General features: G+C 35.2%; 6 protein-coding genes, 2 long non-coding RNA genes and 1 other non-coding gene across 15 annotated transcripts; 3 read left to right on the top strand and 6 right to left on the bottom strand.

The window, feature by feature from the left end:
- The first annotated feature begins 12,744 nt into the window (after positions 1 to 12,744).
- On the top strand, positions 12,745 to 13,432 carry LOC130721204 (uncharacterized). The gene is made up of 3 exons (XR_009013355.1): positions 12,745 to 12,826; positions 12,897 to 13,014; positions 13,143 to 13,432. It is a non-coding gene; the product is annotated as an uncharacterized LOC130721204 (long non-coding RNA).
- A 2,607-nt stretch (positions 13,433 to 16,039) lies between these two features.
- Positions 16,040 to 18,836, top strand: LOC130718441 (uncharacterized). 5 transcript variants are annotated; one of them, XR_009012629.1, is made up of 6 exons: positions 16,040 to 16,393; positions 17,311 to 17,359; positions 17,462 to 17,600; positions 18,019 to 18,199; positions 18,313 to 18,447; positions 18,602 to 18,836. XR_009012629.1 is itself a non-coding variant. In XM_057569032.1 (4 exons), exons 1-4 carry the CDS (start codon positions 16,397 to 16,399, stop codon positions 18,354 to 18,356), a joined length of 324 nt encoding a protein of 107 aa, XP_057425015.1. In that variant the 5' UTR covers positions 16,050 to 16,396; the 3' UTR covers positions 18,357 to 18,531. The 5 variants fall into 5 exon arrangements, 1 of the variants encoding a protein (XP_057425015.1); XR_009012626.1 differs by lacking the exon at positions 18,019 to 18,199 and having other exon boundaries at positions 16,314 to 16,393; positions 18,602 to 18,832; XR_009012627.1 differs by lacking the exon at positions 18,019 to 18,199 and having other exon boundaries at positions 16,324 to 16,461; positions 18,602 to 18,832.
- Positions 18,837 to 20,356: 1,520 nt separating this feature from the next.
- On the bottom strand, positions 20,357 to 22,985 carry LOC130720189 (uncharacterized). Its single transcript, XR_009012963.1, has 3 exons — positions 22,786 to 22,985; positions 22,116 to 22,693; positions 20,357 to 21,684 (listed from the first exon to the last, which is right to left on the bottom strand). It is a non-coding gene; the product is annotated as an uncharacterized LOC130720189 (long non-coding RNA).
- A 4,925-nt stretch (positions 22,986 to 27,910) lies between these two features.
- On the bottom strand, positions 27,911 to 29,699 carry LOC130719182 (putative F-box protein At3g29830). The gene is made up of 3 exons (XM_057569819.1): positions 28,770 to 29,699; positions 28,601 to 28,660; positions 27,911 to 28,213 (listed from the first exon to the last, which is right to left on the bottom strand). The coding sequence occupies exons 1-3, from the start codon at positions 29,697 to 29,699 to the stop codon at positions 27,911 to 27,913; spliced, it is 1,293 nt and encodes a 430-aa protein (XP_057425802.1).
- A 4,621-nt stretch (positions 29,700 to 34,320) lies between these two features.
- Positions 34,321 to 41,859, top strand: LOC130716887 (uncharacterized). Of its 3 annotated transcripts, none has more exons than XM_057566921.1 (10): positions 34,321 to 35,234; positions 36,838 to 37,023; positions 37,394 to 37,540; positions 38,658 to 38,743; positions 38,871 to 39,631; positions 39,717 to 40,332; positions 40,446 to 40,676; positions 40,751 to 40,869; positions 41,033 to 41,121; positions 41,416 to 41,859. In XM_057566921.1, the coding sequence occupies exons 3-10, from the start codon at positions 37,475 to 37,477 to the stop codon at positions 41,623 to 41,625; spliced, it is 2,178 nt and encodes a 725-aa protein (XP_057422904.1). In that variant the 5' UTR covers positions 34,321 to 35,234; positions 36,838 to 37,023; positions 37,394 to 37,474; the 3' UTR covers positions 41,626 to 41,859. The 3 variants fall into 3 exon arrangements, with proteins under 3 accessions (XP_057422904.1, XP_057422903.1, XP_057422902.1); XM_057566920.1 differs by having other exon boundaries at positions 36,838 to 37,261; XM_057566919.1 differs by having other exon boundaries at positions 36,838 to 37,290.
- A 1,502-nt stretch (positions 41,860 to 43,361) lies between these two features.
- LOC130717696 (ABC transporter B family member 29, chloroplastic) lies at positions 43,362 to 49,602 on the bottom strand. Its single transcript, XM_057568034.1, has 10 exons — positions 48,672 to 49,602; positions 47,033 to 47,119; positions 46,833 to 46,940; positions 46,436 to 46,702; positions 46,281 to 46,364; positions 45,822 to 46,038; positions 45,571 to 45,656; positions 44,542 to 44,729; positions 44,216 to 44,345; positions 43,362 to 43,682 (listed from the first exon to the last, which is right to left on the bottom strand). Exons 1-10 carry the CDS (start codon positions 49,386 to 49,388, stop codon positions 43,536 to 43,538), a joined length of 2,031 nt encoding a protein of 676 aa, XP_057424017.1. The 5' UTR covers positions 49,389 to 49,602; the 3' UTR covers positions 43,362 to 43,535.
- Positions 49,603 to 51,201: 1,599 nt separating this feature from the next.
- LOC130717697 (UDP-glycosyltransferase 72B3-like) lies at positions 51,202 to 52,939 on the bottom strand. Its single transcript, XM_057568035.1, has one exon. The coding sequence runs from the start codon at positions 52,858 to 52,860 to the stop codon at positions 51,424 to 51,426; it is 1,437 nt and encodes a 478-aa protein (XP_057424018.1). The 5' UTR covers positions 52,861 to 52,939; the 3' UTR covers positions 51,202 to 51,423.
- A 275-nt stretch (positions 52,940 to 53,214) lies between these two features.
- Positions 53,215 to 53,303, bottom strand: TRNAY-GUA (transfer RNA tyrosine (anticodon GUA)). The gene is given in 2 exon segments: positions 53,215 to 53,250; positions 53,267 to 53,303. It is a non-coding gene; the product is annotated as a tRNA-Tyr (tRNA).
- A 3,774-nt stretch (positions 53,304 to 57,077) lies between these two features.
- On the bottom strand, positions 57,078 to 61,380 carry LOC130717771 (F-box/kelch-repeat protein At1g57790-like). The gene is made up of 3 exons (XM_057568131.1): positions 61,238 to 61,380; positions 58,982 to 60,129; positions 57,078 to 57,400 (listed from the first exon to the last, which is right to left on the bottom strand). The coding sequence occupies exons 1-2, from the start codon at positions 61,267 to 61,269 to the stop codon at positions 59,031 to 59,033; spliced, it is 1,131 nt and encodes a 376-aa protein (XP_057424114.1). The 5' UTR covers positions 61,270 to 61,380; the 3' UTR covers positions 57,078 to 57,400; positions 58,982 to 59,030.
- Positions 61,381 to 70,380: the final 9,000 nt, after the last annotated feature.

Below are 70,380 nucleotides of genomic sequence, written 5' to 3'. Positions count from 1 at the left end.
CACTGATCTTCTGCAAACAACACCAAATTCAACATATTCTAATTGAAAGCGACTCAACACTAGCTGTAGGGTGGATTTCCAAGCAAGAGAATAGACCTTGGAAACTAATCCAGGACCTCAACCTCATTGATGCTCTTTGTTTGGAAGTGGACAGCATAGGAATCAAACACATTTATAGGGAATCTAATCCACTTGCTGATTATTTAGCAAAATTCGGGTGTTGGAGAGAGCATGAAATATGGTCCTTCAATGACCAGATTGTATCGGGTTAAAATTAGGAGAGGACGAAGGAGGATGCCATGGATTGTCTCATGTCTTGTTGACTCCTAATGTGGGTTTACTGTCTTGCTTTCCTCAACTGAGTTGCCGTGGGTTATAGCAGCTGTAGGGAAGTTGAATTTGCTCCAGAAGATATAGATTATTTGGGCCTGCTAACAATCTGTCTTTGGCACTAGTTTGTGAAGCCTTGTGCGGGGAAGGACAATCTCATTTGGGGTGCAACCGCTTTGTGATGCTACTGCTGGATTGTTGTGTCCAAGGTTCTAAATATCGGTCGCGGTTACAGTCGCGGTCGCGTTACGGATTTCACGATAACGGATATTATCGTTGCTGCGGTATGTGTTGCGCCTGTTGCGGTGTGAATGACTCTCAGATTTTCACAAATTATGTTTAAAATGCATAAATCATGTGAAAAAAGAAATATTATTATATAACCTATATTATTGATCATAATAGTAACATCTACATTATACAAAAACTCATGACATATATTTTAAATCTTCATAAGATGCCAAAAAGTAAAGAAAATAATTAGAAAATGATTGATATGAATAAATTAGTAGCTACTAATATATTTAATAAAATTCATACATTAAAATAAATCAAACAATAAGAATCATTCAAAAGAATCATATGATCTATTAAGCTAGATAATCAAATAAAAAGCTAGATAATCAAATAAAAAAAAACTACATATAATATAACCCATTTCAGTTTTTTTTTTAAATCCATATAACCCATTCAACGAATCTGTTATGAGCCCAAACCAACACCCTTTTAAACAATTAAACAAATTAATTCAGAATCAATTCCAGGGAAGGGAAAAACTAAATCATGGCCATAATTTTAGGGAAATCAGAAAATCAAAATATGATAAAATAAATAATAAAACTGACCCCACATTTTTTTAAGAGAAAAACATCAAAATCTTTCCACTCTCCTCCCATTCCAAAACACGATCAACAAAAACCCAAAAGCCAGAGAGAAGACAACAACAGATCTGAAGAGATTGAACTTGAAGGGTGAAGAAGAGACAGAAGAGAAGCGTGAAGACGAGAGCGTTGCGGACAGTGTACGGTGGTTTTGGGTGGCAGCGCGGCTGCGCCGGTCGGTCGGAGGCTTGGAGCACGAACTGACGAACTCATCTCAGTTCTCACTTCTCACAGTCAAAGTCTCAGAGTCAGAGAGCAAGAGGAAGAGATCACAGGAAGAAGGGAAGATAGAGGTTTCTGAGTTGAATCTAAGAAAAAGCTGAAATTTGGTACAAGATTCTCCAATTCTCCTTTGATTCTCCTCTGATTCTCTCTAAAATTAATTCTGAAAATGGGTTTTTTTGGAGGAAAAGAAGAAGTCACGGCAGTAACGGCGTTACAAGGCTCTGTAACGCCTCTGTTGCGGCCGATACGCCGTTACGTTGCGGCCGTTACACGTGATTCTGCATAGCACCGAGAAATCGTTCCGTATCGGTAACGTTCCTCGCCGTTACCGCAACATATCGGACGATATCAAGATATCGTTCCGATATTTAGAACCTTGGTTGTGTCTATCGTGTTTTTTCCTAGCTTTCTTTTTAGCTTTTCTTCTTTTTTTCTTTTTGCTAGATGTTAGAGCTTTTCCTAACTATCTGGACGTGATCTGTCCATTTTAGGACTACCTTTTCCTTTGCTTTTTGCCTTGTTTTGATGTCCTTTTATGTCTTTTGTGCTTTTGCTTCCTTTGTTTTGCTTTGATCTTTCCCCAACTGGGAGGGCATGTTCCCAGTTCTATTTACTATCAATTTATATATATATTTTGTTGTCAAAAAAAAAAAGATAAAAGTTAATTATTCTTGCATTTTCTTCATTTTCCCTTATGTGAGAGAGACTGGGCCGAACAAAGCTGGGTATCCACATATGTTTTTGGGGAAAGGACGCTCAAGGTTTATGAGAAGATTTTGGGATAAAGGAAGAGTTCCATGGCTAAGGGTTGGAAAAGCTCTCTTACATCGTGTTTGGTAGGAGTGAGTTAGGGTTGCGAGAGATGAGAGGAAGAGAGATAGACGGAGGGTGGGAGAAGTTACCTTATTTGGTGAGAAAGAGTTAGAGGTGCCAAATTTCCACTTTTTGTTCTCTTCGCAATTTGCGAAGAGAAACCGTCCTATCCACTTTTTTTTGTATTCTGTGAAATTGTGGCGGTTTCACCGCCACTATATTTTATATATTGTTGCCTTGTGCAGTTACGCCACTATCTGCATTCTGACACTTTTTTTGTAAAAAATTGTTTTTTTAATCCAAAGTTAATTTTTCTTTTTCTTCCACCTCATTATTTCTCATCTCTCTCTCTCTCTCTCTCATTTATCTCTACCATACCAAACAACAGTGGCGGAGCCACGTTGAGACAGGGGAGGGCTGCAGCCCCCCCAAAGTCATGTTTTACTTGTTATATATATAGGACGATGCATGTCTTATCAGATGATATGTGTTGTTCCAGTGGTTGGTAATTGTGCTTTGTGACTATCAGGTAGTGTCTTCAAATCCTCCCCATGTCATTTTTTGCTTACTTTCATTTTAACAAATTTATTTTTTCTGCTATTATGTAAATTCACTTATTAATTGTAACAAAAAAAAATTCACTTATTAATACTTAATAAATTTTATACAATTAATTAGTTCAAGATTAAAATATTTCTTGGTGGTTCAAAACTCTCTTATAAGGTTTTTTTTTAATAATACATCCATTTTGCCAAATTCATATGTTTTTTCAAGAGAAACATTTGTAAAAAATGAACTAGCAAATTTCCAACATCATTAATATAATATATTTATGTTTCATATTTTATTTTAGCCCCCTCATATTATTTTTCCTAGTTCCGCCACTGCCAAACAACCTTTAAATCTATTATATTTCTCACATATTTCTCTTTACTCAAATTCTTTCTTCTCTACTCTTTCTTCTCTATCTCTCTCTACTCTAACAAACGAAGTCTTTATGTGGCGGCTAGGTCTCCTCCAAAGGAATGGTGAAGGTTGACTATTTATAGAAAAACTTAATGCTCAAGGATGGGTGAGTTGTGTCTTGTGTCTTACTGTTGTTGTTACTGCTTTCTTCTCCTTTTAGTGAAATGGTTTGGGACCCTCTGCTGAATTCGGGCTAGGAGGAGAAAATGTCCAACGAATGGATCCCCAAGAAAGTAAAAAAACAAAATCAGCCCCATGGTTTAGTCGTGGGATTGGAAAAAATTATGTTTACATTTTGAATCCACCTCCACCTTAAATAAAATATGAACAAAAGAAAGATAAATAAGTGATATGATGGGTCATGTGATAGGAAATGCAGAAAGAAACATAAGAAGAAAAATGGAGGGAAATGAGATGAAGGAGAAAGTAAATTTGAATTAATCAAAATTTCGTGAGATTTGTTTGGTCATGAACGGAATGCTCCACCTTCTCTCCTTGTTGCTGCTAGGGTTGTCCAGAACCTTTTTGGCCGACCGAACCCGCCCAGCCCGTAGCTAAAAAAGGGCCTTTCGGGTGGGCCGGTTCGGTTTGCGGGTCTAAAAAAACGGGTTTTGGTGGTTTATTTCGGTCTGTTTCGGTTTGGGCTCTGAACCGACCGAACCTGGTATAAGAAGAAAAAAGGCGCAGCCCAATACCCCACCCAACCTTATTGACCAAAAAATATACCCTAACCCTAGCCATATAAATATGTTCTCAGTTCTGATTCACTCACCACCTCTCTCACTCCAGCCGCCACCACCTCTCTCACTCCAACCGCCACCACCTCACAAGCCTCAACCCTAAGCCACCATCAACAACCTCTCAAGCTTCAACCCTCAACCGCCACCACCTCACAAACCTCAACCCTTAGCCGCCACCACCTCACAAGCCTCAACCCTCAGCCGCCACCACCTCCTAAACAACCCTAGCCTCCAATGATCGTGTTCCATTAGCCACAGTCTGCACCTCCTTCTCCTTCTCTGCGGTCCAGAAAACGATCTCTGGTTAAGACCTTCGACGTCAACGGTGAAGGTTGCCAGAGGGAGGACATGCAACACCACCACGATGAAGATCTTCATCGATTTCTTATTTCTTCGTAAATTGTTTCTGAAGATTGCATTTTTTTTTTGTATTTTTTGAGGAATTCATTGTTAATTTGTCAAGGAAGTGAAATTTTATATATTGTGGATGTTATACTCTGTAATTTTCCTAGAACTCCTCCTCTCTTTTTTGTGAATTTTTTTTTCTGGATCTATAACCGTGAGAACCGACTGATGTAACCGACTACCCGACGAAACCGAACCCGACAAATCCGATGCTGCTAGGTGGACGACGATAAGCTGGTAGTTTGGTGTAATTTCACCCGTCCAAAACCGGGGTTTGGGCCCGGACCCGCCCGTACCCACCCGGTGGACACCCCTAGTTGCTACTACCTCTGGATTGTACAATGTGTGCGTAATTATTCATAAAAGTGAGACAAAAGAAATTAGTGGTGATTGTGTGTTTGCTGTGCGTATGAGATGTTGGGAAAAAGAAATTGTGAGATTGAGCGGGTGAATAAAGGATAAGATATGTGAATTAGTGGAATGTGAAAAACAAAAGTTATAGTTATTTGAAATAATTATATAAAATCATTTATGGGTCTTTATTCAGTTTTGTGGATAATTAATTGTATGATGTGGAATCCTAGCCGAGCTTATATGATTAAGAGGTTTATAATTTGATTATTGGCGTCTTCAATTCTTCTAATAAAAAATAGTTGAATATCAACAACACATGGTAGGTGAATTTATACATTGTCCTGGTTCACGCTTCAAGTCTAAACAAACTCTTGCGTGAGTGAACGTGTTAGAAATAATAATATAAAATCATTCATGTGATTCTTACTTAATAGCTTATACTTTTGGATATAAATCAAACTTTTTGTCATCTTGTGAGTGTTTTTTTATAGGCAAATGTTAGTTGTTAGTACTGTTAGTAAATTAGTCCTTCCTCAAGGTTCAAACTCTGGACCCTTCACCCTTCATCTCACCCAACTCTTATGTCCCCTAGCTCTTACCACTTGAACTAACATTCGAACACAAAGGAAAGAGAGTGATGTGTGAATAAAGGATTTCGTGCGATAAAATAAAAATAAATAATAAAAAGAAGTGGGTAGGATCATAAAAATCAAAACTTTATTCTGCTTGAACCAGATAGCGGCCCAGATTTCGGCGCGCATAACTTCTTAGGGATGTCCTTCTTTTTTTGTTAGGAGTTTCTTGTTTCACCGGTGCGGTTATTCTGCTTGGTTCTTTTATGGGTTTTTTGAGGGGTCTTGAGGTGTTTTATTGCTGTTTGCGGCCTTTAGGGGTTTGGTTTGAGGTTTTTCTTTTAGGTGGTATAGGGAGTTTGAGAGGGTTTGTATAGTGTTTTTTGCTAGAGCTGTTGCTCTTTCCCTTCGGTTGTTTTTTATGAGGGTGTTTGCGAGGTGGTTGCTCTTTTGCTTAGTCCTTTCTATTTATATAATATTATCTTTCATTTTCGAAAAAAATCAAAACTTTATTTATTTTTTTTAGAAAAATATATTCACTCTTTTTTCTATTGTTTCTCTAAAAGAAATTAAAAAAAGTTAAAACCAATCCTATCTTCTCCTAAATTAAATGAGATTAAGATAATCAAAATATTTTTGGTATTTTCAATTTTCAATTTTTGTATTTGTTTTTTGGATTTTCATATTTTCTACATTTTTTAGATTTTATTAGAAATCAATATATATTAGAAAAGAAGAACTTCCATCAGGCTGATTTAGTGGCGTGTCATTCTCACGTTAATTCTCATAAAAAAAATACATTTTTTAAATTTTAGATTTGATTAGGATTTCTCTTTCAGAAGAAGGGGCGTCCAACAAATTTGACCCAGGATCCCAGTTAAGGAAATGAGATTTAGGTAAGATACTTATTCATATGATTGCTTTCAATTCCATATTTTGCTATTTTTCTTATTAATTAATAACTTTTTTGTTGTCAATTGTAAATCGCTTTTAGACATAGCTATAATCTCTTTTATTTTGCTTTACTATCTCAATAGTGGAAGCTTTTTTTCAATCAGTACATGGGTTAAAATTCTAAATTTGCTAAACTAAAGGTCTGATTCTATTTGATTTTCAGGCAGTTTCCTATTTGGCTCAAGAACGTTTGGGGTTATGGTCCGGGAACTGCATCCTTATACCTGTCACATCCATGAGTATTAGTTATACTCATATTTGCATCTTTATAACTCATAAGTTATATTTAATTTGGCTTCATAACTGATACTTGAACTTTTGCTTAGTGGGAAGCAAGCCTTAACGCAGTTAATGAGCTGAATGGAAAGGAAATGTGGGTAAGGAGAATGAATCATATAGCTACTAATTTGTGTTGATTTTGGATCTTATAATTATGAATCTGATGCAAATAAGAAACTTTTCCAGCATGTGGTTCATTCTCCTTTTCGTCTCCATTTTATTACTGCAATTCTTGATCTGATGTGGAATGGGGTTAGTATATACGATTGGTGGCAGAATGAACAATTATGGGTTCATATAATGAGGATAGGGACTTTGCTGAGCTCTATGGACATCACTTCTCATCCCAATCTTAGGTAAGGGAAGAAATTTATATAGCCCACAATTTAGCATCATTCCCAATGATGTAGAGTAAAAGAAAGACATTGATGCTCCCAACTACTAAAGAATCATGACGATGATTGATGATCTGTGATGGATTTGCAAGAAAAGGAGTCTGAAGTCTACACCAAGATAGTATAAAATGTGTTATTCTAAATACAGTTGGTGGCTACTATACAGCTCTAAGGGACCACACGTCTTGATAAATGGTGGCAAAAAAGAGCATACAAAGATCAGTGTCTGCTGTAATGATGTTTTAAGGTGTTGCCACCTATGTATAAGTAAATCCTTCTCCTATTTTGACACGTGTTACACTGAAAATTTTAAAATCTTTTTTTTAACTTTAGAGATTTCTTTATGCATATGTAACGTGAGATATTGTTTTATATAAAAAGTACCATTATATTTTTTTTAAACAATCATTATATTCTAAACTAATTGATTGATATTGGGTTAAATTACAAATAAAATCAAATGAGATACCAACCGAATGCATTTAGTTATAAATGGAGAGGAGGAATTTCTGCACCAAAAATTTATTACCAAAACAAATCTATGTTGGCTAATTTAAAAATTTTAAATATGAGAAACTTTTTCATAAAATATTAAAATCTTCTTTTTAACTTTAGAGATTTCTTTATGTATATGTAACGTGAGATTTTGTTTTATATAAAAAGTATCATTATATTTTTTTAAACAATCATTATATTCTAAACTAATTGATTGATATTATGTTAAATTTCAAATAAAATCAAATGGGATACCAACCGAATGCATTCAGTTATAAATGGAGAGGAGAAATTGACGCACCTAAAATTTATTACCAAAACAAATCTATGTTGGCTTATTTGAAATCTATGCAAAATTATTTTTGTCGGTTTAAGGTTCGTAAATTTTGTACAAAGTCTGATATATTTCATAAATTTTGTAGGTACCCTGCAATATTGTCTCAAACTTGGCTGACTTCAGATAATCAAAATGATGTCATATTTTATGATTTATCTTTCACAACCCTAATTTGTGCTACTATCACATTCTTTTTTTTTTCCATGATTAATATGTGTTTATCATCTGCTTTATTATAATTGTTCTTACATTCTTAGTATGTTAAATTATTTATAATTTAAAATATTGATCGATGTATCAAATACAATAGACACATTTTTTTTCCATGATTAATATTTGTTTGTCATCTGATTCATGATTGTTCTTACATTTTTAGTATCTTAAATTTTTTTATAATTAAAAATATGATTGATGTATCAAATACAATAAAAATATTCCCTGTGCAACGCACGGGTAAAAGAAACACTAGTATGATAAAAGTGACAAATAAACTATTTTTTAAAATTTTTATCTTTCTTTATCTTTTATTTTAGAAAGATTTTACCGGGGCAAAAGTCGGCATCCACTACAATTTTTTCTTATAGCATTTGTTTTAGTAGTAAACTTTAGGCTTAATTGCACTTTTGGTCCCCCAACTATTGTTGGGTACTATAGTGCCCATACCCACTATTTTCTGCGGGTAATTATCTATACTCAACCTCATACCCATTTAGCGGTTTTTTACCATACCCATAGTGGGTATTTTTTACGGGTACCCTATGATTTTGAGACCCATTGTCATCCATAGAACAAAGTCAACGACTTCTTTAGGTAAACTTTGGTATTAAAACTGAAAAGGAAGAAAGACGAGGTAGAGAATACTGAGAAGAAGGTTCTGCTTCTTTTAAGTGTCAAGTTTCCAAGTCTGGTTTTTGTTTGATGTCCATAGAGCTCAGCAAAGTCCCTATCCTCATTATATGAACCAAGAACTGTTCATTCTGCCACCAATATTATATCCTAACCCCATTCCACACATCAAGAATTGCTGATAAAAGTGACAAATAAACTATTTTTTTAAATTTTTATCTTTCTTTATCTTTTATTTTAGAAAGATTTTACCGGGGCAAAAGTCGGCATCCACTACAATTTTTTCTTATAGCATTTGTTTTAGTAGTAAATTTTAGGCTTAATTGCACTTTTGGTCCCCCAACTATTGTCTTCTTGTAAAAATCGTCCCAAACTTCAAAATTAGCAAAAAAATGTCCTCCAACTATACCTGTTGTTGCACTTTTGGTCTGCCGTTTGCCTTCCGTGAGAAGCTGATGTGGCTCCCTTACGCGCGTCTCACGTGTCTTTCTTCAAAGAGCTTGATGACTGGACAAGTCACATGTTTCTCACGTAACTCTGAAAGGCTCCAACGGTCATCTCCCTCCTACATCGTCTTCTTCACCATGGAACCCTTTTAGAGTCACGTGAGAAGCATGTGACTTGTCCAGTCATCAAGCTCTTTGAAGAAAGTCACGTGAGACACGCGTGAGGGAGCCACATCAGCTTCTCACGTTAGTTTTCTCACGAAAGGCAAACGGCAGACCAAAAGTGCAACAACATGTATAGTTGGAGGACGATTTTCGCATGAAGGCAATAGTTGGGGGACCAAAAGTGCAATTAAGCCTAAATTTTAGCAGTTGCAATTCACGTGCAAATGCTATGGAACGGTAAAATAATTTATAAATATTTGAATTTTAAATTTAACTTTATAATAAAGTATTATTTTAATTATAATTGTCTAATTGATATTTCAAATTTAAATAAATCAAGTTTTATAAATATACTTTTTTTGTTTTTTCAAATGTAAAAAAAAGTGTAAGTTTTTAATCAATAATTTATAAACTTATAATATAAATATGAAATATAATTTTTTTTAACATGGAGAGGCATGGCCCCGAAAGCGAAACAACGCTAAGCTAGAGGAACAAAAAGAGCAGCTTGAGCCTTCTCCACATCTTGGCATAACAGGTGACGACACTCCGCAAGCGCAGAATGCAGAATCTGGGTCCCAAAACCAAAAACATGAGCAACCTTAACTAAGCTATCTGCCACACAGTTGGCCTCCCGAAGAACATGATGAAACTGGACTTCCACTCCATGAGGGATTGCACGACGAATAGCCTCCACCATCTCTAATATGGGTTAACCAAACGCGTCGACGATGTAACCACCACGATCGCCTCTGCCGAATCACTCTCAATGATGACCTTTGGATAAGACCCACTTCCAATTACTTCCAACGCAATCCAGATTGGCCAAAGTTCTGCCAACAAAGAATTAGAGGTCCCCAACCTCCTGTAGAAACCTTGAAGCCAATGATAGGTGCTATCACGAAGCACACCGCCGCAAGCCGCCTCGCCAGTATCCCAAACCGAGTTGTCCACGTTCCACTTCACCCAACCAATCCCAGGGAACAACCAACATGAGCTATGAAGACTCTTAGGACCTGCTTCGTCATCAAGAGCTGCTGTAGCATAATCCTGGATGCTCGCATTGACCCACCAAAGAATCTGCCCATGTTCCACTGTGCTTGATTAAACACAACCTCATTCCACTGGGCTTTGCCACTAATTAAATTTTTTTAACGTAAATATAATTAACTTCAATCATAAAATTTATTGATTTGATATAAATTTTAGTTGTAAGTATCTTTGTCAAATCATGAGGTTCATGTGTAGAAATCACTCTACCAACTTTCAAATAAACATGTGATCCATCCATCTTCTATTGATGCAATTATATATTGACAATGGCAAATGTCCCTCAACATTATTACTTTTGTAATCACATTCAAGTATTCATATCAAATCTTTACATATTCATATTATTCCAATTTAGCCCCAATAAACACAATGAAATATAGAATCTCAACTTCTACAATAGTAATTATTACTTTCATACCATACACTATGAACAATTATGTTGCCCTAATACTTAGTTGAATATTTGTTTGATAAGCATGGCAGAAAATATTATATTCATTTTCTCTTCACATTCTTCCTTTCATTTTAAGTGTTTAACACTTAGTGAGTGTGAAACATTTTCCTACTTATAGTGAATGTGAAAATGTTTCACAGTTAGTAAGTGTGAAAATTCTATTTTATCACTGTTGTTTGTATTTCACACTTTAGTGTATGAATTTGGTTTGTAATTTACACTTTGAAGTGAAAAATAGTTGTTTCGTTCACACTCTAAAGTTTGTGAAGTGGATTGACATGGCTATGCATCTGGCAACACAACAACCAGCATGTTTTTTTATTTATTTATGCCATTTTATGAAGAAAAAAAATTGATTTTTATAATGTTGATTTAATACTTACTATATTGTATGCCATTCCTATAGAGTTGAAGGTGCTCATCCAATCCCACGAGGTTATAACAGAGGGCATGAAAGAAATTTAGAAAAAAAAGGAAGGGTGTGGGATTAATGAAGGGGTGTTAAAACTAATGTTATTTTTATTGCTACATTTTTTATTTTAAATATTTAACGGATAATATATAACCAATTGCAATATGTATTTTTAAGAAATTTCAATAAAAACTAATCACTTGTCTTTTTATTTTATTTGAAATCATAGTATTAGTTTACATGTGCTTACTGTTAAATAAAAGTTTTAAAATAAAGCTACTATATATTCTTAACATGGTAGTTTTTTTTTAAATTATAAAATATAAAACTTCTTTGTAGAAGTGGAAAGGTTTTTGTCTCTTGGATCAATTTTTTTTTTTGCCATGAATAACTTTAAAGTGGAACTTAAATTGGATCTTTAAGTTTTTAAATATTTTAATTTCTATATAACTCCTAAATGATATCAATCTATAATATGTAACCACTGCTTTAATTGTAAATAAGTTAATTAATACGTATATAATCTATTTTTTGAAATTAATAGATATGTAACTAATTTTTTTTCTCCTTTGGCCATCGGTTTCCATGGGGGAAAGGGGTCTCACGTGACTAATCTGGCTCGAGATACGGTAGTGATGTTCCTGACCACAAAGGTATTACTTTTTACCTCAGTGGGATCAAACCTGGGCCAGAAGCCTAGGTGAAATCCCTTGAGGAAATGCACATTCACCACTTGTGACACCCTTTGTGGTTCTAATTTGTAACTTTAAGACTTATTTTAATTAATTTTCCTTTCCTTTTAATTTTAAAATTACATTGTTATTTTTAAAATTAAATTAGTTTTAAATTTATGTTCTTTAATTTACAAACAAAATGAAGTACTAATAATTTTATTTTGTAAATTCTATATAACAGTTTTTTTTTACATTGAAAAGATAAATTGCATCCTTCAATGATTGATCCCTGAACCTACCCTCATCCAACCCCCATATGTCCCCTACCTTTTACCGTTTAAGTTATCATTCGGTAACTATATAATAGTAACCACATGTGATAATGACTGTAGTAGTGGAAAGGTTTAAATCACCCTTGGCTGATTTGTCTTCTTTTTATCTTTGTTTTCAAAGCTGTTATTAATACACTCTAAAAAAATAAGTGGTAAGGTTTTGGTCCCATAATTAGGAACTTTGAAGTGGATTTTAAATTAAATCTTTAAGATTTTAATTTTTCTAACTTCTTGTGTATAACTCATAAAAGATATTAATTCATAATATGTAACCAATATTTCGATGCTTATGTTTTTGCTTTTAAATATCAATATCAATCAATATCAATCAATATATATTAGAAAAGAACAACTTCTAGCATGACGTGTCGCTCTCACAGGCCAAGTTAGTGACATGTCGCTCTCAAATTAATTCTCACTTAATATTTTACACGTCAGCTCTTCCACCTTGGCCCTATTTGCCACATGTGCCCTTATTTCTCCTTAACTTATTTCTCCTTACAGCTAAACCTATGCTCTTCCTCCTGAATCCATTCACTTTCAAAACCCTAAGTCATCCCCTCACACTCTCATATGAGTGGTAATGACCAAGCTTCTGATTGCCGACTACCAGCTTTTGTACAAAAATGCATCCGCATTCGTCTAGGGTTCAAAGTTTGCGTTCGATTACAAAATTGGAGAGCTGGCTGGAAAAAGTGGTGAGCATTCTCCCTCTTCCTGTTCAAATTACCTCTTTGATGCCTAAATAGATGTTATTTCGTACTGCAGAAATCATGAAGGCTCATCCGTGTTGATTACTAAGGATAGATAGCTCGGGGTTGTCACTTGCATCTCTTTGGCAGCAAAAGTTGAAGAAACTCAAGTGCCACTTCGCTTAGACCTTCAAGTAAGTTAAAGACAAAACATTGTTCCCTTCTCTGAGACATTCACAGTGCTTTTTCTCATCTCATGTATCTGGTTATGATGATGAGTTTTTCATTAGTTGTGTGTTTAATTTCCATTTATGATTTTCAGGGTTGGTGAGATACCTTGCCAAGTATGTGGATCCAGGGACAGAGGAGATGTAATGCTGATTTATGGTGATGAAAGTGTCTCCCTTGGCTGTGGAATTGCTACTCATATCAGTTGCTGCAAACTGTGCTGAATGAGAAACACTCACTTACGTTGTTTTGTGGCAATTACATTGAAATTCAAGATAATGGGATTCCTTTGCTTTGTGTGCTTATTAGCAAATGTACTTTAATTGATCTTTTCTTTTTCTTGCAACTGTAGAATAAGTAGCTGCATTAAAATGTTTCTTAGAAGAATAGTAGCTACATGTCCTCAATCAAAAAGGATGTTCAGCTCTTCTGTTAGCCATGACTATTCAAGTGCTATTCAAGAACTCAACAAGGTGAACTTTTTCTTTGCGTTTTTCTGCTACTGAGGTATAACTAACCTTATTGACCATTCAAAAATTTCAGGAACACTTTAATGATGGTGTTGACAAAGAAAACAGTAATGGACCTGAACATTCAGATGTAAAGGTGTTGGAAGCCAAACTAGATTACTTAGAAGAGGAAGCCAAAGCCATTTCCTTCTCATGTCTCCATTTTCTTCTGATTTATTTCACCCCATTTAAGAATTAAAAATATTATGCATTAGCTTGAGGTTTGCTTGCTCTTGGTTCCTACAGATGTTAGTTATTTAATGAGTACTGATAGTTTGTTAGGCTCCTGAGTAAATTGCCAAGTTTGTTAGTTATTTAATGAGTACTGATAGTTATTTAATGTTTTAGTTTTAAAGGGAAGTCATGACTTTCTTGGTAAAATTGTTATGTTAATTATAAGAAACCTAAGGACTTGGTGGCTATGAAGCACAAAGGCATACACATGCAATGTCTAAAATATAGGACCCCAGGATACCTCATATCTGTGTGTGACAGAGGAGTTAATCTTAACCATCCTTGCATGATTCTATAGCCAAGATTGCATTTAGACATATGGCTTAATTGCACTTTTGGTCCCCCAACTTTGGCCTTTCTGTGAAAATCGTCCCCAAACTTCAAAATTAGCAAAAAACGACCCTGAAGTTTACACTTGGTTGCAAAATTGGTTTTCTGTTAACTTCCGTCTAAAAACTAACAGAATATTCCGTTAAAAATGAATTAAAAAATAAAGAAAAATTAAAATTGAGAAAAAAAATAGTATTTGAATTGAAATCCAGAAATACCCTCGCCACCAACCTAACATCTCACCTTCATCGTTCTCTTCCCTTTCTCAGCCCCACTCTCTTCTTCTTCTTATTCTTCTTCTTCCCACTCAACCACCACACTACCACCACTCAACCACTGCACCACCACAACTTTCACGCCACCACACTCTGTTCTTCTTCATCCCTTCTCAACCCCACCGATCCCAACATTCAAATCAACTACGAAATCCAAATTTATCCCAGCAAACACTCCCAAAAGAGAATCAAACCCAAAATTCACAAAGATCCCTTCCCCCTTCCATCTCCAAATCAACATTCACAGCAAAACCAGGAACTAAAATGACCAAGACTTCAAACCAGGAACCTCAAACACCAAACCCTAAACCATAGCCACAGGCCCCAAATTCCAGCTCCACGTTCTACTGCCGTGAGAAGCGGCGTCGATTTGGGTTTTGTGGGGGATGGGCGATTTGGGTTGATGATTTCATCAAATAGAGGTGGGGGTGAGGGAAGGAGTGGGTCTCGATGATGGTTCACGGCTTGGCAGAGGCTTCAATGATGGTTCACGGTGTGGGTTTGGTTGATGATACAGGAAGTGGGTCTCTTGCACAGAAACAACGATGGAGAAAGGAAAAAGCTTGGGAAGGATGAAGAAAATAGAAGCGGTGGTTGAAAACAAGTGAGGAATGAGGAGGGGAGGAGGAGTGGTGGTTATAGATTGGGGGACTAAAAATGCAACTCACTAAATTATGCAGGAAGGGAGGTGGGTGAGGAAAGGTGAGGGAGCAAGAAGAGGATGTGGTGGAGAAGAGAGAAGGGGAAGAGGGATTTTTGAAGTGGGGGAACATGGATTTGTAGATTTTTTATAAAAAAAAATTATGGGTTTTGTTTTATGAAGATGAAGATTCTGGGTTTTATAAGATTTAATGATGAAGAAGTTTGAAAAAGATGAAGAACCAATCAATACTTGGGTTTTTGAATTTTTTATTTTATTTTCCAGCAATCTGTTAAGTTTTGGACGGAAGTTGGACGGAAAACCGAAAGTGCAACGACATGTATAGTTGGAGGACGTTTTTTTGCTAATTTTGAAGTTTGGGGACGATTTTCGCAGGAAGACAATAGTTGGGGGACCAAAAGTGCAATTAAGCCTAGACATATAGACATGAAGGATTCTCATCATAATCTGGTGAATTGGGGAGCTCATCACAATTAGGGGGTAAGATTTAGAAATTTGTGTGCTTTTGCTCTTGAATTTCTTATCTAATTCTCTTTTCGATATTTTGATTTTGATGTAGTGGGTTGACTAATTCAAATAACATAGGGCTGAGCCAGTTGTATGAGAAAAACAAATCAAAAGGAGAGGTTTGTTTTTTGTTTTGTGTCCTTACTCCTCTTGCTGTTGTAATTGTATTCCACTGTTATTTATTGTTAATGCATGGAATGCAGGCATTTGTAAAGAAGTACAAACTTCCATTTACATTGTTGAGTGATGAGGGTAACAAGGTGAGGAAAGAAGTACAAACTCCTCTTGATTTTTTAATTTTTGTTTATTTTTATTTGACAGTAACAAGTTGTTGCTTTAGATTTAATGACTATAGACTATAGATATATGTATACTCTATCTGTTTGTTGATGTTAGAAAACCAGTTAACAGTTGAATCTATCATAATTCTTAAGTCATGCATCATGATTATTACCAACAAGGCATTGGTGAGCTACTGCCAAAGTTCCTATATTAAGCACTATATTCAATTCATGTGCAGGAGGACTCATGTTCAAGCTACCTCAAAGCAATCTACAGTATGTGACATCCATAACATTCCTCCTTACAACCTATTCCAAGTATATGGCAGCTAAAAAGTACCCATTTAACTGCGGCAATGTTTTAGGCACTCCAAACACCTTAAGAAGCGTAACGGAAAGACAGGTAAGCCTCATTATTTCGTCCTTTTGGAGTTCAATTTACCATGTTTTTGTCTTCATTTGGTTCTCAGGAAACAGTATGTCTTGAAAAGTGATGTTCCAGGCTAATGTCTAAGATCTAGGTGCAATCCATTGACCAAAGTAAATAGGTGATGAACTTTGATCTTATTAGTACTTCAGTTTTGCAGTTTTGGCAAGTTACCCACAAATTAAAAAGGTGAGAGTAGCCCAGCAAGAGGAGTTTAAATTTTGATTGTTTAGCAAGCGAAAATAAACTGTGAGGAAATTGGTTTCGTTGATTTATTTGTCCAGTGGACTGCATTCTCATAATTTCAAATGAAGTAATTTACAAATTTCTCAATGTGCATATTTGATAAATGATTTTGGTTCTTGATTGAGTAAGTTTTTGTTTTTTATAACTGGACTTAAAGAACAATTATATGAAGATAAAACTGAGTGCAAAGAAGCGTGAGAAAAGGATGCAGCTGATCTAAAAGCTAATGTTAATAATGCGATGTCTGGGGCTTGAAGAGAAAGAAAAGAGAGAGCCTGATAAAGGAAATAAGAGATTCTTTTCCATGACATAACTTTCTTAGAATGGAAATATGCTCTGCAAGAATTGATAAACATATTAATAATATAATCTGATTAATAGCACTTTGGTTGTTTGCTTTTCATTCTCTTTTTTAATGAAAATATAATCTGATTAATGGAAATATGCTCTGCAAGAATTGAAAGAGTAATCTTTGGAGCTGCCATAATCTAATAGCACTTTGGTTGTTTGATTTTCATTCTCTTTTTTTTCTTCTGCAAGCAAGTGACATTTATAACTCACATGTTTTCATCATCCATCCCACTTGCTCTGTCTAAGTTACACTTTTGTCTCATGACATGAGTGAAAATAAGGATAGTGTCTTACTTATAGATGGTCTAATATTGCAGTTTTTTGTTCCCTGGTGTGAATCTTTCTTTCTCTTCATATTGATCTCATTCTGATGTTATGTGGTTTGTGTGTAACAATTAATATTGATTTACTAATTAGCATTCTATTAACGTTGTGGTGTAGATCTTTTCTTTCTAAGAGTTCCATATCTAAGTTTGATTGGTGGTTCATGGTGGGGATCTTGATGGTTAAAGGAAATGTGTGTTCTTTTTTTTTTTTCTTCTACCCCCTTACTTACATGTCTTCTTTCTTGATTTTGATTGTTCGGTTAGAGGACTTCTCATTCTCAAGAAATCCAGCAGGGATCAATCAAGGACTACATTTGAACCAAGTTACAACAAGAAAGCTGATTTTGAAAATATCCTCTGCAAGATGGATACACATAGGAGACTTTACAAGACTACAAAAAAGAGGTATCTCAATTTTATTTTCTTGATTTAGATAGAAAGCTGCTGAGTACTAACTTTTTTGTTATAACTCAGATTGATATAATGAAGAGATTGAGACATCCTAATGTATTGCTTTTCATGGGAGCAGTATATTCACTAGAAAAGCTGGCCATTGTGACAGAGTTGTTACCTAGGTAGGAGATAGGACAACTTCATCTGAGAGCTTGATATATTAAAAATTATGAATTACACTTAGTTTAGATATACCATAGAATGCCATGCATCTATTACATTTTCAATGTGTTTTTAGATAATAGATATGTGTATTATTGCAGATGCATCTCTCACCCACTGTGTGTATAAAGTACCCATTTATTTATTATGTATTTTTGTAAGCAAATTATAAGGAGTCATCCTAAGTTGATTTTATTTTGCATGGTAGGGGAAGTCTTTTCAAAACTCTTCACAAGAACAATCAGACATTAGACATAAGAAGGATGTCTAAGGATGGCTCTTGATGTTGTGTGTTTCCTCTTTCTTATTTACCGGCAATCAAATGAATTGGTGTCTGAATTTTGAGAGATTGTTTCGATTTCGTTATATTTCCTCACTACTACATTTTGGTAATGGAAGTTCTGATGGTCTAGAACTAAATAGGATCAACTCAGATTGTGTATGTGATGTGAATCTGCGATTGACGTTGATATTTCACTTTCAATTTATCGTATTTCACCAGGTGGAGAGAGATGGATCGTATTGATTGATGATGAAAAGAGATAATTCCAAAAGAGAACAACGTCATGTCCAAAGCAGTATCATAATCTTGAAGGTGCGGAAGGGGAGGTCAAGCAGCACGTTGCGTTATGGAAGGGTAAGTGAAACTATGCTAATTTTCCATATAAGGTTCAGTTTGTCACTGAAATTGAAAGTCGTGGTGTTGTCAAGTTATTTGCACACCATAAATGTGAATCTATGCTACATTATATGAATGTCATGGACTGTGACCAGTTTGATTGTTCATTTAGACCTTGCTACATTCCTTAACTCCACGGACCTGAAGGGTTGTTACAATAGCATACAAAGAACCAGAATTTTGAAGTCATGAATCATGACGAGACAATGTGTGTTTCAAAGGAAGAGGTTCTTATTTGAAGAGAATTCAAGCAAAAACTATAGGAAGAAAATAGTTTTAGAAAATGGTTGGAGTTCAGCGCATGGGAGAATTTATTTGTACTGTTAACTATATGAGTTAATTTTAATTTGATTATGTTGAAGTGTATATTTTTATTGACTCAATTGTAAATTACTTAAGAAATTGTTGCTTACTTAAAATTGTTATTTGGAATTACACTCCTTCCTAAATTTCATGTTGTGATGTGTTTTTTTTCAAATCAATGTTGGTTGGTATCAACAAATGAAGGGTTGTGCTAATACAATTTTTTTATACATCGGAAAAGGTGCTAATACAATTGAATGCAATGCAGTAAAGAGGAAAAAAAAATGAGAGAGGGGATCAGAATTAGAAATGGTGGTCAACTTATTGAGAATCAATATCAATATATGTTAGAAAAAAAAGAACTTCTCTAAGACTGATTTGGTGAGGTGGCAGCTCCTGGTTTAATCTCATAAGAAAAAATCCACGTGTCAATTTTTTAGTAAGTTTCCCTTTTGTTGTCACATGTGCCCTGATTTCTCCTTACAACTAAACCTAAGTCAAAGTTCTTCTCTTCATCTCCTCTCCTCTCTTTCCACAATCTTCTCCTTTCTCCACCGCACCGCTCCGCTCTTCTCCTCCCCTCAAATCTCTCTCTTCAACTCTCTCACATTCTTCTCTCCCTCAGTATCACGCAAAACTCTTCGCAGGCAAACTGACTATTAAAAAATAGTGGAAATTGAAATGGAACTACTTATCTTGGAAAATAATAAAAATAACATAAAATTACACGTAAAAAAAGTTTAAAAAAATTTCACGTAAAAAGATCACATGGAAATGAACCTTTTAAATGAAAATAGTTTTATGTTAGAATTAATTGAAAATCATATGTAATATAATTTCAATTTATTTTATAATTATTTACCAATTTTTTACAAGTGTATGTACATAAAAGTATTTACTTATTTTCCGATGTACATAAAAGTAGATTGTTTGGTCATTGTAGATGAACAAGGGGTAATTTCAAACTCCACGCGCAATGTTGTTTGCCAAGAAGTTTTTGAGAACATATGACTGGAAACGAACACGCATAATCGCGTTCACTGTAGATTAACTCAGCTATTGTTTATTAGCCACCATTAAACCATCTCCTTATACGTTTGTTCATCAACCAATCTTTTTATTAGTTAATCAATTGCACAAATTTCAATGTATGCAATAAAGGTTTCAATTTAAGACTTTTTGACCATTTTGCTTAGTATTACATACTCTTTTATTTCATTTGTTGTTTAATATGTTGGAAATTCCTTATATCTATGATTTGTGCTATTGTCTTCATGTTCATGACGAATGTCAAACGAGTTCATGTTAATCTGAATCAGGCTTAGAAGAGAAGTCATTTTGTTCACTTTGAGTCGCATTTCAAACTCTTCTATTTCATTTGTTGTTTAATATATTTTAAAAAACAACATATTGATCGACGTATCAAATAAGACAAACACATTCCCCGTTGCACGGGTGAAAAAACACTAGTGTTAATTATATTAATAGATAGATAACCAGCATTTATATTCCTACCGTAAAAAAAAAACCATTTTATACTCGTAAACTACTGTAAATCATAGAATCATAGTAAGTAGTGAACTTTTATAATTGAAGAGTTTAGTCATATACTTTTAACATAAGAAATCACAATATTCCTAAGTTTAGTATGATATCATGAATGTTAATAAGAGAAAATAGTTACAGCTTGAGGAGAAAGTATTGTCACCAGCATTATCTGCCCTATGCATCATAAAGTATTGAGGCTAGCTAACTCTGCGGCTCTATGCATTACCTTACTGATTGTTAAGAAATGCTCCCCACTTTGGAAAGTGTAATTCAAAATCCATACACGGGCCAACCACTGGAGTTTTAAGTAGGGCGGGTTAAAGATGGACATATTCTAGAGGATTTCTTAAAAAGCACAGTTCAACCTTCAGGTTGCTGCTTCACTGCCTTCTGCTGACACATCTATCTAAATTTACTCCGTGGGCACAGCAAGGCAACTCCAAACCCGGATAGTGCTTCTGAAATGTGATGTTGGTCTTCATTGTGATGTTCCTCCTAAAGCTATTCAACAACCTGTGATTAAAACAAACAAAACTTTCAACGCACCAAAATGCAGATTTCCCACTCCCACTGAGGCCACTCAACAGTTTTCTAACATGAGCGTCCAATGCAGTGCAACCGTCCAATGCAGTGCAACCACGACAACTAAGATTTCACATGCTTATACAGTATCAGGAAGAATCAAAGAAGAATAGAGTGGGTTTAGAAAACAAAAATCTGATGCAGGTAGCCATGTAACACGCACGCGCAGATACGATGGTGGGATCCAATCCTACCCCCAGAACCTGACAGGCAAAACAATTCAAAGAATTCAAAAGATTAACAGATAGAGAGTTGCAGTCTGTCATCATTCAACTTGAGTCAATTCCGCAAACAAACTTGTGCAGATTTTTGTTTTTCCTTTCGGATCACTGTAAGCAGCTGCAACTTCGATCCTTGATCTTCCAAGGAGCACAACTTGGACAGCTATAATTTGGTTTCTGAATTGAACTCAAATTAATGGGGGGAAAGTGCAATAATGTACTTGATCATTTTTCTTTGTATTGTTTATAGAGCGATATAGATTAAACTCATATAAGACTGAATAGACTTTATAAATGGCAACAACAACAAAATAAATTAATTTGACCATTCTTTCAAACTTTACCAAAATAAAAAAGAGTACGAACTTCTGTGATTAGCAATTAGCTCCTAAAAAAAGCTACATATCCTGAATTATTTTAAATTTAACATGATAAAGATGGCACCTGATTAATGTGCGTTGACTTGTTAGATCAAACATAATCAAAATTGCCACAGAATCCTTGCAAGCCAATAGAATTTCGTCTTCTGACTTTCTATCCCCTGCATAGAAAATGTTGAGGTTAAATGTACTTTATCAATCAATTTTGTAATGAAAGCTTTCTATTAGCAGCTAAAAGTCTAATCCTAGAGAAGACGCTGAATAACTATTGAAGTTAGTTCTCTAGATTGTGTTTAATGCATCTGCAGTCAATTTGGATTTTTAATATCCAATATTAACATCTACTTCATGATACCAACACAAAAGTGTCAAATGCAAAGGAGGAAAATAACAAAATCAGACTATATTTATCTTTTCCAGTGTTGTTGTTCTGGACAGATGTTACCTTTTGTTATCAAGACTCACTTTAGGATCATCACAACTTGCTTTTCATTCTACTGAAATGCATTTTTCCTTTTTTGTCTAACGGAAGAGTGTTAAGCATGCCTGAACTGCATTTTTAATAGTAAATTGGTGATGTATGAATCTTTACCTCACTGGCGATGATCCATTGCAAATCAAATTGGGATCTGAATGAAATCATCAAATTTGATTCTTGTCAAGACTGGAATTGCCGCATCATCCTTCTTTTGAAAAGTCTCCTTACGTCTTGGCAGAATTGGTCTGAAGATAAGTTGGGCTTAGCAGAAAAACAAAGTAATTATGAAGTCACACACAAATAAGTCAATCACAAATTTCAAGGATCATGCACCAAATTCTATTTTAACATTTCTAAATTCCTACTAGACTTCCCATTCTCAATTGAAGAAATTGCAAAGAAAGAAAACTCAAAATTTACAGATTCAAATCCAGGAATTAAAAGGTGACGAAGTATTTTTTTCCCCTCAAAAACATGAAACATAGAAAATCAAATTAACAAAATAAAATCATAGAGAGAAAGAGAAGGGATGAAACGACAGACCTGGATAGTAATGAGATAATTTAATTCACCTGTAGTAGATAGGAGGAAAAATCGTGGGAGAAAAATGAGTTCAATACGAAGTCATACCTTTGATGGTGAAATCAGCGCAGGTTGCTAGTGGAATCGCGTTTCTCTTGTGATATAACAACCTAGGTTGAGAAAAGATTAGAAGAAAATGGGTTAAAGCATAAAGTAGTGAAATAAAAAATAAGAAAAGGGGTGTAGAAGATGTCTTTCTCACCAGAAGAAAAATCGAGTGAATTTGCACGGTCAAGAAACAGTGGAAGATCTGTTCATGCTCACCAATGTTTCACCGAAGCAGCTTCAACCCTAAGATTCAGAGCAACAAATGATTCCTAGAAACGACGCAGTCAAAATGGGATCCTTGGGAGTTGGGTTTGGAGCCCCACCCCTTAGGCTTTGCACCCCACTAAAACAGATACGGAATTTAAATTTCCGTATCAATACGGAAAATAAAATTTTGTATCTGTTTTAGTATATAATGAGTGGTTAAAAATGTGACACGCATGCTTAAATACAGTACGGAATTTTAAGTTCCGTATTCAATATGGAGAATACGGAACTTTAAATTCCGTATTTGATAAAGTGGGGTGCCAAGCCCATAAGTGGGGTGCCAAACCCAACTCCCACTCAAAATGTGTATACGTTGCACAATGGTAAAAGAAACGAAAAAAAGAGTTGCAAATTTGATGATATAGGAAAACGGAAAACCAAAAGAAGAGAAGCCAGACCTGAAGGGTTGCAGAAAATTTTGGACGATCAAGATTTTAAACCTTTCGAAACTCATGGACGATCAAGATCACATCTATAGAAAATAATGGTTTCTTACCAAAATACCTATACACAAAATCAAATTGTAGTGTAATGAATAATTAAATTACAAACTTACCCTCAATGCTGCAAAAACTCTCCCTTTATAGAATTTATAGATAGATTTATAGATAGATAGATAGATAGATATGATAAAAGAGACGACTAAACTATTTTCTTTAATTTTATCTTTAATTTTATAAAGATTATATCTAGACAAAAGTCAGCATCCGTTACACTTTTTTTCTTATATCATTTTTCTAGACTATAGTAGTAATTTTTTTTTTGAAAATATAGTAGTACATTTTAGCTCGTGCAAATGCAATGGGACGGTCAAATAATTGAATTTAAAATTTAACTTTATAATAAAGTATTATTTTAACTACAATTTTCTAATTGATATTTCAAATTTAAATAAATCAAGTTTTATAAATATAATTTTTTGCTACCGTCAAAAAATAAATATAATTTTTTGCTCCTTCCCTGATTATAAAACCTCTGATTATCTCACAAAAAGGTGGGGTCTTATATTAGGGGACGAAGGGAATAGATTTTTCAAATGTAAAAAAAGTGTAATTTTTAAGTCATTAATTTATAAATTTATAATATAAGTATGAAATATTATTAACTTTAATCATAAAATTTATTTTTTAATATAAACATGAAATTTATTTATTTGATATAAATATTATTTACTAAAGTTTTAAAAATTGATAGTGAATCATCGCTCAAATATATTTAAAGTTTTGTAACCAAATAAATACATATATATTTTTTACATCGGAAAGATAAATTGCAGCCTCCAGAGATTGAACCTTTGACCTCCCTAACCCAACTCATATGTCTCATAGCTCTTACTACTTGAGTTGTCATTCGGGGACAAATTCATAATTAATATTTCTTTCAGTATTTTGCTCAAGTGAACTTTAGTTTGGATGTTTTTAGATGTTAGGTTCATTCACATGACATTAAAGGTAAGCAAGTCATGGACCGGCCTTGGCAAGTGACTCTCATTCATATACCTCAAGAGGACAATATGGTGGCCAATGCGTTAGCCAAGTTTGCGGTGCGCGATGGTGGGGATGTGAAGATTTGGCGGCTACCTCCCTCTTTTGTTGTTCTTGTTCTTTGTCAGGATGTTTTAGTTCAATTTCGCTAGTTTTCCTTTGTAACAAAAAAAAAGGTAAGCAAGTCAGCCTTAAAAAGTCTTTATGAAAACAATTTTAAAGATCCGTGGATGCCCATAAACATGTGTTGCCTATAACTAGTAGTAAAATAATAATCCAATGTTGAATCACAATAGTCCAACTTCAACTCCTTCACATCGTGTTTTGTATAAAAGGCAATGCGTTTTTTCACAACCCTCTTAACTTTTTCAGGAATGAATAATTTCTAAGAGGGCTTATCGGTGAATTTTTTTTGTGTGATTAGTAATCCATAGCATATATTATATAAGATAAAAAAGGACATCTATCTATCTATACTATATATAAAGGAAGAGTTTTTGCTACCTTGAGGGCAAGTTTGAAATTTAATAATTCATTGTACACAACTCTCAAATTAAGCATGGACATTTGTGTAAATATACTACTTATTTTCGTTAGATTAGATCAGGGTCGTTGATTGCATCTCCAATGTTATTGGCTTTTGCCCTTGTTTCAAACATTAATTTCTCTTTCTCTTCCACATTCAGCGGTTACAACTTCTCATCAACCTTTTGAACTTCAAAAATCTTCCACCATCCAAAAAATTTAATTCACATAGTATCTTCATCTTCCATCTTCTCAAGTTGCACCTTATCACCCACCTCTTCAGCTTCAACTACCTCCCTATAAAATCTCTAAACCAAGTTTTCCTCACATCAAAGCACACACACAATAGAGAAATATCATTCTACCAGCCCTCTGCATCACCTGCATCGATTTCGACATCAAGGTATGACCCGATCACCCGATCACCTATGCTTTAGTCATTTGATTATTTCCAATTTTCTATCTCAATAATCTTCCTCACAACAAAACCATATTTGCCATCAATTGCATTTTTTTTGTCTTGGTTTATGTATTTCCTTTTTTAACTTCCTTGCTTGCTGAATTACTATTTTTTCCCTTGGCATTTAACCATGCTTGCAAACCCTACTCTCAACGAAGGAAGTTGTGGCTTACTTGATGATGTTCAACTTTAGGTATCACCTTAATGTTTGATAATTTTCTTTGTTCATTTCGTATATATAAGTACTAATGTATTTCTTTTGTTTCCTTTATCTTTTGTCATAATCAGGTTTTAGTTTTACTTATTCCCCTTTTATAGCTTTTAATTTTCAATGGGGTGTATATACATGATGATGATGATGTGAAAAGTTGATGACATATAAAAAAGAAACTTGGAGGATGACTGATTCATGGGGTTATTTTTATATTTTCACTAAATTATCTGCTTCAACCTAAAATTAGTAAATTTGTCTTTCAACTTTATTGTGCTAAGTTCTCTCTTACACATGGTAATTGTCTGGCTTTTGGGTTTATTGTCTGGATGACAAATGCTGTGAGGAAATTCCGTGTGAAAGTTGTATGTGTGTGTATTTCTAATCTCAAAATTCATATTTAATTTTGATTTTGGTGTTTGACTTATCCTTGCCCATTTTCAATTTAAAGGTTGATTTTGTGTCTGTTTGTAATTTCTTTTCTCATTATTTTGGGTTTTAATAAATTCCTTTGGCATTAGAGTTGAAGATATAAATTTGTCCAAGTTAGGGCAGGGAGGAACCATACAATGGTTGTTACTGAGGGTGTAAACTCCCTGATGGAACAAAGCATTGACAGTTTGGTTTCGATTTTGCAACTATTATCCAATAAAGCACCCAAAAGTAAAATCTTTAGCATAAGGAACAAAAATACAGGTGAATATGAAAAAAACACATTAATATACTTTATGGGTTATAGAAGTTAGAAAAATGTAAACTTTAAATATTGGATTTAAATCTCAATTCAAAGGCCTAATGATAACACTAACATAAAGAATTTAAGTCACAAACTTTTGCACTTCTATAATTCCATTCACATACACATATAAATCTTATAAAATTTAATTTTCTTTGCAAGGTACTCCATTTTGTTTATAAATTTAAAAATATAAAATTCAAGAATAAATTAGTTTAAAAAATAACAATTAAATTGTTAGATAAAAATAAAAAATAAATATTTAAGTGATGGTAAACATATACGAAGACTTCTTATGCAACACAGTGGTGAGACATTTTTAATCAAAACTCATAAAAAAGTAAGGACAAAAGCCATTTAAAATTTTATTGCGCTTCTGCAAAATAAAAAAAATACATTCATCATTTGAAATAGAATGTAAATTTATGTTCCCTTATATCTAAAATTAATTTTTTTTTAAATTCATAAAAAAAATTCTTTCTATAAAAATAAAAAAAAAACACAAATTTAGAAAGAAAGAAAAATACACACAATAAAAATGAATAACCCCGTGCATCGCACGGGTAAAAGTACTAGTAAATGTTATATTTTAAAGTGTTAAAAAATGAGTCAAATTAAATTAAAATGACATAAATCATCATAATGTATATTTTAAATGATAAAAATGTTAAAAAATATAGGTCAAATTCAATGACATAAATCATCATAATGTATATTTTATATGATAAAAAATAAAAAATAAAAAGACAAAAATAATAATCCATGTATGTGGTCGTATTCTAAATCTATGTTAGACATTTATTTGAATAAATTATATTTCTATTAATTTAAATAAAAATATTTTTCCTTTTAGAATATATACATTTTTTTATACTCAAAGATGTCAATTCAAACCAGTTTAGACCTATTTGGGCTATGTTCGACCAATTATAAGATCTATCAATTTCTCCTTTAAATGGACCAACCACTTGATTAGTTGCTGATCAAACTAGGCAAACAAACCAGTCCGGTTTTCAAAACAATGTTTCTCTTTTTTTTTTAAAGAAAAACAATGTTTCTCATAAGTGTGTGATTTCAAACAAAGAAAGAATTTCAAAATCCTCTCATGTCTCGCCAATAATTTTCTTCATTTCATCATTCTTGTCTATGAAAATAGTTTAAATCTAATTTGATTTTTGTACTCATGGCTGATATGATTAAATTCAATTATTTAATTTAAAGTTATTAAAAATTAATTAAGTTATTTTAAACCAATTACTTTAGTTAAGTTTTATGACTAATTAAGTTCAATTATTCTCATTAAAAATATGCATCCTTAAAAAAGTTATTCTAAATTATATAATTATTAATTTCACATGAAAATACCTCATAATTTTATAAATATTCTAAAATTTCTACTATAGTTGAAAACATTTTGTAACTTATCTAAATTTAAATTTTATAAAATAAGGAAATTAAATTAATTCATAAAAATAATAAAATTTTCAAACGAAGGAATCCAATTATTGTTTCCAAACAAGGAAAATTATTAATCCATGAAATTTAATTAATTCAACTAAATTTCTAGCATTTTAAATTCTAAAGAATTTTAAAATACTAACAAATAGAAATCTCTAGATCTCTTGAAGCTCTTTGAGACACTAACGTTTCAATCATCTTACAACAGTAAGAATCCATGCTCTCATCTTGATTAGCAACATCATCCTTCAATATGTTGATAGTCATCTTTCTCAAGACTTTTCCATTAGTGATGAAATAGGTAATTAGACGAATCTCATTCATTGATCCCTTGAAGTCCTTAATCTCCACCTCTCTAAGAGCATATATCATGCAATTATAAGCCCTTGCATGATCAATCCAAAACCTCTCAAAGTTAAAGTTGTCAGGTAACTCATAATCCTACAACGTGAACAGTAAAAAGTTAGCTACTTAAGCGTACACATAAAGGGATGCGACCAAACATAAAAATGGACAATGGGTTTGTATGAGATTGTTTTTCAATAAAATGGTATTGACCTATTGTATTTGATCCGCTTAAAATTTTGCATCATGTTCCCCAATTACACATGATTGATTTTACTCAATATACTTTTTTTTTTCATCCACCCATTTTTCAACTTCTCGACATACTTAAAGGAAAATAAATTGTATTCTATGGATGTAAATACTCACAAAATATTTTTTTGGGAGACCTAATTTGATAGTGAGACGCTGCAATTCAGGGCAACTATTAAGTAAGAACGTGATTCCTAAAAACTCATTTTGATCCAAAGAGGTCTCAATTACCAAACTTCTCACATTTAAGCTACGTGGCATTCGGAGTAGGCAACCTCCAGTGGGAACAACCTTTACATATAAGATCATTACAAAATATTAAAATATGAATATAAAAATATATATATATGGTAAAAACAAACTTAAAATTGGATATATAACAAAAAGAGATCAAATATACCTGAAGGAAGTAATTGCCCACAATTAAAGTACTACCGTCAGAGATATCTTTCACTAGTTTGTAAAGAAATAGAACATGTCCTTGGAACTCAATGCAGAATTCAAGAACTTCCTCTTCCATCACAAGGGAACGTACGTCCATGACCAAAAAGTCGTTATTCAACCCAGAATAATAGAAATATCTTAAGTTTGGAGCATTTACTATAAAATAACGACTATCATATCTAAATATGCACTTGTCCACGATCAACTTTCTCAACCTTAGGTTCTCCTCCCCTATATCAAAGTCATCAAAATTCCAACACCTCTTGAGACTTAAACTCTCAAGCGCCTCACAATTAGACAACAAGGTCTTAATAGTATTAAGTTTCACTTCCATCCAACCCAAAGAAATTTTTTTGAGTGCATGAAAGTTAAAGAACTCAGTTTCAATAAAGCTGCAGGAAAATAACTTCAAAGATTCAAGGGAAGTGTGACCATAAACATGTGTTGGCAATTCAAACAAGGCATTATGCTTAGTATAATTTGTAGCAAAATAACAATCCAACGTTGGGTCAGAAAAGTCCAACTCCAACTCCTTCACCTTGTGTTTTGTGGCAAAGGTAATGCATTTTCTCACAACCCTCTTAGCTTTCCCAGGAAATGATAATCTCAAAGAGAACTTATCCACAATAGTTTCTGTGTGATTAGTCATCCAAAGAGTCACAAACTCCAGACAAGCCTTTCTTTGGGCTTGTCTAACTTGATAAGTTTGACCATATTTCACAAAAAACACTTCATCAAATTCTATGTTGGATGTAAACTTAAAAATGTTTATCCAACTTTTAGAGAGGATTGAAGTTCTTACTGCTTCCTTGAATGATATCAAGAAAACAATGTTAGAGAGTAAAGAGTGAGGTAATGAACTGAGCTTGTCTGTGCTAGGTGCCATGATCACAATAAAATATTTGTTCACAAATTGAATCACGAGAAGAAACAAGAATTTTTACAATTCAAATCTATCTCTTGAGTTGTAGTGGGCATGTCTAACCAATATAGTTACCCTCTACTTATAAATCAACCCCAGACTATCACATTCATTCATAAAGGTATTGATTCAAGAGGTATTAATTCAAGGTTGAATGATTGACTACCGTTGAATTAAAGTCAAATCAGTGATGATCAAATATTATTTTTTGAGAAACTTATATGGTATATTGAATATTATTTAACAAAAATCACAATAAATATCATAACTTCACTTACTAAATTTTAAAAATTGTCAACATGTTAAATTTTCGACATGTTATTTCTTATCATGTGTCCATTATTGTCTTTATCTAGTAAACAAATCATAAATATATAAATTAAATAGCAATTCATATTTTGATTTAAGAAATTGTTACTATATATGTTTTTTCATTTATTGCTTAAATTTTTATCATCTTACTCCTAAGTTTATACCAAATATTGATTTTTTTTGAAACTACCGAATATTGAATTTGATTGTATTAAAATTTATAACAACAATATATCAAGAAAGTTGAAAAAAGAATAAAATCATGTGCAATTAATTTTATTCAAGATATCAGTGTTAAAATAATTCTATAATTACTTAATAAGAAATAATGTTTCATTTAGTTCCCAAATCAATTTCTTATGCTTGACCAGATTTTAAAATTAACTAAAGTTATGCTTTAAAAATACAATTATATAACTACCAATAAAAAATTCAATAATATAGTTTATTCGCTAATTCATTTATAGCAAAATGATTTACCCAAATAATGGAGCTTATAAGAACGTGGAAGATAAGAGGAGGATTAAAGAGAGATAGAGATCGCAATTCAAAAAATACCTGAATCACGATGTATTTAGGCCACCATTCAAATAAATATATTTATAACTAAATTAGTTCAGCCCTTTATTTTCTTTATTTTTTAAGAATTTCTATAAAGAGTAACCAATAATTCTTTTTTTAGTACATAGTAACAAACAATTCATCACATTTAAATTTTGAATTGAAATTATTTTTCTAAAAAATTCATAACCAATTATTTTGCATTCAACGCTATTCCTGATTTGTTTTTCTAATTATAAATTATTCTTTTACAAATAAAAAACAAATCATTTATCATTTATAAACCAAATCATCATGGATTCAAATAAATTTATTTATATCTAACTTAATTCAAAATTTTATTTAGTTATTTGTTTACAAAATTGCTATAATAGCAACCAGTAATTCCATTTCAAAAAAAAAAGCCAGTAATTAAAAAAAAATCACAATAAAGGTTACAAATTAAATTTTGAATTAAATTGCGAGGTTATATGGTTCCTATTTCTCTTGATTATTTTTTTGTTAACTTATTAACTTATTCTTTCTAAAAGAGAATATAACTTTTTTTGATTAATATCATTTTCAAGGAGTCTCTTACAGAGAGAAAAGTTATGAGTATATATAAATTTACCTCAATTTCACACATCATATAATAAAATAAAAAATAAAAAATATATTGACTTATTTATATTTACAATTTATTGGCACTAAAAGATATTAATTTTTTATTCTATATACTATTTTTCATAAAATAACATTAAATATATTTACATTTTTGCAAGTAAAATAATAATTAACGTATTTTATTTTTAAGGGGTAATTACACTCACCTCCCCTAAGGTTTAATATTATTACACTAACCTCCAAATAAAAATGGAGGGGACATATGGGTTGGGTGGGAAAGGTCCAGGAATCAATTCTTAAAAGATGCAAATATATCTTTCCGATGTAGCAAAAATAATTTATAAAGAAAAAAATGAATTTTTAAAACAATGTGAGAGTCTTGTTCTTATCAATATTATGTTCTGTTTTAAAAAATAATTTGTCCCCGAATGATAGCTCAGGTGGTACGAGCTGATGACATATGGGTTGGGAGAGGAAGGTCCAGGGTTCAATCCCTCCCGTGTGCAATTTAAATTCCGATGTACCAAAAAAAGAATTAAATTTTAATGAAATATTATTAGTATTACTTTTATTATTATTAGCATGATATTTTACTTCAATTCCGGTGCTTTGGTGTTAATCTTTTGTAGTTAAAGTTGTTTGATTAGTTCTAGTGGCTTTTGGGTGTTATGTGGGGCGTTGGTGGGTGCTGTGGTATTATTATTACTTGTGAAGGTGCTGTTAATTTGCTGCATAAGGATGTCATTGGTTTTTATGGATGGTTGATATTGGTGGCTGATTTTGGATGTTTTAGTGTACCAGAATTTGGGAGATTCACCTTTGCTAGCTTTGGGATATCTTGTGCTCCTTGAGAAGCTGTTAATGCTGTGTTTTATTTTACATTTTGTATGCTGAGATTTTCAGTGGTTTTGGATTGATACTCTTGAGATTTGTGTACTCTTTTTCATTTTCTATGGTTTTTTCCCACAGGGTTTTTCTAAAAAAGGTTTTAATGAGGCTCAATCTTGAGTGTGGGCATAGTAGAGGGGTGATCCTGGATGCTCGCATTGACCCACCAAAGATTTGCCCCATGTCCCACTGTGCTTGATTAAACACAACCTCATTTCACTGGGCTTTTCCACTAATTAACTTTGTTTTGAACGTAAATATAATTAACTTTAATCATAAAATTTCTTGATTTGATAAAAAATTTAGTTGGAAGTATCTTTGTCAAATCATGAGGTTCATGTGTAGAAATCACTCCACCAACTTTCAAATAAACATGTGATCCATCCATCTTCTATTGATGCAATTATATATTGACAATGAAAAATGTCTTCAACATTATTATTTTGGTAATCACATTCAAGTATTCATATCAAATCTTTACCTATTCATATTATTCCAATTTAGCCCCAATAAACACAATGAAATATAGAATCTCAACTTCTACAATAGTAGTTATTACTTTCATACCATACACTATGAACAATTATGTTGCCCTAGTACTTAGTTGAATATTTGTTTGATAAGCATGGCAGAGAATATTATAATCTATCATGCAAACCCTTATAACTCACCATCATTTTAACGACTATAATCTTTTTTATGTTCTTGTTGGTTAACTCAACCACACTATTCATCTTAGGCTTGTGTGGATGATGGATCATAATTATGAATTTAATTTTAAACTACTTATAAAATTTTTGAACTTTTGCACTATTGAGATTCGGAACATTGTGTGTGACTATTTTATCGAGCTTATAAGAAAAAAGTGTCATATTGGAATGAATCACTATTTTATTAATATTTTATGTTGATATGTTATTGTTGTCTTTGTTCAAAATAACACTTGACCAAACACATTTTATAAACATATGTTAGGATTTTAGAGTCTAGTCATACTTGACACCTTATGACATATCAACATGTTGCTTCAAAAACTGTATTATGTTATTCCATCTTATTTTTCATTTTCTTTCTTTCATTTCATTCTCCTTACCAGTCCCCCCCGAGTGATAGCTCAAGTGGTAAGAACTATAAGACATATGAGTTAGGTTGGGTGAGGAAGTCCATGGATCAATCCCTGGAAAGTGCCATTTATTTTTCCGGTGTACAAAAAATAATTCTTCTTACCAAATACAGTGGCTCAACAGGTCCTCATAGCCATTGGATTTGGATACATCATTATTTCAATCAATGGTGATGATTCAAGGATGGTAACCTGTAAAACTGGTTTTGTGAAAATACTAGTTGAGTCCTCAAACCACTTTCCCTTCCACAACAAACCCATACCACATCCTCTTCTATAACATTCATTGCACCCTCCTCTTACCCCCACCGTCCGTAGATCCAACGACCACCATGCTCATGCCCACCGGATCAGAGCTCCATAATGACACCGTTGAACCCGCTGCCAAACACCTCATTGCGCCTCCTTGTTCGCGTCCCCCACTTCACACCGCTTCTGCATATTCGATTTCTATAGTTAAACTTACGAGGTTGATTTTATGCTCAAAATTCTTTCTATGTATCCTTAAAGATAAATTTGAGAATGAATTACTTAACTTCACCTCAATCAAATTCCTATCTTGGGTGTTATAATTGAAGAAGTTGATTTCATACTCAAAAGTAAAAAATGAAACTGTATAAGCTTAAATTTTTTATATTTTTTTTGGAAAGTATAAGCTTAAATTTGATGAAGAATGTTAATGAATTGTTTAATCCTGCTTCATAATTAAATTTGAGTTATGGGGTTTGTAATCAAACTTAATAAGGCTGGTTTCATGCTTTAAGTTCAATCTAATTAACACCTTACAATTGATTAAGAAGGGTCAGGTAGGCTTTGTAATTTCTCAAACTTTAGGGTCGAATTTAGAAATTTCATTTTCTAATGTTTCCCAGTTACAATACCTCCTGCAGCAGGTTATTTAGGTGATGTACCGGTGCAAAACATGTGAAGTGCTTCACCATAGAAGCCACCATCAAACACATCTACAAACTTAAAAAGGAAGGAAATTAAGTGTGGGGTTGCTGACGGAGGAATGAGGTATGCGAGTCCAAATTCAGTGAACCATCAAGTTAGGTCACCTTTTTCTTTTTCATATATAAACCCCAACAGAAGCTGGTTTCAGAGAGAAGCAGCTGTACCAGCAGCTCCTCCCCGATTTGACCTTTCCCAACCCAATTTCGGTTCCCTACCAAGTGAGAAGAATGGTTGTGTGTAGTGGAAGTTTGGTGAGATACAATCCTTCCCTCAAGCGCCCTTCTTTTTTCATCTAACTGAGCTAAGGTGCTGACCCGTTTTCTATCACCACAAACACGAGGAACCTTTTCTTTCTCTTGAGAAATGCCAACCTTAGTCGAGAGGATAAACAATATCATTGACTGATTTTGTTTTGGCCCATTCGGATTCCTCGCATGAAAAAGAAATCCTCAGAAATTAAGGACTTTTTACAGGGTTTGAATGATCTGAAGAATACATCTCTTCTTCTCTTGTTTCAATAGCCCTGGCCTTTTGCCCTGGAGGAATGAGGGCCCAAAGAAAGAAACGGAAGCTGAGCTTCTCCTCGATCTTCTCTCGCCGCCAGAACCGACTAGGTGCGGTGGATGAGGCGCTGGCGGTCGGTGGGAGTGTTTTCTCCGGGACGAAGACTCTCCTGAATGACATCTCTGGCGAAGCGCGCGACGGCGAAATCATGGCGGTCCTCGGCGCTAGTGGCTCTGAGAAGTCGACACTGATCGACGCTCTGGCGAACCGAATTGCCAAGGGGAGGCTGAAAGGCACTCTGGCCCTGAACGGTGAGGCACTGGAGTCGAGCCTATTGAAGGTGATTTCCGCGTACGTGTTGCAGGACGACCTCCTCTACCCAGTGCTCACCGTCGATGAAACCCTCACCTTCGCCGCGGAGTTCCGATTACCTCCTGCTCCACCGATCTGGCGCCCGCACACATCATTCACGATGCTGCGTGATTACGAGTATGAGTTTCACTCGCCGTTTCGCAGCAAGGGTTTGTTTTGTTGATGCGTTGGTGCCATCACAGGTATGCACTTATCTCCTTGTGTTAAGTTTTCAATTTTTATTGTGCCCTTTGGAATTTATGGTCTACTGTTATGATAAAAGAAATTGTTGCATAGTTTGGTTGAAATTGAGTGTGTGTGTGTGGAGGGATTGTAATTTAGCTTGGTCATTCTGAATTTATATGAATATGGTTAAAAGTGGTGATAGAGAATAGCTCATTTTTTGCACTTCCATCTTACATGGATGGTTCTACATGGATCACTTGAACATGGTGGATATGGTTGTTTGAATTTATTGTTCATACTCTCACATATGGGAAGGTCCTTCTTTATCATTGATTTTTATGTTGTAGGTGTACATGTAAGTTCTTTGTCTACTCTAATACATTTGTAAGTTTGTTCTGCTCATTAGGAGAGCTCCCATAGCCTGTTTTTTGGTGTTCCTCAGTAACCATTTAGTTTAATTTAATTATCCTGAATTGCATCAATTGTTATATCAAAATTTGCACTCATTAGTCATCGAGTGTGTGGATAAGTAGAGGGGTTGATGACCAACTTAACAAGAGGGTTTGAGTTCAAACTTTGGGTATGCAGTTGCGTTAAATACATGGAAGGAGAACTGCCATTTATAGTACCTGCATATAAAGAAAAAAGGTCACTCATTTATTTGCAACTCAGTTGAACTTTGAAATCCAATAATATATACTGTGTCAATTGTAGTTTGCATCAATGTAGCTGCAAAAGTTACTAGCGCGTGTTTGATACTTTTTGCTGAAGCTTTTATTTGCTTTCATTGAAATTATGAATGAGTTTTCAAATACACAATAATGAAAATCAAGTGGATAGATCTTCTTCCTTGAGGATGGTGCTTAAAAACTGTGGCTGGTTTTGATATTTTAAGTCCAAGGCAGGTTTTTTGTTCTAGCAATTAATGCATGTACCTGTTTAATCATTTTAAACTTGTCAAAGCAATTGCATTGTTTTATTTTGTAGAATGGAATTTCAGGGGGGTGGATGGGAAAATGAACTTCTCCTCTGCCCACTTAGACACAGCTCATTGATCCTAAATGGAATGGTTTTGAGTTTTTTTTTTTTTTATCATTTATATGTATATGATTATATTATATAATCAATACAAAAAATCAGAACTGTGTCCATCTCGCTATGCGCTACCGCAATAGCATTTTTGTGGTCGGTCGGCCGCCTATGCGCCTCTATCCGAGATTGACAACACTGGTTTCTGCCGCACATACATTTTCAATCATACTATGCATAGAAACTTAGAAATAAATGATTGGATAGCAGAGGTTTTTAGGTAGAATCATCAATCAAATTATATTGTTGCAGTTAATATGATATTGAATCCACTTTGATTTTCGAATTAATGATATACACAAAAGAATTCATTTTAGATTCCAGGAGATATTTTACTTTTGAAGTTCTCTATGGTTTTATTTGTTTATTTATATCACAAATGATGATATCGGCATCCTTATTGGCCATATTTGAGTACTTCCTTTTCTTGATGGAATTGTTGACTCCAAGGATTTTCTCCTATTGTTTTTTGGTAGTTTTCTGAATTTGTTATTGTTTTATTTGTTTGACCATGGTTTCCCCTTTTTTCAGCTATTTAATACCGAAACGGAAGAAACAAGTCAAACAACAATTGCATGTAGCCTTTGTGTCTCTGGTGACTTTACTGATAAAAGCTCTGCCGAGAAGAGATCCAGTCGATGTTCTTCTAATGGTTACATTCTGTCTCTCCTTTGAGTTGCGCATGCGACTCTAGGCACCACACTAGCAGTGAGGCTGGTAACGTCCTTCGTTTTTCTTCGATTCATAATCCGATCTGGTCTTGCTTTCATCCAATTGTGGCTTGTCCTTTGTTTTTCTTCGATTCATAATCCGATCTGGTCTTGCTTTCATCCAATTGTGGCTTTTTCCCCTCTTCATTCGCAAGTGCTATAGCTTGTTCACTAAATTCCTTCCCGACCCTTCATCAATTCTCGAGCAACCCAAACCCTAGCCTTGGAATTAATCACTGGTTGAGGTAGTTATTAATCAATCTCTATGATTGAGGTAGTTATTAATCAATCTCTATGATTGTGGTATCTTTCCTAGCTCTGATAGACTCTATTTTTTAAATTTTCTGATATTTGTTGTTGATTCCTTTTATTTTTAGGGCGAACCTTTTGAGTGCTCAAGTCATTCATCCCAGTAGAATCATCTCCAGCAGTCTGTTTCTCTCATCAAGAACTCAGGAATGGAAGAATCTCAGCGATCGCAGCCAGGAAACCCTAGCAATGGTTCAGACTTAATGGACGATTGGGTATGGAGTATTTCCTTTTCAATATAATCTGACTTATGTGGTAGTTATTGTGATTTGTATATTTGTGGATTATATGCTGTTGCCCTGCTCAGAATTGAAAGTATTGTCAAATTAAAATAAAATAAAGAGATTTTAAGAACTACACACATAACAATTTCCTTGAACTGAAAAAATTAGCTTAACTGTTGCTATATTACTTGCAATTTTGCATGCATTCAGTGCCTACTTATGTGGTAGTTATTGTGATTTGTATATTTGTGGATTATATGCTGTTGCCCTGCTCAGAATTGAGAGTATTGTCAAATTAAAATAAAATAAACAGATTTTAAGAACTACACACATAACAATTTCCTTGAACTGAAAAAATTAGCTTAACTGTTGCTATATTACTTGCAAGTTTGCATGCATTCAGTGCCTACTTATCAGTAAAAATATGGTCAAGTGGAAAGCGCTGTTGATGAATAATTTTAAAATCAACCTAAATCTGCCTCCAACATCACCTTGGTTGTGGATGCTACAAGGTGGTTTCCTAAAAGTTTTCCGAATTTGAAGAGTGTTGGATACCCAATCTAATCTTAAGTGAGATATGGCACGAAAAGCAACCAAGTATTTTTTATTTATGTACCAGAGCTATCTTTGTTTTGGTCTACAGAATCTCGTTGGTAGTGAGTGTATGACCAAGTCTTTTAGTTATAAGTTTTAGATATTAAATCATTCATGCACTTTCACTTAACAAAATTTTTAAGATAGTTGGTTCATGATAATGACATCAGCACTTCTATTACTATGTGGTCTAGAGCTCAATCCTCGTCACCTCATTCTTGTTGTCTCATTCTTATAATTAAAGGTAAATTTCCGTACAAGGTTGGGTGCACCTATGTTTTGTTCGTGCTTCGAGCTCAAATAGCTCTAACATGAGGGTTTAAACTTTTGGTCTTGTTAGTTCACGACAATAGGCATCACTTGCGGTTTTGAACATATATTTATGTCCATGCTTAGCTGAACTATTTTGAAGAATTGAAGTATCCTAAGCGCAAAAAGTTTACGATAAACTCGCAGTCCATATTTCATTTTGATTTATTTATTTAATTCTCCTTTGGCTTCCACATGATAACAGGTTAGAGTTTGTGATACCTGTGGGGGTGTAGGAGATGAGTACTTCCTTGTTTCTTGTAACAAGTGTACCGATGGTGCATCACACACGTAAGTATTTGAATATCTTCCACCTTCTACTGTGTTTTTTTAGCGATTTGCAGGTCTTTGTAGTCTTATATTTCTTGCTTTGCGGGAAAGTAAAATTGATGTGTTCTGTCTTTCATTGATGAACCAGCTATTGTATGCGTGTTAAGCTGTTTGAAAAGCCTAAAAGTTGGACGTGTGAAGAATGTGCACCAACGGCAGGAACTAACAAATTAGTGGAAGATGATGTTGAAGTAGTTGACAGAAGAAAGACAGGAAATCTATCAAAAAGTTCAATAAACCTTGAATCTAGTGAAGGTGGAAAATTCAACTCTAGACCTTCATATCCCAGTAAAAGTAAGACAATTGGTGTAAGCTCGACAGGTAATTTATCAGCTCAAAGACATGGAGTCCCTTTAGAAGCTCCGACAGCTCAAAAAGCCAGGGCTACTGAAAGAAGAGCTGTATTCTCTGGGTCCTCCGAACCCTGCACAAACTCCTTTCTTTCTGAAGACTTCTCATGCGAGGAATCTGAATGGGCCAAAACAAAATCAGCCAATGATATTGTTTATTCTGTTCCACCAAGGTCTGGCATTTTTCAAGAGAAAGAAAAGGTCCCTCGTGCTTGTGGTGATAAAAAACGTGTCAGCACCTTAGCTCAGTTAGACGAGAAAAAAAGGGCTCTTGAGAGAAGGATTGTATCTCACCAAACGTCCACTACACACAACCATTCTTCACTGGGTAGGGAACCTCCATCTGAGAAGTTGGAGAAGGCGAAATTAAGGGCTGCTGGTACAGCTACTTCTCTGAATCCATCTTCCAATGGCTCATTCGTAAAGGAGAAGTTAACCTATGGTTTATGTGATGGATCACCAAATTTGGATTTGCAAACAGACATAGCACAAAATAAATGTAAGGCATATATATAGCAGAAGATTTACTATTTTGTTTATCAGTTGGGATGATTATGTTAAATTTAGAGATTCTCTTCTTGCAGGCTCTCTTTCTGCAGGCTCTCTATTGAAGTCAAATTCTTCCAAAGCTGCGAATTTGAAACCTAAAGGACAGCTAGCAAAGGCTGGACGTTTGCAAAAGCAGAAGGTTGAGAGAGGTCCGACTTTTCATGATGATAGAAAGGGAAAAGGTCCTAAAACGGTATCTAAGTCTATGGCATCTGATTGTGCGTTTTCAAAGGAATCAAATGCTACTGGTTCTAAGGTTCTCCTAGCGGATTCGTATGAGCTAAATAATCATCCAATGAGCTTACTAGCTTCGGATTCTGCTGTAGCTGCAGGAAAGAAGGAAAAAGAAATTATTTCTGGTGGCGATACTTATTTTTCAGGATCCCGTTTTTGTAATCCTGATGGTGTTGGAAGATCAGGACAATCAGATCATAGATCACGGCCAAGCATTTACAAAACTCACAAAGGTTCAAACTCTACCAATAAAAAGAAGAAAAATGTGAGCCAACAAGCTGAACGCCCTGCAAAAGCTGCTGCCCCTATGACTGGTCCTGCTTCTGATGAAATGCCCCCCTTGAGAGACTTGGCCCAGGTTGAGGCAGCAACCCTCTTACAGGGCCTTGTCGTCCCAAATACTGATCATTCATGGCTGTGTGTCCCTTTTTCTCTGTTTTCAGTTTAATTTTCTTGTAGTTTTATCTTATTTTGATTTAAGGGTATACTATTTTGAAATTTCTCCTGTGTATTTGTGACGATTCATGCAGAGGCAAATTTCTGATACACAACAGTGAGGGCATTCCATGGAATTGTGATGGGGTTCTAGCTCATTTATCAAATTGTGCATCACTAGAAGTTCGTGAAGTTTTTGACAGGCTACCTGGGATTATTATATTGGAGGAACTACCTCGCGTAAGGATTTGGCCACCTCAATTTATGGGAAGTCAAGTCACTGGAGAAAATATTGCCCTCTACTTTTTTGCAAAACATTTTGATAGGTTTGTTTGTCCTTTCTTTTGTATCTAATAAGCTCGGTTTTCCACCGTCCACTTATATGTATGTTTTTTCACAGCTATGACTATAGAGGATTGATGAATTACATGATCAATAATGATTTAGCTCTGAAAGGAAATTTGGATGGGGTTGAGCTTTTAATTTTTCCATCCAACATTCTGCCTGAGAGATCCCAGCGTAAGAAATAGTCTATTACTTATTATGTTTCAATTTGAACAATGTTAACAATTATGTTTACATTTGTCTCTCTATTGCTACTCATTAGATTTTAACTGCATTAACAGTTATGTTTGCATTCATTTCTCTTGTTTATTCCTTGCTACTTGTTTTTGCCTGGCAGTTTGGAACCAGATGATGTTCCTCTGGGGCGTATTCAAAGTGCAAAAGGTGAATAACTCAGCAAACACACCAGTCTCAAATTCTCTGAAGGTATTGACTTGCGTGCAATTGCTTTACCAGCTATATTTGACCAACAAAGATATGCTAATTATTTCTCTTTTCCATCGCTTAGAATATTGATTGACTAGATGATAAGTTTAATACAATTTTTGTTTCTTGTTATATTCACAAGTTGATTGGTCATGGCATTAATCTCTTAAAAGTTACAACCTCTCCGCTGATATATAATTTACATTGTTGCATCATAAATATTGCATAATCAGTCAAATGGCATAGTCACTATACAAATGAAATCCGTGCTAAATACATACTATTGTTTTCCAGCAAGGAAATGGAGATACTGTGAAAAGGGGGGCAATTGATCTCAATGCATATACTGAAGATGAAAATGTTGGCACAAATCTTAATCTTGCAGTGCAGGGTAGAAGCACAACACCAGAAAATGGTTCTGTTAGGATTGAGCACCATGTTAAGGAGCTACCAACATCACTCTCTCCAGCACCGCGTTCAACTGGAAAATATGGACCCGCGTGATTGGGACGCTGCGGAAGCTTTGGTTCTTCTCTCTAGTGGGAGGTTTTGAATGAAGAAAACCTCTTATTTATACTTTACCCTTTTATAATAATGTGTTTTGTGTGTCACTGGATCAGTGGTATTAATAATTTGTGGTACATTAATATTTGAACCTAGAACTTGAACATGGCCTTGTTTGTTTTCCATTCCAGTATCTGTATTGGTGCCTATGTTATGGCATTTGACTTTACTTCACTTCTTGCCTTTTTCCTTTTCATGTTTTTGTGTAGGCCGTGGTTGTTAGTTTTGTGGTGTGCTAGGCCTGAAAAATGTCTTGATCTGGGCTCGTTTTTGTTGGAAATTATTGGCCCAATTTGGAAGTGCATGTGATTAGTCTGAACCAGGTCGGGTCTATGCTTTGAGTTAAGATTATGAGTCATCTAAAGTGAGATATTTAAGGTCCAATTTTATGTTTATTAATAGAGTTGAAACAATTTTTATCGTTTACTTTGTCTTTAAAACTATTGTCAAATTTATATTATATGTATAAAATAGTTTGATTAAAGATCTGTGAAGAAAAAAACAAATCCCTGTTATAAGAAAAGGCATGTGGTAAGGTCAGATTAAAATAAAGTACCACCTCGCTTTTGTACATCTGTTCCCATTTGATTTCTGTTGTCTCCCAAAAAAGGCTGTGCCTTGAAAGCGAAATCAAATGAGGACACTGGATTTCAGTCCACATTAGATAGTGTGGCTCAAATATAAATCATACAAGTATTAGGGGCGTTTCTTTTACTTAGAGGTGTAAAAGAACTAAAATTATAAAAGTTTTTATTTAAGAAATCAAACTAAATTAAATTTTAGAGTATTTTCCTCTTGTAAAAAAAATTTAAATTTTAGAGTTCAAACTTTTAGATGGATATCATAAAGGGACTCCTCAGGCCATGAATGATAGATTTATATCTCTATAATAAAGTATTTTCTATATGTACAAACCGTGAATGATCGATTTGTCGACATACTTAGTGTCAAACTTTATTGGTAGACATAAACCCCATATTAAACAATTGTGGGTATGTATTGTCTAAATGTTATCTCTATTATATGTATCTAAGATGGGAGTCATGGGAGGACTGTTCTTATCCCATCCTCTTATCTATTGGAATAAGTTTTGTTGTTAAAATACCATTTAATTTTGGTATTAAACACCTGTTTGAATTTCAAATAAAGAGTTAAAGTAAAAGAAATGCATGAGTACAGCAAGCAAGGTGTTGTATAGTGGTAAGCTAATCCATATAAGATGGAGAAACAAGCTCAGATCTCATAGCATCTCTAATGGAAAGTTCTTAATTCTTATTTTTGAGTAAAGAACTAAGAACTTTATCATTGGAGGGGCTGACATGGAGCTCTTAGTTCTTAAAAATAAGAACTCAGTTCTTATATAAGGAATTTTACTTTTGAATTCTTAGCTTAAAATATTAATTATTTATCTCTCATCCATATTACTTTATTACTTTATGAGTTTTGTTTTTTACTTTATGAAAATAAAAAGTATAAATAATGTGGTTGGTGAGACCAAATAAATAGTGATAAGAACTAAGAACTAAGAACTCATGGTTGGAGTAAAATTGCTTGAGAGTTGCTTAAGCGCATGTGGCAATACGGGCCCACATAAATAGTGCTAAGAACTAAGAAATAAGAACTAGCATTGGAGATGCTCTAAAGAATATTAAAAGAGATCACCACAATTTCTAGAATAGTAAAAGAGAAATGTTATCAACACTCACTTTAACATTTTTTCGTCGACACTTTTATTTTTATTGATCAGTTAAAATTCAGTGAACAAGTTACAAGTGGTCCAATAAGTAAGATGATAAACTAGTATGCTACTAGAATACACAGATGTGAATATATCGCCGTGCAAGAAATTTTCAAATAACAAGCCCAGATGAAAGGAATGAATTCATATTCCCGTTCAACATAGTTGAACGAGGCAGCTCTTCTAGCTTCCCATTATCCAAAAGTAATACTCTTTTAGCCATCATAACAGTTTCCAAGCGATGGGAGATCACAAGCACCTATATAAGATAGGAAGGAAGAATGTGTCAATGCTTAATGGGGAAAAAAGCTATATAAATTACCAGCAGATTGCAACAAATTAACCAATAAATCCAAGAAAATAATATGTTTGAATCTCTTTATCCGAATCAATTCTGAATCTCACAAACTACTCTCACAAAACTTCTCAGAATTGATTTTGGCTTCCGAATTAATTGTGGAAAAAAAGGTTTCCAAAGAATCATATATGAAGGACTTAAGGTAGCATCAAAGCATATCCAATGAATAACATACTGGATGGAAACCAAAAGTTAAACTGTAACACACGGGTCCTGTGATTTAAACTAAGACCTGGATGGCTGGATGTATCAATAGCTAAGATAAACATCACCAAATTAAATGAGATAAACATCATGTGCTGCAAATATTTAGCTAGTTGGAATCATGCAATTCTTATTGCTAGTGCATTTCTCTACGAGCTTATCCAGGTAAACTTACTCTAATGGAAAGAACGACTCACATGTTAGGGACAGAAAAAGGTTAGTTGCCTTACCGTGCGATTTTCCATCAACCGCTCAACAGCTTGTCTCACTAATAACTCAGATTTACTATCTAAGGAAGAAGTTGCCTCATCCAGAATTAATATAGAAGAATTCTGATAGAGAGCCCTTGCAATAGCCAGCCTATAATTTTGAGAAAGGAAGGAAGTAACAGATCAATGAAAGAAGCCATAGATCAATGATGAAGTTTCATAAATATCCAATGCACCATTTTTAGCTTTTACACTAACCATACCGTCCAAATGCTCCTTCAAACAAATTTAGCTGTTTATTCATGACTTGTAGGAGAGAAGAATGAGGTATGAATCTGAAACTTTACCTTTGCCTCTGGCCCCCACTTAAAGTTGAGCCCCTTGGTCCAATATTGGTTTTGTATCCTTCAGGAAGATTTATAATAAACTCATCTGCATGAGCTGTTTGAGCTACATGATTCACCCTCTCCATGTCGATTTTTGTTGTAAGATCCCTATAACCAATGTTTTCAGCAACTGTACCTGAAAAAAGCGTCTAAGGGTATATACATCAGCATCACAGCTGTAAGTCGAGCCATGAAATATTTGCATGATGTTTATATTTAAAAAGATCACAAAGATACCAGTAGAAATAAGCTATTTATGCCAACAGCCAATAATGCAAAAGCATCTGAACAAATACCAGAAAATCCAAACATTTGATTTAATAAAAAACATCAAATGATTATATGGTAAAAATGGCAGGCGAAGGAAAAATGAAAAAATTAAAGGGATGTTTTGTAACTTCCAAAACAAGATATCTAAGTACAACAGAGCAAGCTTTTAAATATAAGGTGTTTAGTAACTACCTAAATTTTTTAAACTGGTTCTGTCAGAAAACAGATTTTGAGATAAAATTAGTACTTGAGAAAAAAAACATTTCAAAGCCCTTTTTTTCAGTCCAACTTTTCCAATTCTCCCTATTCATCTTTATTCTCCCTTTCGTTTTTCTTCAGTTTGAACAAAGGCATAAGACATAATTGTAGGGACTACTCACTTGTCCAATATGCTTAATAAGCATGCTTAGCTTCTTGAATTTGAATATTTAAATATAAAAACATATTAGACAAAGGTTGGTTTAAACATGCTAACCAAATTACATGTCAGTAAAACTAGTTAGTAGTTACACAAAACCTGAATTCAGATGACTAGTTTATTTTAAACAGTTTTAAATTTTAAACCTGTTCGGAGACATGCCAAACTGTCCCTAAAAGCTTGTAAAAAAATCTAAAAAAAATTCCAGCTTCTAAGCATATTTTATATTCTTGTGGCACCATGAATTTAAGTAGGTACCTGCATGCAAAAAAAAGAAGAATATGAAGGCATGAGACACTTACTATATCTTGAGAAACAACACCAACATGTCTTCTTAAACTTTGCAACCGGATGTTTTGGATATTACGATTATCAACCAGTATAGAACCTGCAGGCGTAAAAAGATAGATAAAAGCTATATGGATAAGAAGGGTTAGAAGTGAATGTAAAAGGAAAACTAGTTGGTATAATAAATGGATTTGATAAATCACCATCCCCATTCTGAGCCAAATGTGATAAAATTAAGTATTAATCTTTATTTTCAATGACTCACCAGATATAGGATCATAAAGCCGGAGCAACAGTTTTACAAGTGTTGTTTTCCCTCCACCAGAAGGACCCACTATAGCAACTATCTCTCCAGTCTTAATGTGAAGATTCAATCCATTTAAAACATGTGGCATGTCATCATTATACTTAAAGGAGACATCACAGAATTTCAAGTCCCCTGTAACATGGTCCAAATGAACAGCATCTGGTTTCTCAACCACCTATTTGTGATAAAAAAACTGATCTATTATTGCAGAAAAACATATTACCTTAGCTGAAATGTTTTAAAAGCAGAACAGTGGATACCATGTGTACAACAAGCATCCTAGATTTTTTTTTCCTCCTTATTATCAGAGCTTTATCAATGCCAAACAAAAGGTTCAGTCAAATTTAAACTTAAATTTTATACAATGAAAGAATAAGAAGGTTAAACATGTGTGCAGATCACATGTCATACATTTACCTCATTTTTGAACGTGGTCAAAGCAACCAGGCGTTCAACGGCTGGTTCTCCCTGCCTCCATTCATTGTAAGCTTTTCCTACATCCTGCGTGATTCTTTATTTTCAGATTCATAACCAAAGTCAGCTCCTCAAAAGCTGAACCATGATAACAATACCTGAATGGGCTCAATCAAGAAAAGCAAGGATGTCACGAATGAAATCAGGCTACGGCGATCAAATGAACCTCTTGAAATCACCAGTGAACCAGCGCAAAGTATGGAAAGGACTCCTAAATAAATAGCTTGTATAACCTGAGGAATGATTGCTTTCATCCTTTTCTTGTTCAGCTTTGCAGAATAGTCCGTCAGAGCTAATCTTTTAAATCTGGCACTCTCACACAACTCTGCATTGTTTGCTTTCACAAAGAGAATTGCTGGCAGCATCTAAAATTAAAAAAAGAAAAAGAAAAATACTAATAACACTGGCAACAAGGTAAAATAACAAATTGAACAAACAAAACAAGATTTCTTTTAAAAAGTACATTTAAGAAGAAGGATCAGATGCTCAAGTTACCTCATTTAGATATGATGAGATAGCAGCAACGCTAAGATGTGACTCTTTAGATATCTTGCGAAGTTCTTGACCAAGAAAGACAACAACCAGACCCATGCAAGGAATAACCTGCAACTCAGAAACAAACGGACACATGAATTAAATCTACCCTGATTGAAAGAACAATCAAAGTATGAAATCAGCATAAGCCCCTGACTCACAGTGGCTGAAATCAACGAAAGGACAGGACTTATAGCCAACATCTGCATTACCATTGCCGACAACTGCAAAGTACTGGGTACTATGGTCTATCAGAAACAAGGACCAATCATCAGAAAAACAGATAAAAAAATGACAAATGAAAATTATAGGCTGCTATGAAAAACTCAAGAGAAAGCAATGCATATGAGAATAAGATCACAATGAATGAATTCACATATTGCTGAGTGAAGATCTACATTTATACATCAATGGTTCACACTATAGAGACACAAACTTTAACAGCTTCAGTTACTTTATAACTCATTTCAAAAAAAAAAAAAGTTACTTTATAACTACCATAATTAACAGTGATAGTCTTTACCTTAAAAAAATGAACTAAAAATCTCCTGCTCAAAATGGAATTATTGTGCAATTAGGTTTGCTTGACGGAAAAGCCGGTGCTACACAACCATAAATGAACAAAGTGCAATAAGGTATTTCCTGTTACAGTGTAACAAAAATTTGAAAATTTATAAAAATCAAAATTCATCAACATGCACATGCTATCGAGATTACTATCTATATTTAGAACAAACTACTCCCGTTCATATTTATAGGTTAATTTTAACTAATTCACATAAATTAATAAAGTAGTTAAATTTAGTTATTAATTTCAAATTTTATAAAAAAAAGTTTCACAAAAACTAAAAATTTTAATTATCCCTAATTGAAAAACTAAAAAAAAATTAATTTCAAATTTCACAAAAAAAGTAGTTAATTATCCCTAATTGAAAAACTAAAAAAATTTAGTGGAGAGTGTTAGATAATTAAATATGGAGAATTCTTTCATAAAAAGTGGAGAATTCTTTCAAAAAAAATATGGAGAATTTAATATTATGGAAAAACTTGCAAAAAAATTTTATGACTTGTTTGATTGCCGTTACAAATTGTTTGAATGACATGTTTTCTAACATAAAAAAAACTGTAATTTGAAGATTAAAAAACAAATGTAGAAAACATCTTTTAACTATTATGATATTTTAGTTTTTAAAATTGAAAATGAGAACGGTAAACAAGTCAGGTCAGTAATACTTCATGTTTTCCAAAGAAGTAAACAAAAATTAGTACTTCAAAAATATTTTAAAGTAAGTTATGAAAAAGAATATAAAACTTCTAAATATACTTTTTAAAATTAGAGATTATTAAATAAAATAATATTTCTTAAAATAAATAAATTTATTTAAAACTAGACAAATAATTTCGATGTATAAATATACAAATTATGAACAACTAAAAAAATTTACAATATATAGTAAAAAAAAATTACAAGTAAAAACTTACCCTAAAGGTTACAATTACTTTTCATTTCATATTAAATATAAAATGAACATGATTCTTTACACTTAGACTTACTTTCTATTTTCTATTATCAGTTTCGATTTTTAAACAAATGAAACCCCACACCACACTCCATTTTTATTAGTACAAATTATTCATCTTCAAGGTTCGATCTTCAAGGTTCGAACCTTGGCCGTTCATCTGCATTTACTCCATTTTTACCGTGTATACCAAATATTTTTCTTTTATTATACCACATGTTCATGCATTATACATTTCACTTGAAATTAAACTCAATAGCATAATAGTGATGACACTCACATTAAGAAGAGTGTAGAGAGTAGTGGCAAGGTCAGAAGCTTCAGCGGTAACTCGATACGCGATATCGCCAGCGGAAACGGCGTCGTTTGCTTCGAAATACGCGAGTTCCCTCTGCAGCACGCGGTCGAACACGTCAACGCGAACGTTGTAAACGGCGTGGAGAGAAGCTTCCCAGAGAAGCGCGTGCTGCGCGTAAGTGGCGACCAAGCGAGCAAGCACGAATCCGCCGAGCGCGGCGGCGTCGGTGGCTGTAACGGAGGCGGTGGTGATTGCGGAGAATCTCGAGAGGAGGTTGGAGAGTGAGTAGACGGAGATTGCGCTGCAGAGCCAGCCATAGAGGATGGGTTTGTGCTGTGAGGCGAGGTACGGTTTGAGGAATTGCAGGGTTTGTTGGGTTTTGGTGGAGCTTTGGATTCTGAGGGAAACGCGCTTCGGAAATTGAAATTGGAATTGGGGTTTGGGTTTGGGTTGGAATTGGAGAATGGGAGGGTTTGGGGTTAGATGAATGGATAGTGATGATGAAATTGGCATTGTGATTTTCGATGAGAAGGGAATGGAAATGGTGTTGTGATTGGAAACATTGATTTGAGTTGATTCATAAAAGGATTGGGAATGGGGTGAGGAGATTGGAGCATGTGGATTATTGTTTAGGTAAAAAAAAAATTGTTTATTGAAATCAAACCATAGAAATTCATTCGATAGAAGATGAAAGTACATTGGAAGACAGAATAGAAGCTAACCCAATGGAGGAAAATGTCTAGAGAAGTATAGAAATAAAGGATAGAGAAATGTGTGATATAATAACTAATAAGTGATGTGATATAATAGATGAGACCGATATGAAGAAAAATAGGTAAAAATTATATGTATAAGAAAAGAAAAACTTGCAAGATGTATATAGTCTTTAACAATAGAAGTTATATAAGATTGGTGAGACTCATGACTTACATGTGTTGTATAGATCAAGCTATCCGTCTCTGTAAGTACATGTTAGAATCCAAGATCAAGCGCCAGTTGAATAGCCCACCGCAAAGGAAGAGCATTCACCAACGATGCGTCCATAGAACCCACTTACTTAAAAGATCTAGTAGCTAAAATGTGTCATTGCGAGTCGTGTGTGACCATTTCAAATCCCACCGACCAAAATGAGAGCAAGTCACATTCGAATTGACCTTGACTACACCCAAAGGAGGAGGCGTCCAAACACCCACGCCAAGACAATGCGTCACAATAGCACCAAGTGTAGTAGGATCTGTTGGTGCGAGCAAAGATTTTGATAGAGGATAAGGATGTAGCCCATCACAACTTTTATTCAATAATCGATAATCTCCCATCGAATGCCCATCTCTTTTGACGACTCCAAATAACTCGAATCAGAATGAAAAGTTGATAAGTGAGCCATCCAACTAGCCATTTTAACAGGTTCAACGACCAAGTATTAAAGGAGAAACTCTCACCAGTACATGACGACACCACAAGAGATAAGGGTGATGCAAACCACAACCTCTTCACATGGAAACATTTCACCAACGCATGGGCAACTTTTTTATGAGTAATACCACAAAAGGGCACATTGTCTCAATCCCAATTCCACAACTGACAAGGTCCACCCAAGGGGGTAATATGCAGTGGCAATCCCGCCATACAACCTCCTTACACTGCGAGATAGACCAAGCCTTGCAAAGCAACTTCTAAGGCTCTAATAGTGCCCGCAGGGACAAAGGCGGGATTTTGCAGGCAAATGCTGCTGTATGAAAGCATACACCGACAAAGTATATTCCTTAAGAAGTCTTTTCTTTTCATTAAGGAATCACTACCACTACAAGAAAATCGTTCATTAATTAGCATCAGCAAAATGTCGATGCTAATGAGACAAAAACCGACGCAACAACCATTTTAACGCAGGCTCTGCGTCGGCGTCGGGGAGGACGTTAAAATGACCAAAACTAATATTTTGCGTCAACCATTTAGTCGCCGCAAATTTTTAGAGTCGGTTTACCCGACGCAATTCGCCCACAATAATAGCCAACGCAACTCGCCGGTAGCAACAACCGACATATATCATAATTATTAGCGTCAGTCGTATAGGCTAAGAACATGAAACGCTCAAGAATAGACAAACAAAGACTTAGGGTTTGTAGAGAGAACCTAAAATTGACATGCAAGGGAGAAAGACCCCTCCTTTCAGCAATCAGATCTCTGATTTTAAGAGAGGAGATGGAGATCTTCAAGAAAAAACCATCCTTTTTCGGATCAGAGCTCGCTAGAGTTGTCGCCGGGAATCGCCTCCAACGACATCAATTCACGGCGGAGCGAGGTGATTTCCACGCCTTTACTCGCCCCCTTATCCCGAAACTGCATTATTTCAGCCCAAAAATGCATTTGAGGCATTGAGAAAGCTAAAGGTGGAAGCATTATGGTGATTCTCATGGAGGAAGGTGGTGGTGGTGGTAGTGTTTCTCAGCTAGAAAAAGTAGTGGTGAAGCATGGTGGCAGTTTAGCTGGTGTTCTCAACCATGGAGGAAGAAGGGAGAAGAATGTTTATGGTGACATATCTAAATTTTTTATTGCACACATAATTAAATATGATTTATCAGATTTTATCCCCTTTTTTACATGGGTACGAAGGCGGAAACTATTAACTCATCAAATGACAGTTAAGATTGCAAGAAAGTAAGGGATAAAGTAGATGACGTGATAAGAAAAAAAGCTGGATGAAAAGCGAATGAATGAAAATGATTAACATGCTGGCTTATGGGGCTTCATTGCACTGGCCATTCAACTGGTTCGCCAAAGCAGCCCATGCCAAGCAAGAATCGCCTCCTAGTCGTAAAGCCTTCACTGAACTTTCTCCCAAGTCAATCGCTCTCTGTCTCAACCTCCTCCCTTCTTCTCCCTCCAACACCATCCTAACCACCCTCTCTATCTCCTTCCTTCCAACAACACCACCCTCACCCTCCATCCTCACACCGACCCCCAGTACTTCTGCCACCATCGCAGCATTCATCCTCTGCTCCGAATACAATGGCCATGCAATCATCGGCAGCCCGTATGCCACGCTTTCCAAAGTTGAGTTCCATCCACAATGCGACACAAACGCCCCTGTCGACGTGTTCCTCAAAACGCTCACTTGCGGAGCCCATGGCCCCACCACCATGCCCCTCCCCCTTGTCCTCTCGACAAACCCCTCCGGCAAACCCCACTGCACATGGCTCCCCACCCCACCAACATTGTATAACGTCGCGGAGCTAATGTCACTCGGTGCACGAACCACCCACAAGAATCTTTGCCCACTGAGTTCTAACCCCCACGCAAACTCGGTTTGTTGCTCCGCGCTTAGAACGCCCCTACTGCCCAGAGACACAAAAAGAACTGAACCAGTCGGTTGTTTATCAAGCCAAGTGAGGCACTCGGACCCGGTTTCTGTGATCGGCTCGGTTTCCTTGACGATCGGCCCGATTGGGTAAATCGGCGGAGTGTGTATGTTTCGGTAAAACGGATGCTCTCTCAAAGCGTTGAGCGTTACTGGTTCCAGATCCTGCCATGTGTTCATTATGATGCCGGCGGATTTGGACACACGTTTGAAGTGATAAAGGTACCACTTGTACTCGTCGTTGTTCCGATCCGTGGCTTGGTCTATCAAGTCTTGGGGTCGGATGGTCTGACAACCAGGGACCTGAACCGGTCCGGGGAGGTCGACGAGCTGTCCCTCCACCACATCACGGTCAAGCTGCGGGAGAAAGAGGGAGAAAGCGAGGAAGTGAGCGGAGGCGGTGGCAAAGGTGAAGATGGGAACGTTAGGGAGGCTTTCTTGAAAGTCAAGAGCTTGAGTGCAGAACACGTCGATGATGAGAGCTTGGGGCTTGGGGATGAGCTGGATGAGGAGTGTTTTAATGTGGGGCAAGTTTTCCTGAACGTTGAGAGAGAAGCGCGTGAGGACGCGGGTTTGCAGGGTGATGACGGCGGAGAGGTCGAGTGGTGGGAGGTGGACGATGTGGAGGTCCGGTGGGAGGTCGGCGGAGTTGATGAGGTTGTTTTGTGCCGGGGAGGCGTCGGTTGTGATGTAGAAGAAGGTGACTTGGAAGCCATGGTGGTTGACAAGGAGCTTCGCCAACTCCAAGTGCGGTGTGAGGATGCCGACGCCGAGGCTGGGGAGAAATGCAACGTGCGGTTTCGTGGATTCCGTCATGGTTATGTCGGTGAGCAACTCAGCAATCAAAGCAATTTGTGTGGTGAGTTGATTGGTGAGGTGAAGAATGAGTGGAAGAGATAAGGCATTGGTAAATAAATGGTACAGAAATTTAAAAAATATCTGATTCCAAAAAATTATTTATAAAATAGAATAGTTTTATATTTATTTTGTAAAAAATTTTAAGAAATTTGGAATTTTGACTATAGATGTGGATTTTTCTAAACCCACCATCACTTTGCCACTCGAGCAAAGCACCTCACTGAATTGAATTCGAGTTAATTTCTGAAAATTGAGGACATCATATTTATTTTTAATATTTTATTTTAGTCAAAAAATTGTAATAATAAAAAATCCGACCTGCCGGATTCGAACCAGCGACCTAAGGATATCTGAGGTAACACCACTACAGTTCTCCGCTCTACCAACTGAGCTAAGGTCGGGTTGTTGTTTTCATTCTTAATTTAGTATAATAACAACAAACTAAACCTGAGTTGGACCATCTATTGGTAAATAGCCTGTTCTTGGGGATCTTTTACTTTATTTTTTGTTTATTACGGTTTGATTCTATATCAAATTAAAGATAGATTATAAAAAAAATAAAAATTCACAAGATAGATTAGTGCTGGGTTAGGTGTCCGGTAGTTGGTAGATTTGATTCATTTTGTATTTGAAAAAAAAAGTAAAAATGTTGACCAAAAAATTAAATAAATAAATGAATATTTGGGAAAAATGATCTAAATTGAAATGTACCAACTAGATACAGAAATAAAAATGTAAAAATATAAAGAAAAAATATTTCTTTAGTTCTACTTACTAGACCATGATTGATTGATGTTATGTTTTATTTTTTTTAAATAAAAAAATTATTTTTTGTAATTCTAATCCAGATTTGGTAAATGTCAAAAGTCTTTTAAAGAAGGCTTAAAGGGTACAAAGGCCCCTGAAATTACAAAGGGAATCAAATCCAGGACCTAGAAAAATTTTGCATCAAATTGAGTCCCTAGAAAAAAAAATTTAATTCAATTAAGGCCAAATGTTGCCACCTCTCAATTTTGTCCTAGTCACCAATTTCACGTGGCATTTTTAATTTTTTTTAAATTCAAAAATTACAAAACTTTATTTTTTAATTCCAACTCATATTAGTTAAATTTTTCTAATAACCTTTAAATCCTAATGTTTCATCTTCATCCTCTTAACCCTCATCTCCAAACAGTCACGAGGTAACCAAACCAGAAAACACAAGGACTGTGAGCATGAAACACTACAGACTTTGAAGGCAGTAAATTGGGTTTGCAATCCATTCGTACATCAAACACTGAAAGCTACGGAAGTGCGCTGTCAACCCTAAGTAATCTTGAGCCCCAAATCTGGCGAGGTGATTGGTGGCTAGATCAAGTGGCTTCAGGCACGGTGCTGCAAAAATAAGGGTTCTCGTTTGGCTTCTGGGTTCGTTCTGCGAGAGAGGGTAAAGGACTCGTCGCCGTGCCGCCCAACCCAGATCTGACCCCTTCCATGCCTCACTGTCTCGATCCGTTTTTCCCTTTCATCCCTCAGCGGAGAAGATGATGTTGTAATCTGAGAGAGAGAGAGAGAGAGAGAGAGAGAGAGAGAGAGAGAGAGAGAGGATGAAGAGAGGAGCTTGAGGAGAGTGACGGAAGACGGAGACGCTGATTTTAGCTTGCCTTGTCTTCACCTTAGTTCTCTCTGATTCTTTTCGTTCATGAAGGAGTGTTTTTCTTTTGAAGTAGAGATGTAGAATTTGAGTGAGTAGAAATTGTGAATTTTATCACTGTCTAGTGTTTTTTAAATTTCTGGGTTTTGGGTTCGTGAAGAGGAAGAGGAAGGTGTTGAAGAAAATGATTATTTATGGGTTTGTTCATGATTTTTTATTAATTAGGGATTAATATTAATTTACAATTAACAGAACAAGCGGCAATACTCAGATTTAGGTTTTTGTTTAGATTAGGTTTATTAAGTTTTTTTTCCGCTGACATAAATGACTTGGAATTAAAATTTTATTTTTAATTAATTTTTCTAATTAAAAAAAATTAAAAAAGTCACGTGGAAAAGGTGACTGGGACAAAATTGAGGTCTGGCACACTTTGGCCTTAATTGAATTAAAAAAAAATTTCCAGGGACCCAATTTGATGCAAAATTTTTCTAGGTCCTGGATTTGATTCCTTTTGTAATTTCAGGGACCTTTGTACCCTTTAAGCCTTTAAAGAATGATTCTTAAGGATCAAATTTTTTACCTAAGTTTAAACAGCTACTTTTAACCCTTCCAATTGACATCCATTGGGTAAAGAGGGTTTGTCCTTGTAATATTACATTGTAGGAAAATCAAAACCCCATTATTTGCTTGCTGCCTTTGAGAATGGCATGAGAGCTAGATCCTTTCAACAATGATCTTTGCGCCTGCCTAAAGTATGGATGAAATACAGGTACGTTTGGCCAAGTTCATCTACATTATACCCTCTTTTAGTTGACAGTACATTCATCTTCTTGGTCATTATAATATTTTATTGTGAAACAATGTTTAGAAATGGAGAAGGGATGTTTGATTTAAGCACAGCTAGTGGTACTTCTCTAAGCATTACTAATTTTAGACTTTTCAGCTAAATTGAAGAGATAAATACCAATATCTTAGTATGAACACGATTTATTTAGATAAACAATCGACAAAAAAAAGATTAAACGAAAAATGTTCTCCCACAGTCTACCTAGAGGATAGTTTGTTTTGCTTTCTTGCGCCTCTATCCCTATTGGACTAGGCGGGGCCTGCTCATGATAGGACCCGCTCAGAGTTAGACCTTGGCTCGACTATAGGACGGTTAGGCGAGACCTCCATAGGGCGACCAACTCTCTGGACCGAGGATTTTTGAGGCCCAGGGGCCCAATTAATATAGCATTAGGATATTGGACCATCCCACTATAAAATGGAAGGTCATTCAGTGTAAAAAAAATCTTTCCATTATTATATTACACTCTTATTTTCTCATAACTTTGTCTACTAGGGTTTTGGATTAAGGTCCCTTCTTCATGTCAGATCTAGATCCAGAACATTGGCGCCGTCTGTGGGGATCAACTGAAAATATAACAAAAAAATGAAATTGCATTCTATGTTGCTTGACCAAAAGTACTATATTGTCAATACGAGTTCATGTAAACTTTATTTTCAGTGAAGCATGGGCACTAGAAACAACCAAGGGAACAAAGCAAAACAAACTACAAGGCTCCACAGGTAAAAAGTAGAAGCACTGCCTTACAAAAACTGAACAAAACAGAAACTAAGAAGCACATCAAGAACACGCGAAGATATGTCCGAATCACCAAATTTAGCAAGCGCATCAGCCTCCCGAAAAACATGCCCCAAATCACATGCGAGAAGCCAACAATAAAAAGATGAATCTGGGCAGTCAGGGAGCACAAGGGTGAGGCATTCAGATTTGGAATTGCATTGTTAAGTATCTTAGCACTTCAACACCTCCAAATTGAATCCAAAGCAAGTTGCATTAACCATTTAATAATTTCAAACTCTGCAAGTTGCATTAACCATTCCATAAAAGAAACCATCTCAGCATGAGGTATTAGTGTCCGCCACACAGCATTGCGAAGTTACAATCCCTGATCGTGAGATGGTAACTTATGTTAACGCAAACTAGCTGAATTTGAGGGAATTTGGATGGAGCAAGTTGGACTCATCTTCTACGAAGAAAACATAAATCCTTAAAGGCAATAAGGTTCCTTGTATCGGTCATCCAAATTCTTAATCTATTATTAATAGTCTTATGTATTAAAGAAAATCTACCAGAAACTTCCTTGAGAATGTCATTTATTTCTAAATATAATCGATCACATGAAAATGTACCAGTTTAATATGAGGAATATGAAAGTTTTTCATAATCCAATTTTATGCTTGTAGATGGAAAACTGTGTTGTATGTAGTGTAAATTCAAGACTTCACGACTCACTGACATTTTATCGGCAAATATTACAAAAGCTCAAGACATTACTAATGCATGTGCAGAATACAGACAAATGCTACTACAAAAACCACTATATCCTTGATGGTAAAATATCGATTGCTTGGACTCTGAATTGCGTGGTAGCATGTAGCGCACACTGTCATCGAGGACGACAATCCATTTAAACAAATTTCCCTTAGTAAAGGAAGCTAAAATTGAATTAGCAGAGGCCAACCACACAACGAAATATGAATAACAATCCAGATAATATATCTATAGATCATACGCCCAAAATAAATGTCAATAAATATTTAGGTAAACCTAGTATGAATCCCAGTTGTTTTGCATAAGCACTACATCTATTGTACTGATAAAATTATTGAAATTTCTAGTTCAGCAGAGACAACATAATTAAGGGGGTAAGTCTTTAGCTTACCCCAACAGATCTGATTCCTTCACACATATAGCCTCCTATATACAGTCTGTAGAGATGCCGCCTTTGGCATGCTTCTGAGAATGAACTTTACTAACGAACTGCTACTGCCCAAAGAGTGATAGCTACAACTCCAAAACTGCAGAATGGAAAAATTTACGCTCTACATTAAGAATCACATTAATGCATCAAGACAGTCGGTATGAAATGCGGCATTCTAACATGGAGTTTAGGATTGATATTCCTATCCAAATTTTAAAAATGGTGTGTATATGCTCAATATTTTAGTGGGCCAACCAGTTCAGTCACAAAACAAACAAACCAAATCACAAAATTATCACAGTGAACAAATCATCTTCGACAAACAGCTAAATAAACATTTATCAATCACATAGGTTCAGCAAGATTTGGCATAAACAAAATTCACTAAGTAGGGAAGATAAATTTTCAGGATTGCTGGCGTATGTTTGTAAAATTTGGGCATCAGTGAAGAGTGCAAGAATAAGAGAAAATGCTGCAGTTACTTATGGTTTTCTAAGCTGGTATGCCCTTTAGTCTTCATCTTCCCTGGTCACTGTCAATTTTTTTTCTAAATGCCCTCAAAAGTTCCCCTGACTTGTGTCTTTGTAGTCCTTTCTCATTGGGATTCAATTTCATAATTTGTCTCTTTCAAAATCCAATTTTATCTAAATAATTATTCTTTTTCATTACCTTCTACCCTTCCATACAAAGGAAGTCACTTAACAAAGTTTACTATCCTTAATAGGATTATCTCAATTTTATACATTAAATGGAATATTAGGCAGAAATTTTGTGAAAGCTTCCTGCTCAATGCGAACGAATGAACTTGTCCAACAACAACAAGATGTGGGGCCAGATACATGGATCATGGAATACCATAACTCTCTGTCATGTGTGTCTAGACTCTAGATCATAAATCCCAACACACACATGCATGACTTAATGTTTAACCTAGATTCACTCTTCTCATCCTCACAAGTCAAAATAAAATAGAGATTTCAAACTTGTTTGTATCTATGTCTATAATACACAAACACACAGACAGTAATGCTTCACAGTTTAACATCCAACCCCTTCCTTTTTCAAACTCAATAATGACAATGGCCATTTTTAAAACAATGACAGTAAGTCAGTAACCATACCATTTTAAAAATATTGAAGAGAAATAACAAAAGCTTTTTGACGAAAACGTGCAGCAAATGCAAAGCATCATTTATATTTATGTCCAAAACTGACACTGAAGTTATTATGAAGTATTAACACATGTAAACATTTAGGAAAAAGTTCTCCAAGAATTATACAGAACTTCTGAGTTTGATTTTGATTCACTGTCAAGTTTTTATTTAGTCATGTGTTGACACATCAATAGAAAACTCTTTAGATAGCTATGGGCATAGTCAAACTACTTTAATGTGATGTGAATGAATAGTTAGCTTGTAGTGTACACAAAAATTTAACAAAATTTAACCCTATAACTAAGCATTGATAAGAATATGCCTGAATGAGAGCATCCTTGACTACTTTGCACATAGCAAACATTGTTAATCCAATATTAAAAGCATCAATAATGATGATTAAAAGTTCAAATATAAATAATTACTTCGTAAAGAATAATCACAGACTAGCTTATTATGCATCAATATGACAACATGTATCCAACAGTTATAAATAAAGTTAGAAACTGAGTGATAACAAATACCTCTACACATTACTGGTTTGGAAATGCTTATTTGTTTCACCAAAATTCTTCAGGTGAAACCAGGGAAGTCCTTTGGTGGTTCAACCCATATGTTTTCATAAGGGTCTTGTTCTCCCCAGTCATGCCACTGCTTACGAGGATAGTATCGAAAGTCATCAAGGGAGAATGATATGCAGCGCTTCCCGTAAAAACGAACTTTAGAGAAGTAGACACTGTTCCTCATCATTCCAGGGAGCTCAGTCCTTGAATGAGAAGATAAGAAACTAGCAAAAAGAGTTGCTCCATCTAGTGTCCTCATCTCTTCCCATTCCATTAATGTCTGATCTAACTTAAAAATAATGGGGTTTTCACTAGAACATGTGTATATTACTATAACATCTCCCTCATGTTCTGTCATAAATTTCCCCTTCCACCAATTTTTGGCAAAAAAGTTCTCTGGGCACTTGGGTGGAGGTACTGACAGAACACTCCAAGTACGTTCAGATGGGTCAAACACGCCTAACCAACCTGTGAGACTCAGACAATAAAAGTGTCCATTGCAAAAGACAAGCTTATTCCATATGCTACTGACAAAAGGCAAGCGGTTTTGGAAATTAACGGTGGTCCATTCTGTTGCCCCCGGGTAACATGTGCTAATAGCCACAACAGTAGGACTAACATGCTTAACAGTAAACAGAACACAGTTAGGTGACGTTGGAGCACAAGAGAAGGCAACTATCTGGTATGTCATCTCAAATCTTGGCAGTTTGATAATATCCCGAGTAAAGGGATTAAAGAAGAAAACTCGGTGAGTTCGGGGACGGTAAAGAAGTAACCAACCATCTTTTGTATAACAAACTCTTGATCCACTCAACTCTGGCATCTGAAGTGAATAGGTCTTACGCTGCACAGGATCATAGAATTCATACAAGTCACCATATTTTGGAAAATACATTAGCCACGGCGATTGGTTTACCACACGCACAGCAGTGGCAACAGAATGCCACCTCTTGCAAACAACAGAAGCACGGACATTATCATCTAGGGCTAAGCGGGTCATGACTAACTCTAAGAGTTCAGCAGGGAGATCAGACCATGATTGCAGCTCCAAATTTTCATTTTTAACCTCTGTTCCTGATCTTCTGCTGTCAGCAATTGCATCACTTAACCTGAATAATTGGAGATATATGTAAGAGAGAAGTTGAACAAATTCACTTGAATACACTTAAGATGCAACAGCAAAAGGAAGAGACTAGAACTTTGTGAATTGAACAGGTCTTTATCCCAATAAATATGTACACCAATCTCACTTCTTATACCACTCAAGGACAGTAAACCATAAATAAGATAATCTATATCACGAGAAGTATATAACATAATAATACCATCATCAGTACGAATACTTTGAAAATTGACTATCTGGGTTTACAACTCTACATGAGCAAACCAAAACTAGTATAGTGAGAATTATAATCAAAAGAGTGTTAAACACTAGAAAAAGCATAGAAGTATTACTATTAATTATTTTCAAGTGGGTGACTGAATGAGTCCATCAAAATTGATTTCGAATGGAATTGAATTCGGTAAAAGTGAGTTAAACCCAAAGTTATTTATGTTTGGATCAAGGTTTTAGATCAGCCACAACATCATGATTTTGAAGGTCTACACGACCACATCACAACATCAAGGCTCGCGATGCAACCACAACCTAAAACCTCAGTCAGGATACATTTCGGAAAAAAAATTCATTTCTACCATAAAATTTTTCAGTTCACACAACCAATTCGCATAAAAAGTGAAAGCTACTGCTAGAAGCAGATAAATTCCAAATTCAACTCTGAAATCAGAATCAATTTTCCATCACAGAATGTGCTTGTGTGGGTAGAATCAAGTTCAAACCAGGTAAATCCACTTTTCAGTATTACAAATGTGATTCCAAACACAAACTGAAATTAAGAAAAATTATACCACAGGACTAAAATCAAACACAACATTAGATCATAAAAATGAAAATTAAACAAAGCAGACATCACAATCTTAAAATAAAAAACAATGCATCAGAGTTTGAAATGATCCATAAACCCTAGAGCAGTCACTATCATAAACCTAGTCCATTATTCAAATCCAGTCACAGACCAAACAAAAAAACACTAGTCCTATCAAAGATCCAGCATTTGAAAACAATTTTCACAAAATTCATACGAAAAATTGAACAAATTAGAAAAAGGACAAGTAAAATTCAGAGTTGGATTAGACTTAGACAGAACAGGAACTTACGATTTCAACTTCCTCCTCTTTTTCCCCGACATTATGCGGAACAGCGAAGTTGGTTTCTAGAGAGAGAGGGATTGATGAGAGAGAGAGGAAGAGGTGAGAAGGGTGTCAACACACAGAGAAGAATGAAAGAAGGCACTGGCACGTGGGTATGAAGAAGTGAGTGGCGGCACTGGCACGTGCGAGGCGGCTCTATCCACGAAAAACGTGTGGAGCCTTCCACCGAGACACGAGTCACACGAAGTCCACGTGAATGTCACGTGATCTAACCCCCACCTTGTTGTGTGGAACTCTTGGGCCTCATGGGATGTTGTCTCTTCTCTTGTCCTAAAATAAAATGGATGACTTGGGTTGGGTTAAACGAAAATCACAGCCCAAGTTTGAATCTTAAGAGAAGATGGAATTTGGAAGACAAGAAGGTGGAGGTGGTGGAATAGGCTCCACAAGCCTAAGTTTGATACGTCTCCATGTGAAAAAGATTCACAAGATTTATAGGGTTCTTGACAATCTTCATGAAAATACTCTAGGAAAATGTGGATGAACACACTCTACCTCACAAATCAATTTTCAAATTATGACTCAAAGTGAGGGAAAACTATGTACAAAGCTTCACCTTCATATAGGGCTGCCTATAAAAAAAACCTTCATACAGGGCTAGGAGAGCGGCGGCCATATAGCACAAAAATGGGCCAAGCCCATGCTCCAAACCTATCTACCCTCTCTCATGAACATTTTCTCCTTCTACCCTAATGGACCATTACTGAGATCAATACTAAACCGACATGAGCTGAAATTACAAGCTCAAAAACTCATATAAAATGCTGAATGAAAAACATGTGAAGCAAATCAAGAACCTCTAGTACTCAAATGCAAGGGGTATCAGGACCTTTGGAATCATTAACATAGGTAATGAAGGCAAATAGGTTAAGTATGAAGGAAGAAAATATATATCCTTCTTTGCCTTGGACATTATGGTAGGTCCAACAAGAGCCTCCAAACCATCCAAGTTATCCTATGTAGGATCCTCAAGTAAGCATGCATCATTCCCATATCTTCAAAAGGATTTGTCCTCGAATCAAATCCTACATCATCAAAGGGGAAAGACAAACATTAAAAAAAGCACTAACACCATTCTCATCAAGAGAGTTGAGCTTGTACGCATTATTATTGATGCGCTCTATGACTTAGAATGGTTCATATCTTCTATGACTATGATTAACTTTGGACTTCCTTTGAGTAAGGAACCTTTCCTTTCTCAAGTGAAGTCAAACTCAATCGTCGGGGTAAAAAATGTCATCCTTCCTCCTTTAATTAGCTACTCTAGCTTAGTGCTTCATTTTCTTTTCAATTTACTCGCTAACTTTTGCATGTAGTTGTTTTACATATTCTGCCCTATCAATGCCATGTTTATGAACCAAAGAAGCATCAATAGACAAAGACAAAATATAAAGAGGGGCGAGAGGATCAAAACCATAAGCAACCTCAAAAGATGTATGTCGAGTAGTAGAATTTCAACCTTATTATAAGCAAACTCGAGATGTGGTAAGCCCTCCTCCCAAGACTTAAGATTTTTTCTTTACAACAACTATAAAGAGGGTGGAAAGGGTGTTATTAATCACCTCTGTCTGGCCATCAATTTGAGGATGACAAGTGATAGAAAAGAGAAGTTTATCCTAAATTATGTCATAAAGTGTGCCAAAAATGGCTAAGGAAAGTTAGCATCTCTATCAAACACTATAAATATAGGAAGACCATGAAGCCTAACTATCTCTCTAAAGAACAAGTTCGCAATGTGTGAAGCATTGTCGACCTTCGTACAAGGTATATATAATCTGATAGAGATCGGTCAAACTCAGACAAAGACCATTAATAGGAGATCTAGTGACAAGGTTCATTACTAAAAGAATGAAGGAAACTTTGCAAGGATTAATTTTGTAGCTCAAGGGAAAAAAAGATCCAACTGGCTTAAAGGCTACACCTAAATGGACCACTTTCTTTCAACTCAAGAATATAGATTTGGATCCAACTTGAAGGAAGAATTTTCAAGAGCCCAATTTGCATGTTCAAGATGTACTCATGGGCTTAAATTTTCCAAATTAAGGTTTTATAATTATTGGACCTTCTTAGTTAGTAAATAAGTAATTGACCAAAAAAAACGTTAGTAAATAAGTCTAATTTGATATTTTATTTTTGAATTTGTATTTTTGAGATAATTTTCTGATGTCTCTTTGTATTTCCCCTAGTTAGTTTTTAATGTCTTTTATGAGTCATTCAGTCATCATTTGGTATATAAATTGGGTTTTAATGCTAGTGGGTGATTTAATTACTAGTGGAACTATAAATATCTAGAGAAGTTTTTCAATTGTTAGTGGGAGGGAACATTAATACTTAGCTGAAAGTATATTAGCCCGCTTAGTACAGTACATAAATAGGAACTCAAAGTGTATTAGCATTTAAAAAATAATAATTAATTGCTGATGTGTCTCAAATGAGGTGAGAATAGAAGAAAAGATGTGTAAATACTAAATAGAAAAAAGAAGCGAACGTGTTGCGAATAGAAATATCATGTAGACTGATATGTGAGATTTTAGATGGAAAAGATGATAAATGATGAAAATTGAACAATCACATTACCAATAAGTTCAAAATAGCTCGTTTTAAGAAAAAGATCACAATTACATAATCGTGTTAGTTAATGGTAAAAGTGCAATTAAACCTAAGAATTAATAAATTTAAGAATAATACATATAATCATGATTCCTTTACTAGTCTTATACAGTTATACTGATAGATAAAATATTGAAAATATTGAAATTGAAATTCGTTATGTTTGAAGATGAGGTTGAGTTGGTAAATATTCAAACACATGTGACTACTTAGTACCATGCATTATTCAAAACCAACTAATTGCATAATTTTGAAACTCATTTGAAAAGTACTCTAGTTGTTTTTCTCGTGTTTTATTCATAGAGCAATAATATTTCATCTGAAAACGGAACCAGGACCAGGGTTATTTCGTGGTTTTATGCAAAAATTCTATATTTCTTTTCTGTTTAGGGAAAAACATTTGAAAAATATAGGAAAAAGAGGTAAAAGAAAACCATGTTTAGCTGGGGTATGATTCCTAATTCGTGATTATAGTTAGTAATGTGTACGTGCAAAGTTCATAAAACATCTTATATGGATTATATTGTGATTTCATACATCTTTCCCTTTTAACTTGAAAAAAATAGAATTATTAACATTATCAATTGGAAACGCTTCTAGAAACTGGTTAAGGAAGCTTCAACTTATATGGATTATATTGTCACTCTCAGTTGTCGAACAAAAAAGAAAAGACAAACTCTCACCGTCTTGAGTTCTCGCGAGTCACGACATAGTGTTGGCTGCTTGGAGCGACCCTACCTTGGTTTTGGGTTAGAAACAAGATACGAGTAATCTAAATTTCACAACGTGCTTTGACTTCCTCACTTCCACAACTATCTATATGTAAACATAATAAAGTATATTTGTTTTTATTATTTCCAGATTGTTCCTTACACACCTTCTAGAAAGAGAATAGCTTTGCTTTAATAAAACGAGCATATATATTTCGATTTGTAAAAAGAATATATACTTTAATTTCCCAATACACATATAGTATATACACACTTAGAGCAACTCCAACGCAGGTTGCTTAACCTGATTGGAGAAAATAAGCAACATTGCTTATTTTTTGCTATGGTTTGAGAGTGATGACATGGCGTTGCTTATGCTCTAAAGTTAAGGAACGTCGCTTATTTAAGCAACGTTGCTTAACTTTCTATCTGCTTCTTTTTTAATAAAATATCATATATTCTCTCTTTCCTTTAAAGACTGATTGCAGTTAAGAAAAAAGAGGGAAAGAATGATCAAACAGAATAGACAAATAAAAAACGTAAACAAATTCTAGAAACAGGAACGAAATCTACTAATTTACAGACTTGAATCAGAAACAAATTCCAGACTTGAATCAATTTTTTTATTATGAGATGAAATCAACCATGGAGAAACAGAAACGAAAACGAAATCAACCATGGAGAAAGTAAGAAATGAATTTTTTTGTTACATTTGAAAAATAAAAATAAACCCAAAAAAATTATGAAATTACACATGTGGAACCTCCGATCGGTCTTCTGAACTTCTGATATGGGTGGAGGAAGACGTGGAAGCACTGACTCGCGTGCACATAGGTGTTTTGGCATCTTGCATGTCACTGATTTGGTCATGAACCTCTGGTTTTGCTACCTTTGGGTTGGAAGCCTCCGATATCTGTGTTCCGAACCACTGCTCTGGGTGAAACGAAGGTGAAGAACGCGGTCTGAGAAGAAGGTGAAGAACGCGTTCTGATCTGTGTTCAGAACCACCGATCTGGGACATGAGTCTGAGAGAGTGAGAGAGAGAGGCAGAACCTTCGATTGAGAGTGAGAAAGAAAGGGAAGGGACATGCCATTTTAGAGGAAGGAAAGGGAACCATCGATTGAGAGTGAGAAAGAAAGAAAGGAACGGGTGCTGATGAGAGGGAGAAACAGCTGAGAAGTGAGAATGGGGTGTTAATGAGAGAGAAACGGCTGAGAGTAAATAAAATGGTGAGGATGAGGTTATGTCATTTTAGGGTTAATTTGGGTCCTTTTGGTCACTTTGTGACCGTTTGGCCCAATTAAAAAAAAAATTAGACAAAAATTAGGGTTAAATTGGTGAGGATTGATTTTTTTTGACGTACCATGTTGGTTTTTTTTTGGTACAAACCATGTTGATTTTTAATTACATTATTTAAATTCAAATAATGTTTAAATGGAAATAAAAAAATATAAATATATGAGGTATAGTGGGGTTCAATTAAAAGTAAAATAAGCAACCGTGCACTGGAGGGAATTCTGCATGGGTTGCTTATGAGTTGCTTAAATCCTATGTAGCAGTCTGAACCCACCAGAATAGTAGTTAAGCAACCCAACTAGCCACCATGCAGTGAAGATGCTCTTATACTTCAACTAAAATTAATAAATGTTCACTTTTCAACTACTTGATTCGATGAATTGAGATTTAAAAGAAGTCCAGAATTAAACGTTTAAAAGGTTGCATATAATTATATACACATATATAGGTTGAAATATTGTCATGAAACCTCATACTTATTCTAAATTTGGATTTCTTTTTATGTTTGGACGAAATTGAAGAATTTTGGCTAAGCTTAAAAACATTTAAGATATGAGACTTTCGAAATGAATATTAAAAATGTTGAAACAGTAAAACTGATCAAAAGTAGGTGGATACTTTTATTATTGGTCCACCGGTGGACCAAAGGTTATATTAGTAAATTACGATAGATAAAAATATATTAAAAAAACTCCAAAATAATTCTCTCTGGTTTATCTCCTTCATCACCAACCAATCTCTGACCCTCACCACATATCTGAATCTGAAATCACCCTCTACTAATTCTATAACTTAAACCCTCCAACCTCTTCAAACGCCCTCCCTCCGTGCATTAGTTAACCAGCATCCCTCTCCAACCTATTAAATATTGGCTCCAAGCAATGGTCATCATATCACATTTTCCATACATTTCTAGGCGTGAATTGCTAACTGAGATATTGTGATCCATAAATCCCTTTATCACATTGCAATAAATTGACCTTCACCTTCCTAAGTTGGTTGCTTCTAACTGGGCACATGAAGCAATTGCCCAACCTACACTGATTGATTCAGAATGAATACCTAAATATTGCATCTCCCTGCTATTCTACCATATCCAGAAACCATGAAGTTCTAGCACTCTATGCTCTGTTAATGTAACACCCCGATTTCGGTGGCGTCACTTTAGTAACCAAAAGTAAAACTTAATGCGGAAAAACGTGAATATTTTTTTTTTGATAATAACTAAGACAAGACTGAATTAAATAAAACCCAAAAGCGAAAAGCAACAGAACTAATGTACAATATATAATACAGCCCCCGCTGTAAGTAACAACCTCGTCACGAGTAACCTCCAGTGACGGAAAGAAAAGTGTAGCGCCCGAAGGCAATATGTACAGACTGAAAGTAAAGGTGAAGTGTCCGCAACACCATCCCTCAAAACTGAGAATAAGCTGGCCCATCGGCCTGAAACAAGACCTCCTAAGTCCAACCAACTCTCTGTGATTCCTGTAAAGAAACCACACAAAAAGCTATAGGTGGGAAACTACCCTGTCCCCAAAGAACACAAATGATGTTCAGAGCTAAGACTCTACTCCTACACTAATCCCATCTCGAGGAGCTCACATCAGCACTAAAACCTACATGCTAGCATGATCGTCGTCCGAATCTGAATTCAGAACGACCTAGTCTAAGTACACCATCCGTCCTCCTCTCGCTACCGCGATGCGCTCCTGTTCCAGCATCTCAACTCTAGTTCCCCCCGAAGGGTGAACCATCATGATCTAGTCCGCCGTGGACATCTGACAAAGGGCGTTTGTCCGCCAAAGCACATACAGAAGACGCGAGGGTCAACTCCAAAGAATTATGTAAATAATAACATCGATAGATACAGATAATAGAATAACCACTTAGGCTTATAGCTAGGGATAACATCCTAGGGTTACATATTCCATAACGAACATAAATGACAATAAAAACACTTAACATGTTCCAAATAGGATTAACAAATAACAATCACATTCGACAACTAAGTCAGTATGCATGTTGCATGAAATGATATGCAGGTTAACCCAGTCAACCAATATGCAATCCGGAACGGATGGACATCAACGGATCAGCCCTAGCACCAGCCACGGTGGGACCATTTCGGCCCGCGTGCCTCTTACTCCAACATCAGCGGTAGTCAGATCAGCCGTAACCCGTAGGTCTGCCATTTCGGTCTGCTACAAGAGACGTCTACAAACGCTTTTACACGGAAATCCGGGTCTTATGACCATTTTGGAATCCGACGAGGTCCAGAGTACGTCCTGTGTTAATACCCCATTAATGTTGCATGAATGCAGGATGATTAGTGAAACAACGTCTCTGAATCTCACTCGACACGTCGCCACGTGTTCTAGCTAAATTAAAGTCTCTAAAAGCTTACCCTAAGGTAAAGTCGATTCTGCGACAAAATACACTTCTTTCCACAACACACATTCTCTCATGATGATCTCCAAATCATCCGACTCATCTCAATCCGATGGTCACAACTGCTCAACGAGCAAGAGTATCAACATACTCGGGAACTATCAATTCCCCGGACTTATCCCCAGGATAGCCCAACAACATAGCTGCTCCAACAACACAATAACAAACGCTGCTCCAACAGCACCACAACATCTACATACTTGAAGCCTCTCAACTTTCTCAACACTGGGATCCGACGACACTTCTCGTTTTCCAAAACTAAGATTTGACTTCCACGCCTTCCTTTCGAGTTTATTATCATTAATTAAAGATTTAAAGGTTGTTTAATGTCTTATGAGTTTTCTTTACAAAATACTATCCTTTTAGTCTTATCGCAATTCCTATAAGTTCTCGGGATCTCCAAATCCCCAAATGACTCCAGAGAATGTCTCGATCCATACACATCATAACAAGGTCCGAATCTCATTCGTCCTATCAAACTTTCTTAGAACTCTCAAAATAAAATCGGCATGACCTGCCCGCTATTCTCACCATTCAGAATCTCAGATCTCATTGCATAAGTATAAATAACTCAGCACAACCAATCAACATGTCATATATCAATATATTAAGCAATAACCACATAGCACTTAGCATATAAGGCATGCACCACACATCCTAAATTACCCAATTAGCACTTAGCATGTAATTCACTCATCAAAAACATTAAGTAGATGCATCATCTACATTGTCAGCCGAAGCCTCAGAAAACATTTTCCAATCACACACAATCCAGTGCATAAACAGTAAACAATGTCGAAAGCATCGACCCTAAGTATTAACTAGAGATTCAGTGAGAAGCCCTCACCTGTAGGTTCTCCAGAGTTATCTCCTAAAGCTCCTTCACAATCAAAGCCTTGCTCCGCTGGAAATTCCTCAAAATCACCTTTAGAGCAAAACCACAGAAATACTATCAGAATCTATCGAAAACTAAGCTATCGATACTTACTAAGGTTACTCGAAGGAATTCTATACTCTAAGGTACGATAATCTAGCGCGAAAGACAAGTTTTCGGAAAAGGAAATTTTCCTCCTCCTCCCCCATAGGCTCGGCCACTTTAGGTAATTAGGAGACTCGATTTTTCTTCGATCAAACTTGGTTCCTATGCTATCATTAGCCGTAACTAAGGGTATTCTGAACTCGGAAAAATTATCGGATCAAAAACTGTCGCAGGGGTATTTTGGTCATGATTTTTAACTTAGGATTTTCAAAACTGAAATCCCAAAAATCAAATTGACAGGGACGTCACCAACGACGTTTATGACAACTAATCCTACTAGCACTAAGCTAAGGCGATAGTTTTCAGCCTAAAGGTTGAAGCTTTACTCCAAAAACTCCAAAAATGGGTATTTAAGGCTAAAATTGATTCCGGCGGAATTCCGGCAACATAACGGAAAATCTAACCCGGCAGAAGTGATCTTGGGCACATAAGGAAGAGGTTTAGAATCAGAAATGAAATATTCAGGATAGTTTTGCAAAAACCCATAAACTATCAGCTCAGAAAAGTCTACAGAAAAGCTATGGAAAAAGCGATCAGAGGTAAGGATTAGCGACTATACCTCAAAACCTTGAAGCAGCAACTGATTGATCGACGATCAAGCAAGGATTGAACAAAATCTCTTCCTCCTTCTTCTTATTCTTGGCCGCGGGTTTGGGTGGGGAAAATGGTGGAACATTTGTGTTTTTCTTCCTTTCTTGGCTATATATAGAGGTTGGCAAAACGCGGGAAAATGAAAGTTTCGCGAATCTGATTTTTCCGGCGTCATTCTCCGTGAATTAATAGATATGTTTTGGCAAAAGAATTCCAAAACTATAAAGAGGTCTCCTTGTATTTTTGGCCACTAATGCATAGTCGGTATAAAACTATTTTACCCGATAAGTTGCTTTTTGCATCGAATGTCGGAATAGAAAACTTCCTTCTGAAGAAAGATTGAAATCATCAAGAGAAATGGGTGTACGCGTGTAGAATCTTCATTTGAAGC

This window comes from Lotus japonicus, chromosome 5 (genome assembly GCF_012489685.1).
Source record: "Lotus japonicus ecotype B-129 chromosome 5, LjGifu_v1.2".
Classification (NCBI taxonomy): Eukaryota; Viridiplantae; Streptophyta; class Magnoliopsida; order Fabales; family Fabaceae; genus Lotus; species Lotus japonicus.
This window is presented reverse-complemented; position numbering and strand designations above follow the sequence as displayed.

What these genes read in the sequence shown, in the direction of transcription:
- LOC130717697 (XM_057568035.1), bottom strand. Translation starts at nt 52,860, where the DNA reads ATGACGGAATCCACGAAACCGCACGTTGCATTTCTCCCCAGCCTCGGC.
- LOC130718441 (XM_057569032.1), top strand. Translation starts at nt 16,397, where the DNA reads ATGAACTTTGATCTTATTAGTACTTCAGTTTTGCAGTTTTGGCAAGTT. An exon ending in GTTACCCACAAATTAAAAAG is followed by an intron (nt 16,462 to 17,310) that starts GTGAGAGTAGCC and finishes GTTGTGGTGTAG; the next exon opens with ATCTTTTCTTTCTAAGAGTT. An exon ending in TACAAGACTACAAAAAAGAG is followed by an intron (nt 17,601 to 18,312) that starts GTATCTCAATTT and finishes GTATTTCACCAG; the next exon opens with GTGGAGAGAGATGGATCGTA.
- LOC130719182 (XM_057569819.1), bottom strand. Translation starts at nt 29,699, where the DNA reads ATGGCACCTAGCACAGACAAGCTCAGTTCATTACCTCACTCTTTACTC. An exon ending in TGGGCAATTACTTCCTTCAG is followed by an intron (nt 28,661 to 28,769) that starts GTATATTTGATC and finishes TTATATGTAAAG; the next exon opens with GTTGTTCCCACTGGAGGTTG. An exon ending in GCTTAAATGTGAGAAGTTTG is followed by an intron (nt 28,214 to 28,600) that starts GTAATTGAGACC and finishes TTCACGTTGTAG; the next exon opens with GATTATGAGTTACCTGACAA.
- LOC130717696 (XM_057568034.1), bottom strand. Translation starts at nt 49,388, where the DNA reads ATGTACTTTCATCTTCTATCGAATGAATTTCTATGGTTTGATTTCAAT. An exon ending in TGACCACGTTCAAAAATGAG is followed by an intron (nt 46,039 to 46,280) that starts GTAAATGTATGA and finishes TATCACAAATAG; the next exon opens with GTGGTTGAGAAACCAGATGC. An exon ending in GGTTGATGGAAAATCGCACG is followed by an intron (nt 43,683 to 44,215) that starts GTAAGGCAACTA and finishes TATCTTATATAG; the next exon opens with GTGCTTGTGATCTCCCATCG.
- LOC130717771 (XM_057568131.1), bottom strand. Translation starts at nt 61,269, where the DNA reads ATGTCGGGGAAAAAGAGGAGGAAGTTGAAATC. An exon ending in AAGAGGAGGAAGTTGAAATC is followed by an intron (nt 60,130 to 61,237) that starts GTAAGTTCCTGT and finishes CCAATTATTCAG; the next exon opens with GTTAAGTGATGCAATTGCTG.
- LOC130716887 (XM_057566921.1), top strand. Translation starts at nt 37,475, where the DNA reads ATGGAAGAATCTCAGCGATCGCAGCCAGGAAACCCTAGCAATGGTTCA. An exon ending in ACCGATGGTGCATCACACAC is followed by an intron (nt 38,744 to 38,870) that starts GTAAGTATTTGA and finishes TTGATGAACCAG; the next exon opens with CTATTGTATGCGTGTTAAGC. An exon ending in TCTGCCTGAGAGATCCCAGC is followed by an intron (nt 40,870 to 41,032) that starts GTAAGAAATAGT and finishes TTTGCCTGGCAG; the next exon opens with TTTGGAACCAGATGATGTTC.